Source organism: Amblyomma maculatum, chromosome 4, assembly GCF_055883805.1.
Source record: "Amblyomma maculatum isolate TAMU_Amacu chromosome 4, ASM5588380v1, whole genome shotgun sequence".
NCBI classification, from domain to species: domain Eukaryota; kingdom Metazoa; phylum Arthropoda; class Arachnida; order Ixodida; family Ixodidae; genus Amblyomma; species Amblyomma maculatum.
The window spans coordinates 136,191,365-136,252,312 of NC_139347.1; the positions used below are offsets into that span (position 1 = coordinate 136,191,365).

At 44.0% G+C, this 60,948-nt stretch overlaps 2 protein-coding genes and 1 long non-coding RNA gene across 4 annotated transcripts; 1 reads left to right on the forward strand and 2 right to left on the reverse strand.

Moving 5' to 3' along the window:
* Positions 1-1,221: 1,221 nt before the first annotated feature.
* On the reverse strand, positions 1,222-32,426 carry dbe (KRR1 small subunit processome component homolog dbe). Its single transcript, XM_084602543.1, has 10 exons — positions 32,240-32,426; positions 27,226-27,407; positions 22,643-22,777; positions 20,729-20,854; positions 16,078-16,161; positions 12,556-12,612; positions 11,889-12,059; positions 5,821-6,010; positions 2,510-2,562; positions 1,222-1,348 (listed from the first exon to the last, which is right to left on the reverse strand). Exons 1-10 carry the CDS (start codon positions 32,253-32,255, stop codon positions 1,313-1,315), a joined length of 1,050 nt encoding a protein of 349 aa, XP_084458669.1. The 5' UTR covers positions 32,256-32,426; the 3' UTR covers positions 1,222-1,312.
* Positions 32,427-32,585: 159 nt separating this feature from the next.
* Positions 32,586-47,312, forward strand: LOC146192651 (uncharacterized). The gene is made up of 4 exons (XR_014706773.1): positions 32,586-32,860; positions 38,387-38,485; positions 38,561-38,621; positions 47,180-47,312. It is a non-coding gene; the product is annotated as an uncharacterized LOC146192651 (long non-coding RNA).
* LOC146192652 (N(4)-(Beta-N-acetylglucosaminyl)-L-asparaginase-like) lies at positions 42,645-60,340 on the reverse strand. 2 transcript variants are annotated; one of them, XM_084602544.1, is made up of 8 exons: positions 59,792-60,339; positions 57,689-57,845; positions 55,121-55,233; positions 53,184-53,296; positions 50,773-50,963; positions 48,665-48,772; positions 44,634-44,767; positions 42,645-42,805 (listed from the first exon to the last, which is right to left on the reverse strand). In XM_084602544.1, the coding sequence occupies exons 1-8, from the start codon at positions 59,940-59,942 to the stop codon at positions 42,711-42,713; spliced, it is 1,062 nt and encodes a 353-aa protein (XP_084458670.1). In that variant the 5' UTR covers positions 59,943-60,339; the 3' UTR covers positions 42,645-42,710. The 2 variants fall into 2 exon arrangements, with proteins under 2 accessions (XP_084458670.1, XP_084458671.1); XM_084602545.1 differs by lacking the exon at positions 57,689-57,845 and having other exon boundaries at positions 59,782-60,340.
* Between the last annotated feature and the right edge of the window lie 608 nt (positions 60,341-60,948).

Below are 60,948 nucleotides of genomic sequence, written 5' to 3' on the forward strand. Positions count from 1 at the left end.
GTACTCCTCTGGCTCCTGGCCCAACATGTGGGCATATGCGAGAAACTTCTGCCTAGCTACGTGGGCCCTTACCACGTCTTGCAGCACCTCACCGTCACCTACCAAATTATGCCTCTACACTCCAAATCTGCTACCATAACCCGTCACCCAGAAGTCATGCATGTTGCCCGTTTTAAACCTTACAATTTGCGCTCACTTGTGTAGTATCACACCGGGACTGTGCTTCTTCCGCGGGGTGGTTTTGTTATGGTACGCAGTCGTAGAGAAGACGGAGATGTGCTAGAGTAGTGAACAACGACGACGCTGAAGCTACACTCTGTTGGTCCTGCGAGTGTGTTCCCGACGGCAAACTGTTGCAGCTATGTTGAAGTGTGCATCATAGCAATATTATGCAATTTCTTTTGTTATGTGCATCAACCATTGAAGAATCATTGCTCGGCCATGTGGTCTGCCAGCTACTTGCCAATGCCAAGGAAGTGATCTTTAGCTCACAACGGCAACACAGGATTTTCTATATATGAGTAACAAAGCCTTTAATGCTATCGCGTTAAAATCCATCGAGCTTGAGGTCACACATGTGCCCTAGATCGAGTGGCAATAAGGAAATGCCAAATGTGCGAAGTCGCACATGGTCATTTTAAATACAAGATCCATGACGTCCCCCTTCCCCGTCCCAGAGCCACAATACTTAAAACAGTAAGCTCATTGGAAAAACAGGAAAAAATGAACTGCTCCTGTGAGATCATGCAAACAGCGGCACCGCAGTAACCCACATTCAGCGAACTCGCTAAAGGGTCGGATAATGGTGCATATGTGAGGTCACACACATGGGGATACTTAGTTGGCATCACTATAATACCATCTGCTAATTATTGCACAAAAAGCAAGCGGCCCCCCTTCACCATCGTCGAGCTGACAGAGAGAAGATGGAGAGGTCACTAGACAAGCGTATATGCCGACCGAGGAGGTCATGGCAACGAGGATATCCTCATTAAACAGTTTGGCCTGCTGACTATTCCTCGGTGTTATTCTTCGCGGCACCATATGTAGTCTGAGCTAGTGGTATCGTCCCAGCACTAAAAGCACCATGACCTTCATGGAAGTTGACCATCAGGTGTCGGAACACACAGCCAGCGCTTGATGCAAGCACTCAGAAGTACACTGCACCACTGTCAGCACCAGTTCATTACTAGAGCTGTGAAGAACACCAGACCAGCATAGTTTTAGGTTGAAAGATAAACTTTTATTTCACAGAAAGCATATACAAAGCACATACATTTGCACTGAAGAAGCAGATGCATGTCCAATCCGCTCAGCTCTGCCACTGGATCTTCTTTTCTGGCTTTTTCTGTGAAAAATAAAGAACTCAAACACATGCACAACCCGACATATCACTGGCAATGCAGTGACAGCGTATGAAATGCACCCCGCCCTTCGTACCAATCAAATGCACTGTCATACATTGGAGGAAAGTTTTTTCGAATGCAAGCCGAATGCTAAACTTCTTTTTCTGTGACCTGACTTTCATTGCTTCACAAAAGAAGCCCCAGCCCTTTCCTGCCTATTGCAAGTGAAGCTGAAGCTGGAAAGTACAGCTAGTCATTGTGAATCTGTCTCAACAAACCATGCGGAAGTATGCAGGCACAAAGAAAGAAAACCTGCTATTCAAGCTTAATTAAGAAAACTTGCCAAATGTAAATGGGAGCCATAAGATGGTACACACATGTGCATGAAGTAGAAAAAAAAGTGAAGGGAAAGAAAGAAAAAGAGATATCAAACCATGAGTTTAGTCCCTAACAGTGTTGTGTTCTACACACACCAGCAGAGCTAGAATTTCAGCATAATGCAGGGACTATTTCTTTTCAGGTCTGAGAAAGCTTAATGGGTTTCAAGAGGTCCTCGGGAAGCCTGCTCATCTTGGTTGGTTCTGTCTACCTCGCACAAATGTGAAAAGGAGCATGCACATGCAGCATGGCCCTGCTGAGAGAGCCCAAATACAATTAATAATGCAGAGTGCAAAGATCTGCTATAATCATGCACAAAATTATTAGTTCCAAAATAAAATGGGCATAAGAGGAAAGGTGGGGTCCAAGTGTTGGTCAATTTAAGTGCCAGGGAAACCTTCGGTTTTGTGTACACTGACTATCACTCAGTTATTGCACCGCGAGCTCCCCATAAGCATCTGCAGAAGGCCTACATCTATGCCCCTCCGCAACACCATGACTCTGAGTACATCTATTATGAAACCCATCTCACAACACAAATGGCACACGTTGGTGACAGCCATTCCCTGTGTCCCTCATAACATCAGCCATCCTGGGCCCTTTTCCTAGAGGTGACTCCTTATACTGCTTGTTATAACATCCTAAAAAATGCCGCAAATGTTTCCTCTGCCACTGAAGCTAAGAATACTAGCCATTTCGTGTCAAACATACTGCGTAGGTGTACTTAAAACAGTTGAGCTAAACTGTGTTTTGGCACTGCCAACAACGAAAAAAAAGTTCCATACCTTTGCTGACGCCTTCACCTTCTTTTTCAGCGCCTCAATGTCCACAGGTTTTGCTGCACCAGAGATAAAGACACGTCAGATCACTGATCCTTTTCTATGGCATCACAAGTGAAGCATGCAGAAGCAAGAAAAAAGCCCTTGAAAATGGTGCAACAGGCAGTACTGGATACATGCACTCGAAGGCTTCTGAAAGCAGCAGCACGATTAACTGCAATAACACCAACAGTAAGAAATCCCGGCCCAACCAATGTTAAGTATATGAAGTTAGCACCAGCAGACTATTCTCTGTTTCCTATTGGGCTCCCATACAACTAAGTGTTTCCAGGTTCCCTTAGAAGTGAACCCATTCAATTAATCCCCATTGAAAACAAGGAAGGTACAAGAACACCTATTTCACATTACGGGCACAGGTATCATTGACAATATCACAGAGTTCATATCTACATTCTCTCTGATCAGTATATTAAACTGCTCAAGTTGCAGGACAAGAAAATAAGATAGGGAGTACACAGGCTAAAAAAATTATAGGGAAAAACAGAAATGAGATGGATTCAGGCACCTTTGAATGCATACCTGAAAGGAGACCTGGCAGCCATACACAGTGCTCTGACAACAGAGTATAATTAAAGTATGTAACCCTTAGAGCCATCAAGAAAATTTAACACAAGTATTACTGCGAGTTCTAACGGCATGTAAAAAATTTAACAATGCTTCCCTAGCCATAACAAAGCTGTGCCAGTATTGAAAGAATACAAATAAAAAATGTCTCTAACCGTCGATTCCACATAGTATCAAACATAGCTGGTATTAACAGTTCGATATAGCAGCTTCGATACATAAATCACGGCAATGAAAAGGTTACCTGCAACCTAGAAGTAAAAGTATGGTATACCAAGGCGGCTCATTCTGAAACAATGTGCGATCAACTGGCGCGCTGCTGGCCGAGTCTTATTAGGCCTAGCCCACTTCACATCTAAGCTGCAACTAGCCACCCCAAGCAGGAGAAGCCCAATCGTGATACAGCAGAATCCCGCTATAGTAAACTCGGATATAGTAAAGTGAAACTGAAGTCCCAGTTTATCTTCCATAGACAACTGTACATTTTCCCCCCTTTATAGTAAAGATATTTTGGTTAAAATCGGTCATAGTAAAGTGCGCCTGGCCGCGGCGACGACTCCCACGATATGACATCGTGCCCGCACACTACCTTGAATTTTTGTATTTCAAAACAGAAATAACATCAAGTGGCCTTTTAAGTGGCTTTACCACCACCAGGCTTAGCAGCAATCAGGAGAAGCCTACTTTACGAAGGCCTTGGAGCCGTGAGAAAAAGCAAGCAGCGCATAGGGGAAAAAAAAAACTAAAGTAAAGCTGTCTACAAACATGGAAAGGAGGCAGCGCGGTCCATTCAGAGTATAAGTGCACCAAGAAATAGGCAAGGGGAAGAAACGGCGAACTTTCCCAGCGTTGTGCAGCACAAAGCATGAGGCAACGGAGGCAAGAAGTGGAGGTGCAGTGTGTGCGGTCTTGCAGCACTTCACTACTACGCGAATTTATCATTCATTGCCTTTTAAAAGACAGAAGGAGCAAAAAGTGACACCATGTTGATGCAAGGCTTTGATTTTCACATGAAATCAAACTTGGTTGTATTCGTAGCCATGTCCTCATGCTTAAGAGGTACTTAAACTAGATGTAAAAAATTTTTGTAACAGAAAAAAATTTGCATGAAGAGATAAGAGAGAGATGGAAGCTATTTAAGAGTTTTTTCTTCATTAAGCAACAAGGCGGTGTTCAGTAAGCAGCCATTTAACTATCAGACAGCATCTTCAGGACTATGTCATCATCAACAACTAATATAGTAAAGACCTTGATATAGTAAAGATTTTTGCTGGTCCCAGTGACTTTACTATAAAGGGGTTCTACTACTATTGTACTATATAAGCACAATAACCTTTTCCCATGATTAAGGCACAGCTTTTGCAATGCCTTCGGTGAAGGATGATTTGAGTTTCTGGCAGCTTTCGATCAGCTAGGTTAGCCTTGTTGCTGCACGACCAGCATTGCACCAAGTGCCACCTTCCCCACATGGGAGCAGTGTCGCGTGGTGAAATGGTGCTGCCAAACCGAAGGATACTCCCAATTAAAAGCTATGTTCCTCTCATCCCGCAGTTTCACGGTATCTTCATATGGCTAGCGTGAAGAGTCGGTGACCAAGGCTGTGCCTGAAACTTTCAAGCGTGAGAAGCCACTGTGGCAGTGCCATTAGGAGTAGTGCTGTTAGCAGGGGCGCAATGCCCTGATAGATATATTGAACATTTCGTACATAGGAGTTTCATAAACGCATCAAGTAGCACTAAACTTTTGTATTAGACGGCAAGAGGCAAAGAGTCAGTTTCCTAGGCGGAAAGGTGGCGGGCAAGTGAGAAAATGTGTAAAGACGCATGTGCCTCCTCGCCCGGTAGCGGAGCGACCACGCGCACTCTCCTTTAGCCTGGCCATGGTATCTCCAGCAAACTCTTGATACCTCTACCACCCCTGTCTAACGGGGATTCACTGCAAACACTTTCTAGGTGGTTTCAATTATAATCTGTTCATAATCTGGCTTTCGTTCTGCACTATGATTTTGAGTCTCCACGGGAATGCTACATATAATGAAAACCTGAATGTGAAATCGTGGACATTGTACAATTTTATTAGAACCAGGTATAACTATCATAAGTTCCAGTTATGGGAGTTCGATAAGCGCGTTTAGTAGTACTAAACTGCTGCATGGGATTTCAAATTAGATTATTTTTGGTGGTTCATATAACCAATCGTTCGATATGTCTGGGATCGACTGTGCTTGGACCATCTGAAGGAATAAACAAAGTCATTGAATTATTGAAAATTATTGAGTGCAGGCCTAGTGTAGAAACCCAAAAATCCCAGAACACACTTTAAGTGTATACGCAATACAATCTACAATCTACTACCAGTGATTTTCAATGCAAAAAGGTTCTATATTTGCCCCTCGAATCACAGAAACAAAAACAGAGGGCAAAGTGACATCTGGGCTAACACCATCACTCAGGTAGGCCCATTTTGCCAGCTACATTATTCTTCACTTTGCCCCTCATGAATAAATAGACCCCTCACTATGGCAGCTGTTAAAAGCTGCGCCAAAAAAGCCGCTAAGGACTCCGTTTCCTGCTCAACTCCTGTTATTACTGCGACAGTCCTACTGAACCTTGCTCCACACCTGCCAATGACATGCATGTCACTCAAAACAAAGTAAAGGCAATGTCCCCAAGAGTACCAGAGAGCACACGCACCTTTTTCAACCCCTGGCTGTTGCTTCTTGGGCACAAACTTGGGCTCTTGTGGGGGCTGGAAGGACTTGTTCCGGCGCTCCTGCCTCTTCACTTCGGCCTCAGCCTTTGCCTGCTGCTTCTCCTGGGCCTTCTTGGCCTTGCGCTCATGCTCCTTGAGGAAGTACTCGCCAGATGCCAGCTCCTTGTCCATCTGCACAAGCATTGGCAGATACTCAACAGCAATGGAAGCACAGATCTCTGCATCACAGCATCTCGCAGTGCTCCACCACCAACTTCCTAACAAGTACTACTAGATTACTCACACACTACTATATGTTCAGTATACCATACAGTGCCATTTAACAAGGCCACTACCAAGGTGCTGAAAATTTGGTAAGCCTAGGACAGTAGGCTAATTTGTGCGAACGGACATTAATAACCATAGAAGTGAGGTGATACCAACCACAGCAAAAACTACAAAGTGTCTTCAGCTTATCTGCACAGCATGATAACATACAGATGGCATATGAAGCAGATGTGACCTCAAATGTAACCTGAAAAGTGGTCATGCACAGCAATATGCACTGCTCTTTGGCACAAGAAAATTTTAAAGAATTGCATTAAATTGATTTGAGAATAGCTGGAAAAGCAAGAAAATTGTGCAAGCATGTCTGCCCTAAACCAAACTATACTTGGCAAAGTTTCCAAAGTCCAAATGTTCTGATCATTTTCTGTCAAAACAAAGTCACTTAACAAGCCATTTTCTCTAGGGTTTTCAGTCATGCCAGACTATCGAAGCCATTACCAAACTTGGAAGTCGGCTAAGTGGCTAAGAGTAGAGGCAAAGTGGTCTCGATAGCAAGGATGGAGGAACACGATGAGAGGTAAGCCAGGATTAGGCCACAAGGCTTCAATGGAACAGGCCATCTAATTACACCGAGTGTCTAAGATCCTGGGAGGCTGCGACAAGCTGCTGCTACTTGTCATACTGACAGTGCTGTCTTTAGTACAGCATTCTGATGACATCTGATCCTGCTGAGGCTATTTGATGTTTTTCTAACAAGCATGAAAACACTAAGTATTTCACGTCTTTCCGTAACATTTTGTAACAGTACATTATTTGTGCAACAGAGGCAATCAAGGATAAGAAATGACTACCCTATTGCAAAAACCAGTGTCTCCAGTGCGAAACCAGTAAGATTTTCGCACTGATTTTGCACTGAATCTGCTGGGCACGCTGGAGGTCTGCGATATTCACTGGAACAGTAACGGGAAGACACTGGCTTCACTGGTGCGATGGGAGAAAAACGCTGGGATTAGCCTTTTGACGCTGGGTGTGTCGCTGGCATCCGCGATGCACTGGGAGAAGCGCTGTATGTGCGCTGGGGCCGCACTGGTCCCAGTGCCCCAGTATAGCCAGTGTGGCCTGCGGCGTCAGCCGGAGTAGCATCCCTCAGGGGCCAACAGGGCAACAGCGTACTCGCAATCGACCATCGGGGCGCATATGAAAAATATGGTTCAAGTAAGCGCTTTTTGCTGCGAAGTCGTTGCGCATTTGTAAGAAAACAAAGGCAGTATCTTTTTTTCTAGAGTTTCCATGTTTCGATAGGTCATTTCGAGCGTTTCGAGAGAGACCACGACCGCCGTGCCTCTATCTCATGACACACTGACGATTAACGCACAACTAAAGCTGGAATTGAATAATGTGGGCTATCATGCATAACCAACTTCACAGCTGATCTTAAGGGCACTCAAACACAATTATTACTGCCAAAATGTTCAATGCGGGCTCAATCGCAGGCGAGCGTAGCCTGCACCACGGCCCAGTATAAACAGCAGAAAGAAAAACTAAAACGAGGAAGAGAGTAGTTTACCGAGCGATGGGCCCATGAGAGAAAAAACAACAACATACAGCGCTTGTAATGCATAATATTTGGCGTGTTTCTCAAGCTTTCGCGCTCCTACTTACTCTGCTTATGAAGCAGCCGAGCCCTCGGCCATCGCAACGCTTCACGAAATGTTTACATACAAATAAGGTTTAGTTACACGCAATATAAGGTCATCGCTGCGGCGCTTGCCGGTATTGAAGCTTGGTCGCACTTTTTTCCTTGAAGGTTTGTACTAAAGCTCCGTGTTCAGCGAAAATTACGCCCAAGGTAGCAGAGCACCACCGAAGAGCCGGCGTTGGTAAATTTGCCAGTGATGTCAAACTCCACATGGGAAAATGATTCCAGTGCACAAAATAGCGCGCATAGGCTCCCAGAACATTAGTTGCAAGTCGTGAGAGCAGACAGCTAGCTCCAATGATCAAGAAGTTGTAAATGTTACAGCGGTAGCAATGGCCTGTAGACTGCGAAACATGAAGTCCCAACCTTATAAATACGGGTCAGGACATAAAATACAACAATATTTCGAAAAATCCTAGTTCTCGGCGTGGCCGAGTGGTTAGCGTGCCGAGCTAGTGATTGAAATGTAACTAGGGACAGAGTTCGAAGCGCGCTTGGTGCAGTCATTTTTTTTTTTACTTTTTTTAGGTTTTTTTTTATGTACTTAACTTGTTTTGTTACTTTTTAATTTTTATCCCACGCCTTTTTTTTTCTCCGGGCGAACAGTGCCGCCAGTGCGAAGCGGCCCAGTATGCCGCGTCCCAGTGCGCCCAGTTTCCAGTGTCATACTGGGACCATAATCAGGTATGGCGCTGGCGCGCTGGGCCCAGTGGCACTGGTTTTTGCAATAGGGTACAGGGTATTAACACCTTACAATACTGAAAAATTTCACAGCTACAATTCTGCTTAACAAGCTCTTCGACATAACGCATTTTTTTTTTTTCCTGGCAAAACCCTACAGAGGTAATACATTCTCCTACGGTCAATATGCTCATATATCATGTAGGTTTGAATAATACAATTGTGAAAATGCATAAAGAATTCGTGCAATTTCGAATTGCGCCCAAAGAGGCAGTGAAGAGGTCCCAACTAGAAGCGAAAGTACCTGCAGTAATGATAATGCACATGAACAACGTTTGAAGAGATCTTCAATATTCATTTACGTTATGAACCCACCACCCCACACACACCCTTCTGTTGTTTAGAATTTCCTTTTTTATTTTCTTAGCATGTCCCTCAGTTTCACACTGTCACTGCCGCAGTTCGAAGCGCTGACTTTGGCAGCATGTTAAGCCGCTGGATGACATCTTGGTGTATTTACCTGTTGACAAGATCTGCTAGGGGGTGGGGGGTGACGCTGTGCACGAGGTTTGCAGTTTTAGATGCTTTTTGCAGCTTTGTCACAGGTGTGGAGCTAAGCTACAAAACTGCAACTCTTTAAACTTCCTTAGTATATTGGCAAACAAATGGGCGAAAGTGACAGAGCACAGAGCATTTCAAAATGGTGTAATACAAGTAAGTTCTGAGCAGAGTCTGTTTGAGATAACACGATCCTTATATAACATGTTCTAATTTTCAATGCTCGCGAGAGTCATATCAACGAGATTCTGCTGCAGATATTTTCTTAGAATCCAAAGCCCTATTAACATTCTTGTCGTGGTACTGTTCCCAGCTTAGATCATAAAAGTAAGTTTTTCAAGTAACAGACAATGGGTAACACCTAGTTAAGCACTATATAAACACTCTTGTGATGTGCACGTTTCATAAATATACAAGTTTCAGTGGCCCGTTTAAGCCCACCTCAAGTCGAGTGAAGTTGGTTCAGGCTGGTTTTGTCGCACTTTAAAAAGGGCACTAAAGGAGCATATCAAGCTAAACAAGATGGACAGGTTATTTTACTGGGGCAACGTCGCCATGGTTCATGCACAGAAAAGCAAAATGGAAGTGCCAAAACCATCCCACGTCCAAACCACCCATGAAAAATTGCACACTGATGTCATTTCTGTGACGCATTGGCAATGAAGCTGCCCAGAGGCAAGGTACAAGTGCAGGCTGCCTCTGCCACTATATCTCACCACACTATACTCATCACTCTCATATTCGCTGCACATTCCACTATGCCCACACTAAACTACAGATCGTTTCATGCGGCTGTGACCCGTTGCAGCATGTAGAAAGAGGTTATGCGGATGCCATACAAAATACGCAAAGTTATTTACACTGCAGAACAAACTAGTCATGCTCACATAAGTACACAGCAACATCAATGAAGCAAGCACATGGTCTTCAGCGCATAATGTGCTGCTGTGGAGTGCACGCGTGAGCTTCGACGGATCTTCAAGAGCATGTAAGTAGCAGTGCACTCTAATGATCATCTCCATTAGTCGGTTCTAGCTGGGCGCCCGAGTCGGAACAGAGCGACCTAAACTCCTACACAGCAAATCGGCCTTGGTCGACTAGTGGAACATGCAGAGCGCATGGCGGAAGTAATGCTTAGCCGTTTCTGGAAGTTGAAGTCATGTTCTAGCCCAAAATGAGTTGAGATTGATAAATAGGCAGGAGAATGGCACTCTGCCACCTGCTTTCACAAGATTTTAATGTTGTGGATATTTTTACATAAATACACTTGACACACGCACGCAAAAAAAAACAGTGATGCCCAGTGCTCTTTGCCAATAATGCTGAAACCGCTAAACGTACGCAAAAAAATCCTGCAGCCTCCGGAAGTAACAACATCGCTGGCTAGAACGTTTGGCACCCTCCGACTCTGGTCAACAGATCGAGCTAGAGTGCCCTGAGCTGCTCCAAATGGCCAGTGGAGTATGCGCAACCTATCTTGGTAGACCAGTGGAATTCGAAATCGTCATCCCAGAGCGAGAAAAAAAACCTGCTCTGGAGTGACTAGTGAAAATCACCATAACATGTTCCATTCAACATCACATCCTAGTGAAGAATTGCATGCCCAATGCTCATAAAATGGCATTTTGTGCTGTCAATTACATGCCCACTGATTACCTATGCAGTATGATCACAGAAAACCCTCGTGGTTGAATCTGATGTAGCTGTTGCAATTTCTACAGTCATGAATTGCTTCCCGCTGGTTGTAAGTGGGAGGGAATCAGGGTACTAATGTACCAAAACGCACGTGTCATTTCAATGAGTATACAACAGCTGGTTAAATGTTTTTTTTTTCTTACGGAAGTACATGTGCTCTTAACACTAATTTAGCTCAACATATCATCTGCATGCTGCAGCTTCATTGTAGAGAATGGGCACCTGAATAAAAGGCACTAATATCCAGCCTTGTGCACCGGTGCTCCATTCACTCACTAAAAAGAAAAACAAACAATCTTCGATTTCATGGTGCCCGCAGCCACCTCACAATGTAGCAGATTCCTAAATGGGAACGAAATCATTTCAACAGCCACCTAGCAAACGCAATGGAATGCGAATTTTGTTAGCGGCTTTTGGTTCTGAATTTTCTGAGTACAGCAGCCACATGCAACTTTTGTGCATAGAATGCAGAGTGAAAGATCCAGCGCTCATTTTTGCTTCCAGCCTTTCTGTCTCTCATCTGTTTTGCACTGTTTTAATTATGAGACTCTCTGCATTCTTGACTGAACTTGCTGCGCTGCACTCCTTGTATCTTTGTGGTAACTGCCCAGTAACACAAAAACTGTATTCATCAAGTGCTTTGGCACCAGACACAGCTGCACAAATCCACGAGTGGTGTTTCCAAATGTACTCGACTTTCAGACAATTTCCTCTCTCAAAGAAGCTTTGCTTTTGGTAAAAGCAACATACTATTTGCTATAAATTGATGCTTACATATCAGTCTAGCCAGGTTTAATAGTATGTTATTGTCCCTTTATTGACTGTAGAAAAACAAGGATACACCGTGTAATTATGCCCACAAGCAGTCTTCCTCAAGGCACGCCACTATGCAGAGCAGTCCGCTGCTAGACAAGTGCACTTGCAGCCTTTTGCTGTATGCCGAGATGTTAAAAGTGTGCCACTTTTCTTATTTCATTTCACATTTACTATGTTTATGAGGTCACTAGGGTTGGAGAGCGAACCGAAGATCTCACATTCAGCAGTAGCAGCGACAGAATGCCAGAGTTATGCCTGAGCTACCATCCAACTAAACTTTGGAGACAGCCTCTGGAGATCTCCCGAAAGTATACAGTGGGGGGGTGTACTTGCCTTGCTCTCGGGCTGTGGTGGTGGGAAGGGCGTGTACTCGCCCTTGGTGCGTTGCTTCTTTGGCTTTTTACGTTTGGACAGAGTCTGGGCCTTGAAGTGAGGAAGGAAGCGGTCCCAGTTCTCGTTGCGCAGGTTTGGGTCCTTTGCCAGCTCACGCTTGATCATCAGTGCCTGGCAGAAAATGCAACGGTGCAGAGCAAATTGCTGCGCTCTTGCACAAGGAATGAGTGCCCCTCTGCTATATCCCAGGCTCACCTCTACACAAATCTACTTTTCTGATGTAAACCAACCAGGCAAACTGTGCCACGAAAACTGCCAAAACTTGATACAAACAGCCACGTGCTTTAGTGATGACTGCAATAGCTGGTCACAGTGCAGAAAAAAATTAAAACTTGACCAGTACGATTGATGCCCGCTTTTTGGGGCTTTTATATCAAGCTCTGGGACCAGCACCGCTGTGCAGACTTGCGCTGTGAATCAAGAGCAGTCAAACCTGAGGCACAACGAACAAGCACATTAATCCCGATTTTGTTTCTGGGCTCCACATAGGCATTCATAACCATAAGCTATCTACAAAGCACTCATTCCTTGCAAGATTCACGTATTCAAATATGGGGTTTAACGGTCAATAACAGAGCTACTTTTTTCGTCCCATACACACACACACCTTGATGTTGTAAACCGGGTGGATGTTCTTCATGGTATCCTCCACTATCTTGCGTACCTGCGAGAGACACCAGCACAGGCCAAGGGATCACGATACGCATGCATACATACAGCTGTACCCAACACCTTCTCCCACCTCCACCTCTTAACAGCAGCCACACCCACCTCAATAAAATTCTCATGGGGCGGCTGGTGGAGCATTTGGTTATGACGCACCATGGTGATGCTGACAGAGCTGCTGTTGCCAGTCACCTCAAGAAAATTGGCTACTGAGCGACTGCTCTTAAACTTGAGCAAGCTGTGCCGCTTATCGACACAGCAGGAAGGAAACAGAGCTCAGCAAAAACCATACATATCAGTCCCCCCTCATGCATTTAAATTCAGAAGTTCGAAAGAAGAAGGGGTGTTGAACCTACAACTAGATCAAATTGCAACACTATAAAATAAGGCAGCCATGAATATATTGTTAAAAGAATATAGACGACCAATTCTTAGCTGCATGTTTCATTCTTTGCAATACATAATGCGTAAGACACTACTAGACACAAATCATCATGTTCTACTCGCGAATCACCGCTAAGATATTTGAAATAGAATTTTTTTCTTCTTACCTGTTTCGCTGTTGGTTTCAACAGTCAAGCAGTGGCTATGATATCTAAGTTAGGTCTGAGACATGTGAGAGACAAATAACTGTGATTATAATTGCTCCTTCCCCATTTTAATTCATTATGATGCTATAAGCAGCCAGCCTCAAGAACAGCAATCACAACAAGTGAAAAAGCAGTGATTATATCACTGTTATTTTTCATTCCTCATGTGGCCTAGACTTAACCCTTATGTCAGCCATCGTATGGCCGTTGAAACTGAAACCATCATAATGTGAGAAAAAAAAAGCAATTATATTTATTTACTGGTTGCAGGCGAAAACTATGTGGTCACTGATATACAATAGTGCCTTAGGTACAATCAGCAACAATAAAAATGGAACCAAAATTTGGCGTCTATGCTTCTTTAAAATCAGAACAAAACATAGAATAATATCTCTGAGTGAGTGTGATGAGGATCATCACATCATGTCTGTTTCATTTCGATGAAATGAGTGAGCATTGTCACACTGTGTATGTTTCAAACGATCTAATCTAAATAATTTCAGCCGCATTACAGCTATGCTCATCCTCTGCAAGCAGCTTTCAAAAGTAAAAGATTACAACTACAATTAACAGCAAAAGGCACCAGCCCTGCTTCAAACAAGAGAATGATACCCATGGTAACCAGAAGAATGATACCCATGGTAACCCAGCCAACATTCACAATGCTCTAGCAACCGACAAAAGTTCACATGAAAACTCAGTTTGGCATGCCCAACCAGAAATGCTGCAGTCACTCTCCACCACAGACAGGCCAGGCAGAGAAAGAGCAGCACGCTTTCCATACTGCCTGTTGACCACTGCTAAGAAAAGCGCCAAGTATCAAAACGCCATCCCAGTCTCCACACAACAAGGGCCACAAACCATGTTCCAGAAGGAAGTATGTAACGTTTATTCCTCACAGTATCTCAGTTTTGTTGTGTTGTGAGACCCATGGTGAACACATGCATTCATGTTTCAATCAGGATCAGCATGGCAATTTCAAATCGAATTCATTACTCTGTAGCCCTCCCCTACAGCTCCCCTTTCTCTCTTTCCACTTTCACTCCCACCTTCCTTCCTTCCTTCCTTCCCTCCCTTATGACGCGGTTCAGGTGTCCACAGGAAAAAGTGTGACAGATACTACGCCTTTCCCATTCTGTTAAGCAATTATTAATTTCACACATGCCTAAAGGTAAGTGAACTGCATCCTATCAAGTGCGTGGCCATATAAAAAAAGTGCAGATGCACATGAAATTATGCTGACAGGGGGAGCAACACCACTGAATGCTTCCTGAGCCCTTTTGAGAAGCCATCAGTTAGCACGAACCAGCACACTCCACAGGACACAAGAGTAGGGCAGTAGTGCTACCACTCTTCTTGAGAGGGACACGGCAAATGAAATAGACAAGTCAAAATATGGGGGACACTTAAACTCTGCCTTAAGAACATGGCACGATAGCGTAGGCTACCAGCTCGCATATAAAGGCCCGGTTTAACTAAGTTGTATGAGTGCGCCTGCGAGGCCTAGGGGTAATGTGAATGCACTGCTCACTCTGCACATCATGCACAATCATGCAAAGACAAACAATGTAACATTAAAGTTCAGGCATTGCTCTTTAACACTTTCCTGTCCACGGGAAAAGCGGTAGTGTTTGTACGATATAGCTAATATTTCTTAAATTTAACAAAGAATACTTGACACCAGAGTCTACAGCATGACGTTTTAGAAGGGGAGCATTCTCTTTCCAATTGTATTAGTTTCAATCACCACAACTGATCAAGGGGAAATGATAAAAATAAATCACATAAAAACTTGTAACCATAACGAAAAAATTTAAAAATTGTTTTTTTTTTCAAGAGGGCAAATTATATCAGTAAATATTGTCAGGCATTTTCTGAAAAAAATATTTTAAGTTATGTAAAAAAATGCGATTTCCAATGAATATCACGTCAGTAAGCAATGTAATGCCGGGGTCAACATCCGGTAGCCTCGTAGCGAAAAATGCAACTCCCTATGCAGCTGACGCAAGTGATCCCCCTGAGAAATATTGACACCTTTCACATATGAACTATGACCTATAGAACACATAAGATATCCTTACGTCAGCGTGCGGCAGGTGCGAAACGATCTGGAAAAGCTAAATTTATTGGTGGCAGCCTGTTGGTGCTCCGGGTTAGCGTGACGCAGTTTCGCTGTCCATGCTAAAATTTGACAAGTTGTCTTCTGTGTTATTTCCACTGTCTTAATCCAAAAACCTGCCCGAAATGTATCATACTCAGAGAAAGATGCCATTTCCATGAGGCAGCGGTACATGTCACCGCCACGATATAAACAATGCATGTGTCGCCTAATCTGACCCCGGAGGGCCTTGATATCCTACTGCATGGTGAAAAAAACGAAACACGAAACTGAAATTGAGAGAATAGTTCCTCTACTACCCATTGGGAAACTTCAGCTGGCCAGCAGCACTTGGAAGGTGAGGAAATACCTACATCTTTTGGAAAACGGGGAACCCACCTTTTGGAAAGGGGAGAAATATACCTTTGAAACCAATACTAGCGAGCTATTGATAGGAATAAACGTGGGCAGGATGCTGTGTGCCTAGCATCACTAAGTCCAGCACTATTTCAGAGCATCTACATCGATACATAAAAGAGAGTAATACAGCTAGCTTTCCATTCCAGTTCACACCGACGAAAAGCTTACCAATGCTCCCCTTTTTTGCAGAAACAGGGAGTATTCCATACACAGACACTGCACAATTGAAGGCACACCTATTCTTGCAATACTAAAAATGTCAATCAGTTACCTCTGCTTTTTGTTTATGCTGGTCAACTTTGGCACGTCAAATTTCACCTTCAAGCGCACAGGAGAGATAGAAGGAGCCACTCACATGTTGCAGCCCCTTGTAGGGGCCGAGAGCAGAGACTGTGTTCCCTTGCACCAGGACGTAGCAGTTGGTGAGCAGCTCAATGGCCTGCACAGGCGGAACATTGAGAGCATGCCACATGACGCTTCCGAACTAGCCACCATTTGCCAAGAAGCACTGGGGCACACGTGCGACACACTACACAGCCATCTCCTGTTTGAAGGCATCCTGTGATCCCACAACTACAACACTGTGGCAATGATCATCTCGGTCCCAGTTTTGTACAGTGCTCTCGCACGCATGCACCAGCTCAAAAACTAGCGAGTAAATTAATATATAAAAGCACTAACACTAGCATGAGTGTTGCAACAACTGAAGGGAGGAGTTTATAGCCGTCATTATTATTATTATTATTATTCTTCGTCCTTCAACACTACTGGGGGTTCTGTAACCACACGAGGTAGACTTCACAGGGTGCAGGAGTGTGAGCAAGCATAAAGCTCTATTGATGAAGACAAATTTTCCCCACACTGTACGTCTACACACACACCTGGCAATGACAGGTCTGTGTGTGTAGGCAGGGAACCAAAGGGCAAGAGTGCGAGTGCAAAAGAATTAAAACTCCAGTCCTCGGCATGACACCATGGTTTCACAAGCACCCAAAGAAGCTTAAACCAGTAGAGATGCATGAACATTCAAAATTTCGCCTAGTTTTTGCATAATTTCTATTCAATTCAATTTGTGCCACACTTCCACTATTCCAAAAATTTGTTCCAACCATTAGCGAATAATGGGGACAGTGAAAAAGCGTGGCGTGGCCATAGCGTGGCGTGACATGGTCCATAGGGTCACAAAGAGTCGGACACGACTGAACGACTGAACTGAACTGAAAAAGCATCAGAAATTACAAAGTTCTAGTTAATCAAAACTGGTAGCAGAGCATCGCAACATTTCCAAATAGCAGTAGCTTTCACCAGTCACATAACTTAACTTGCTGTTCTCTAACAGAAGGGACTACAAGCACTCGGCAAAAAACCTGCGCAGTAATGTGATGAGGGCCACTGAAAACCACCACCGTGCTGATGCTGCACAATCACAGTCAGGAAACGAAGTGCAGCATCACAGTGTCAGCGTGTCTATCACGATGCAGTCAAAAGCTGACTGCAAGTCTGATTGAGATGCTGTGAGCCATTTACGATTGGCATATGCATGCACATCGAAACAACATATCAAAGCAACAAGTGAAGTTCTAGTCTGCACGTCCCCTGTAGTTGTTTCACGGCAACCACTAAATTTTCATCAGCATCTAAAATCTATGCACCTTAGGCCACAGTGGTCAAGAAAACAACGTACGACAGAAGTATCAGGCTTAAGTCAGCCCGCGCAACTGTGCCATGTACAGCACAGTGTGCATGTGCAGGGTTATTATAATGGCGTGGTTTCATTTTCATGGCTCTGTGGATCGCAACAGCATTCTGAAGCCCACCAAGGGGCTTGAAGTTCACTGAAACTTGTATTCAAAGGTTAACCATGCTACATGTTGCGAACCCTGTGTTTCGGGCGGCATTCCACAACCAACACTTTGCCTTCAAGCGTTGCGAGGGAGCACGGAAGGAATGGTGCTGCTAGTGTCGCTGCTCAGGCTGCTGCTCATTTCGCGAACAGTCTCATTGCATTCTACCACTGCTTTGCTTCCCCATTAACCGACCAATGACATCACTCCTCACAAATGAGATATCTACCTCAGAAAGCACCATGAAAGCATTTAGTAAGCTCCCTTTTTGCATGTAAACTTGTTTCCAATATCAGCAAGCAAAACATTTTACGAGAATGCAGTGTAGGTAACCCCCATCCTGTCCCATCGTCACACCTTGTGTTGGCAGTTTCCTGACGCACGCATACAAATTAAAGCAATAAATTATAATCATGTTATGATGCCAGTGGAGATAAAAAAGTAAATGGCACTCCATCCTGCATTCCACACCATAGCAGAGCTGCCTGCCGGCACGAGTACAAATTAAAACAATAAATTATAAACATGTTGTGATGCCAGTGCAGATAAAAAAGAAGTGGCACTCCATCCTGCATTCCACACCGTAGCAGAGCTACCTGCCTGCACGGCCGTGTTGTTTTGACTTCCGCGGGCACACACCCTCCAGACTGAGTCACCGGCAGCGTGAACGAGCTCGGCAAACAGCATGCAATTTGGCTTTTGTATACAGCATGTTCAACTCACTTAGAATTTAGTACTCTTTTCGATGCATGAAGTCCAAAGCATTTTGCCGTGAGTGCTCCCGTCATGGTGTGTGTGCGTAAAAAGCCATTTTACACACCACAATTAAATAAGTCAGCTAAATATCATAGGGTAGTTTCCCTGAAGAAAGGGTGGCTTTAAGTGAGAATTAGTTAATATAATATCATTAAAACAAATGGCGCAGTTGCTGTCATCCTGTAAACAGCACGGCCGAAGCAAGGGTGGTCATGTTGTGGGACATGCACTGCCATTGCCACTGCAGGAGATCCTTTGATACCAGCGCGCCTCCATTATATGTTTGCTTTGCCAACGCCCGGGTTAGAGAGAAACGACGAGTGCATGCACTGTTGCCTTCAGTCTGGCCATGCTTTGACGAAGTGCCAAGAACTTCCATGACTGTGATGCAGTAAAGCATGTCTTCTCTTTTGCAGGGCTGTACTTCGGCAGTTTGCAATTCATATCGTGCAGTGTCTTTTGAAGTGAAAAGCTTCACTGCTAGTCAACTCGTGCTTCACGTGTGCTTCAGGTTAGAAACACATATAAAGCCCCGCTTTAACGAATCCGTATGAATGTGCCTTAGAGGCCTATAGGAGTAATGTGAATGCCAGGGTCCCAGCAGGCTGATCCTGACATAACCGTCCCATGTGAAACGAGAGACCCAAGTTGGCAACTCCTGCCAGAGGACCACTGACATGGGCACGGACGTGACACACAGCGACGAGTGTACTATTGCTTTCGCAATAAAAGCCACAGCTACACATACGCAAACCACGTGACATCACAGGAGAGGCGCAGGTGGTTGGAGCTGCCGCTGCCACTGCGACTCTGCCGGTTGATCTTTAGCCGGTGCCGCGCGCTTTCACCGGACTGTGTTTATGTCTATACAGAAGTGTAACGGTGATGATGATGTGGAATCAGAATAAAGTTTAATCTTATGTGATATACGGCAGTAACCAATGTTTCACCGTGATGATAAGCCATGGAATATAAGGTGCAACCGTGAACAACAAGGTAAGCCACAACTATGCCAAGGAACCACGAGCTAAGCGACGGCATCTCCGAAGCTTTTCGCTTCTGATATCCAGGCTTAACCAAGCTAAGCCACCACCAATTTTTTGTACCAAGGGACTGCGGCATATCAAGCATCAGCATCGCTTTGCGGTGGCACTTTGTCGCTTTGAGGGGGGTCATCACTTCATTGGTCTGCGACAAAATTATGAACGGGCATCCATGCATAGCTCCCAAAACCTTCAAATTACTAGAACTGGTGCAGGTCGCCACTTCGAACTGACCGGTCAAATTTACATTAAAAATTAAGGAACAGCAAAAATTCCTTGAATTATCTGGGATTTCAAGTTAACCGAGTAGGAATTATTGATGTTTTACTGTACACGATTCCTGCTTTCTTATTTAATGACTTGTAGGCTGTACAGGTAACCAAATTATGTTGCTGATGAGTCAGGCCGCATGAGCGCTCTGCTTCATTGTGCGTCAATGGAAATCTTTTGTAATATTCTTTGCTTTGGTCAAGCATGTGTGCCATGATTAGAGCCACCAATTTTTTGCGATTCCCTGAAACTTGTGAATAATTTTTTTTGCAATACCTTTGTATAATAAAGCTGTGCTTGTGGTAAAAATATTCCTTTTATTTTCAACTATATGTACTAGTTATCAAAATTCAAAAATATTCCATGTGACCCATTTTTATTCACAGCAGTTTCTTTACACACAAACATTTGTTTTTCGCACATCTTTAATAAACTTGCTTTCTTTCTGGACATGATATGCAGCACAAAGCAAACTACTTTGTGCTGGAGCAGCTAATGCTTGTTGTAAATGCTTGTGAAAACGCTTTCGTGCACAGTGAGCTGGGCCCTTGGAAGAACTTTGTGAGCAGCAATGGCAAGAAAACCCTGCCAAACTGAGGTCTGTAAAATGCTTCACATTCAGGCATGACACGCTCCATTCGCAAAAAGCATCGATTGATTCACGCCCCTGTTATCTATCTTCAGTATTACACATACACCAAAAGATAAACATGTGCGTGGCGTCGCTGCAAAAGAACTGAGTTGTGGTGACTGATGGTTGGCATCGTCTGCTAAGGGCACCTGAGCAAACGATGGAGGGAGCTTGCGTGGTCATATGACCCTCACACTGTTTCCTGTCAGAGTAGAAGCCAAGACCTGTCAGCAAGTAGTCTGAGACTGGAAAATGGAAAGTACACACTAAGAACGTGCACCTGGCAGTCAGGCCATTTCACTACCGCTCTCACAGCAACGGGCAACACTACAAGTTAGAATTAAATGCCACCATGTAACACTACTGCATAGGCCCATATGAGCCACAGACATGGCCTCTACTACCGCTTCGTCTTCTAAGAAATTCTCCCCGTGTGCCCAAATGGGGCACAGTGGCACGCACCTTGAGGGTGGTCCCGTTTGGGCCAATGAGCCGCTGCCGTCGTTTGACAAAGCGTTCCCGGTTGCGCACCAGCCGACCAATCTTCACTATGTCACAGCCCACATCATCTTCCAGCACCCGGATGGCCTGTCACACAGGAGAAACATGAGGGAAGCAAGAAATCGTAGTGAACTGTAAATTGCACAGCTCAGCATCCCAAAGTGACCATGTGTCAAGAAAGACTAAGGATAGTTGAGGGTTTTGGAATTAATAAATTAGACCACGGAGAGCCCTTGAAGATGCCCTAATATAGGCACAGCACATGAGCGGCTTTTGCATTTCACCTCCATCAGAATGCAATCGCAGATGCGCGAAATGATTGATGGGTAAAATTGAATCTATTTAAATACAAATTTTATTCAGTTCTGGCGCAAAAAGAAATAGGCCTTAATCCCCTCGAGCCACTAAGCCTTTTTGGCTCCACAGCTAAGTACTTTCCTCTTGACAGATACTAGTAAGTTGTTGCCTATAACCTGAGAGCACCTGCTCAATAAGCTCCACCCAAATCTTACTCTTTTATAGTCTTTTATAGCAAAATGAAAGAAAGCTCATTTGTACATCAAATTTATTCATCGTCACTCACAGTGCTTTGTCTAGGAACTTTAGATGTAAAAAGGAACTTTAGAGAGTAAAAGTGCAATACCCAGCAGTGGGACGCACTAACTACAGTGGCATCCTCAGGGCAGTCTTGTAATGCTCGATATATTTTCAAGACTGCGTTCACCTACTGAGGAACATAACATCGCTGACTATGGCTATTTCAGCTACCAGCGAGCACACCCTGTTGAATGCACTAGAAAGCACTCCATATCTGCTCGGTTTTGTGCGTGCACTTGAGACAGCCTACAGAACCACTGGGGAAGGGGCTCTATTTGAATGTTTAGTGGGCAGCCGCTTGTTCCAGGATAGTTCTTGATCGCTTGCCTTCGCCTCCCACAAAACACATCTCTATGCTACAAGGAATGCCACTGGAGAAGAACATATTTATTTAGGACACTTTGGGTCCTCAAACACATAATATGCAATAAAAAGGCACTTTTGTTTTTCTATCTCCGCAGCCACACAGCCAATGCAGCCATGAATTCAACTCGAGCAATCATACTAACGCAGAAAAAAATGCCACTGCCACAGCTTGAAGGATATTTCAACATTAAGACACTGCAGTCCTAAGAACGACTGATTAAGAATCGGCAGGTACTACAAAGTTTATTCCATGAGTATGCAACCCTTTACATTTAGCTCTCAGAGCTCTGGGACTAGTAATCCGTGACAGGACCACTGTTTATAAAGCTGCCTTTCTTTGCTTTCTATGCACATACCAAAAGAATACCTCAAGTGTTCATGCAATTTGCACGCCTCTGCCAGCCACTTATTGTGTAGCAGGAGACCGCCTGCACTCACTGAGCAATTTACCTCTTGAGCTGCTGCGGAACAGACCCAGGCCTCACGCTAAGACTGAAAGGCCCAACCTCCTGCTCAGCAGAGTGATAATGTGGACTGAAGTCAGGCCTAAGCTTGAAGTCATGTTCCTGAACAGGCTCAAAAATGTGGCCCGTGCAGTGCTACAACAACTCAGCATAAAAACTCCCAACACTCTGGGCAGCATGGAAGACATTTTTACATCACTGAAGAAAGAATCAAACATTAAGCTGCTATACCCATAAAAGAAAAGGGAACTAACAAGTGTAGATTGCTTTGTTCAAAATGGTGCCACAAGGTAAGAGCTCCTAATTCACCACATTCATGTGGAGCTTTACTTTTTTGTTCTCCTCCTTGAATCATATTCATTCATTCATTTGTTCATTTGTTTGTTCATTCATTCGACCATTCATTCATACAATATGTGGAGTGAACAATAACTGCCCAGCTGCTCACCTGTTCGTAGGGGACACTGCGCGAGAGCAGCTTGATCATGTCCCGCGCCTTGAGGATGATGTATGGGTCCCACATCTTGCGTGTGGTCGTCACTGTCATACTGCCCTCAATGACATCCAGCTCAGCAGTGATGCCCTGCAACACATTCGGGGGAAGCACTGATTGTTAAAGAAACATAATGCTGAATGATTCTCTAGCGAGTAGTTGTGTGAGCTAAATACAGCATGCAGTGGCACTAAAAAGTGCCATTAAAAAAAAAAAGTCCCCACATAGGACCTACAAAACTACTTCGCTTCAAAATTTGTTTTCTCCCTTGCACTTCTAAGGAAGATAACAAACTTGGAAGCGAGGTAGTTTTGTAGGGCTTATGTGCACAGGTAGCCTCCAAAATAGGCCCATCAGATCTTGGTCACCAGCAAACCCATAAGCCTATAAAGAGGCTCAGGAGGGCAGTGAAACCTGCATTCTCAAAATTACCATCAAAGCACCTTGACTGCTGAACCCCAACACAAGAAAAGCTTTGGATAAACACCCTCACACATGCATATGGCCTCAGTGTTTTCAACTGAAGGACCAAGCAAAGGCCAACTTAAATTCGCAGCTTCAATGTCCTGTAGCTAGCATGCGGCGAGCTTAAATCGTTCTTCATTCATTCGGCGCAGTGGTAGCGTGAAGGCAGAACATCCGCTTCGCATGCAGGAGGTTCAAATCCCGGTGCCGCGCAATTTTCCACCGGATCAAAAGAAAAATATGCGTGTCGATGCAATTGCATAAACAAGTTTGGGACCTGATGCCGATAAACACTTCCAGCAATGCACTCCCTCACCAGAACAAGAGCTGGCCACCCTGGTGCAGTAATTGGCCACAGCCTCCCATGATTAGTCCTATAAAACCCTGGCCCTAAGTCACCAGCAGCTGTGGAGCAACTGACCATGGTGGTAGTCAGACCTGTGATGCAGCGGAGGGGTGCTAAGAATTTCTGGCTCCGGACAGGCCACCATTGAAAACTGACACTGGCAACATTTAATGCTAGAACTCTATCTAGTGAGGCTACTTTAGCAGTGCTGTTAGAAATTAGAGGGTATGAAATGGGATATCATAGGAGGTTAGGAGGCCAACTGGAGGCCAAATGAGGCATATATTGTACTGAAGTACGGGCATGCACTGTGGTATCGAGGTTTATCAGAGAGGTAGGTTTCCTTGTCAATAAGGATACAGCTGATGATATAGAGGAATTCTATAGCATTCATGAGAGGGTGGCAGGCATTGCAATTAAGCTTAATAAGTGATATAAACTGAAAGTTGTGCAGACCTACGCACCTACATGTAGTCATGATGACCAGGCAGTTGAAAGCTCCTACGGAGATGTAGAATAGGCAATGCAGAAAGTAAAGGTGCAGTATACTGTACCAATAGACGACTTCAGTGCCGAGTTAGGGAAAAAGCAGGCAGAAGGTCAGGCAGTGGGTGATTATGGCATTGGTTTTAGGAATAACAGGGGGGAGTTACTAGTTGAGTTTGCAGAGCTCAATAACTTAGAGTCATGAATACTTTCTTCAGCAAACAGATTATCAGAAGTGGACATGGAAAAGCCCTAACATGGAGACTAAAAATGAAATTGACTTCATACTGTGTTCTGACCTTGCCATTATGCAGGATATAGAGATAATCAGGAAAGTGCGATGCAGCGACCACAGCATGGTAAAGTTTCGAATTAGTCCAAATCTGAAGAGGGAACGAAACAGACTAGTAAAAAAGAAGTCCATCAATGAATTAGCGGTAAGAAGGAGGGCAAAAAATTTCAGGATCTCGGTGCCGAATAGATATTCAGCTCTGAACCATAATTTCAGAGATATCATTACTGAGTGCGCTGTAAAAGTAGGCGGTAGGATAGTTAAAGAAACCAGTAAGCTGTTTAAGGAGACGACAGATTTGATTAAGAAACGCCGCAGTATGAAAGCTTCCAATCCAACACACCACACAGAACTGGCAGAGATATCAAAGCTAAAACATGGAGAAAATTGAGCATGCTGTAAAGAATAGGAAAGCGGTGAAGAAGAAATCGGGCATAAGCAAAAATCAGATGTATGCGCTAATGAACAAAGCAGGTAATGTCATCATGAATATGGACAAGACAGTTAAAGTAACTGAGGAGTTCTATACTGATCTGTACAGTAGCCAAAGTAGTTAAAACAATAATGAGATTGGCAGTACGGAAAAGCAGTCAGACATTCGCCAATGACAAAGGATGAGGTTGAGAAAGCTTTAGAAACTATGAAAATGGGGAAAGCAGCTGGAGAGGATCAAGTAACCACAGATTTGTTGAAGGACAGGGGCGGGGGGACCTCGTGTCAGGAAAACTGGCCATCCTGTATACGCAATGCCTGGTGTCATCGACGATACCGGAACCACGGAAGAGCTCAAACACTACCTTTACTCATGAGAAAGGGGATGCTAAGGACTTGAAAAATTACAGACCAATCAGCTTACTGTCTGTTACGTATAAGGTATTTACTAAGATAATCGCCAATAGAATCAGGACAAACTTAGACTTCAATAAAGAAAAAGATCAAGCAAGTTTTCAGAAAGGGTACTCCACTATCGATCATATTCATACCGTCAATCAGATGATAGGAAAATGAGCGGAATATAACCAGCCCCTATACGTAGCACTCATAGATTACGAAAAGGCATTTGACTCAGGAAAACCTTGGCAGTCGTGCAGGCATTGCGAAATAAGAGTGCAGACGAGCCGTACGTGAAAGTGCTGGAAGATATATATAGAGGGTGCACAGTTCTGCATAAAGAGAGTAACAAAATTCCCATAAAGAAAGGTGTTAGGCAAGGAGACACGACCTCCCCAGTACTATTCACAGCTTGCTTAGAGGAAGTATTGAGAAACTTGGAATGGGACGGGTTAGGGATAAGAGTAGATGAAGAATACCTCAGTAATCTGCGATTTGCTGATGACATTGCCTTGCTAAGTAACTTGGGGAGGAATTGCAAAGAACGATTGATGACCTAGACAGGAAAAGTAAAATGTAGGTTTGAAAATCAATATGCAGAAGACTAAGGTAATGTTCAATAGCCTAGGGAAGGAACAGCAGTTTACGTTAGGTAGCGAAGCACTGGAAGTAGTCGGCGAATATATCTATTTAGGACAGGTAGTAACCGCAGATCGGAACCATGAAAAGGAAATAACAAGAAGAATAAGACTGGGACGGAGCACATTTGGCAAGTACTCGCAAATTATGACTAGGAGCTTACCGGTATCACTCAAGAGGAAAGCATACATCTGTACTCACCTATGCTGAAATATGGAGGCTAACGAAAAGGGTTCTACTTAGGTTGAGGACAACAGAGGGCTATAGAACGAAACATGGTAGGGGTAATGTTAAGAGATAGGAAGCATGCAGAGTTGGTCAGAGAAATACCTCAATTTACTGACATTCTAGTGGAATGGGCATGGGCAGAACATGTAGTGTGAAGAGAGGATAACTGATGGTCGCTTTGGGTAACAAACTGAATTCCAAGGGAAGGAAAGCATAGCAGGAGGCGGTGGAAAGTTAGGCGGGCAGATGAGGTTAAGAAGTTTAAAGAGGTCAAATAGATGCAGCTAGCACAGGACTGGGTTAATTGGAGGAATATGGGAGAGGTCTTGACCCTACAGTGGGTATAGTCTGGCTGGTGATTATGATGAAACAAGTCTGTCTGTGACAAAGTACTGCCTGCTCACCAACAAATGGCTGCTGTGAGAGCAGGCAGACGTGGCATTGCTTTCAGCCCAATACAAGCCTTAAGACTAAAAAATTCACGACAATGTTCACCTACCTCAGCTCATTTTCACCATGCATTCCGCAAGAGAAAAGCTCGGAGACATGCCAACTGAAGAACATGTCAAGAACCTCAGAAAGTCCAGGGTGCTGAATAAGCTTTCACATCACACCCAATGAGCTAGTTGTAAGAGGTAAGAGTGGATGAAATACACTATAAAACATAAGCAGGAATCACAAGGAATATAAGAGTGCCCGTGCCCTGCCACTCAAGTTCTCAAGCTTTCCCTATTGGCAGCCGGGCCTGCTGCCCAACAGATATGGGGCAACCATTACCGAAATTGCACTCTCTCCTGCCTGCAGAACCTATATTTTGCTAGTGCAACACAGTAGAGTGCTAACTGGGCACACTTGGGCGATGCTCTGCAAAAAAATCATCACACAGTCCCGCTGAAAAATGAGGGGGCTTGCCTTGCACAACACACAAACCCACATCTGCAGCAAAAGGCAGTGCTGCAACAAAACTACTATGTGCTCAGCCTAAAGCCAACGTCCCAGCTGACAAGATTCTCCATTATGGCACTGCTTCAGACGGCATTCTTATCGCAAAAAAAATACACACGCACATGAGAAGCCATCTAGCCCGTCCCCGAGTTCTTTTAAACCATATGGCACTGCTAAGCATATGAAAGGTTACATCACATGTTTACCCACTGCTTCAATCACAGGGTGCAGTGCAACAATCCTGTTTTACTTTTTTCTTTGCTTTTCTGCAAGGCACATTTCATTTTTCTCATATGACCCACTCACGTGTTCTGCCAAGGTCTTCTTGACCAAGGGCCAGCACTCCCGCAGGTACTTCTCTCTGTACTTGGGGAAAAGAGTGGCGAAGGCGCTCTCACACAGCACTCCATGTGGATTGTCCTCCTTGGTGAATGCTGGCAACCGCATGGACCAGGCACTCTCACCTGAGGATTCACCGGTTGCTCCACCTAGAGGTAGATTAGTGCCCCATGTTCATTAGGAAAACTTAATACAAACTATGGTTGTTATGCAAGACCAAAGCCTTCTGCTAGCCTTGGCTCGGAGCACCTATTTCCATGATTTTAGTGATGGTTCTATCACTTCCATCTCCAAAGCATTCCCTTTCGGTAACATGTTGGATGCTACAGTACATTCGTAGAGCTCAGAAAATGTGGCAAACTTTGAAGAAAGGAAGTAAACTTTCCCACCACCAAGGCATGAACAGTAAAACTCATTTAGGTTGGTTTATAGTGTTTAACATTCCATAGGTTTTCAAGTTATAAAAGATGCCATAGTAGAGGGTTCCAGATAATTTCAACTTCCTGAGGTTTTAACTCTTTTGGGACCATAAAGAAAGCCTGAGGGGTCATGAAAAAATCCTTTTTTCATAGTATATGTAAACTTTAACCAACCTTAGCATAACATACCTATATAAAAATGGAAATATTCAAATGCTTTACTATATACATGAGTAATATCTACTTAAGTTCTTAAATAAAAAATATTTCAGTTCCAAATTTTGAAAGAAAAAATTGAGAAAATATTGAGTAAACATGCCTATAAAATTAAAAAGACAGTGATAAAAATTTCAGAATATACAAAAGGTGCAATAATGCCTCCTTCCTTGACATGAAGTTTTTCAGTACCATGGAGTAAAACAAGCAACTTTAAAATGTATTTGGAAGCAAAATTTTATTGAACGAAACATTTGCACAATTCTGCTCTAAGTATGCTAAAATCTGCTTTTTCAAATACATCCAAAATATTGTTTTCTTATATAAATGACATAAAATAAAATCTCAGTATGAGAACATGCTGAAAAACCTAAAAAAAAAAGTAAACCAAGGCTTGAATATAAAAATATGGAGCACCCCAACTGCACTAACAAAATGCAGTGAAGTCAAATTACCGAGAAACAAATATGTTAAGTGGTGAAGCCCATGTTGAAAGTGTGCTGTTCTTATAACAACATTGCTAAATATTCAATAGCATTTGTTTGGATCTTGGCACAAATGTCCGCTTTGGGATATTCAATGTTCTTGTGGTTCATGGCTGGCATGTTTAGCAGCATGTTTTGTCAAAGGTGGCGGAGTATGATCTAGGGCCATCAAAATTTAAAATCTGCTCTGGGAGCTTCTCCGAGAGCTGGCTGCCCAAACCACACTCAATGCTGCTGACAGAGCTTCACGCTCATTGAAGTTCTGGAGGAGCCATCTCACATGCCTGAACTTTCCTTGTTGCTGACACCTTAGTGAACAGAAAAAAAGCAGCCAGTATGCAGACTGAGTACATGCAACTCTACCCTGAATAATTATTTCTTATACATCACCACATGCCGAAAAAGGGGTGAACTATGTCGAAACCAAAACTACAGTTGTAATAATATCCCCACATGGTCAAAACTACTTCTCAGCCTTCCGCTAAGGCTCCTCTTCCTTTCTTTCCCCTTTCATTCCCACCTTCCTCCCTTCCCTTAGGGTGCGGTTCAGGTGTCCACCGTGAAGTGTAACATTCTGCACTTTTCCTTTCCTGTCAACCAATTATTATTATTATATCTGCCTACATGCAGCTATGCATTTTATCAAATGGAAGTTTGCATTTGGCAACACATCAATAACCACCAGTCATATATGACTGATTTCATTAGGCGCAGCCCCAAAAAAGTTAACGTGTACTGACATAGCACCATACATGGGCAACTGCATTTCACCTCCGTCAAAATGCAACCACTCTGGCTGGGATCGAACCATGTCTCCCAGCTCAGCAGCTGAGCACCCAGACCACTAAGCAAACGTGGCACGGATGAGTGTCTGTACAAGCACAGTGCACATCTCAGTACCAGGCCCTGCAAAAAGGCCACAAGAGGACCTAGATTCACTACTGCATCTCATTAACCTTTTGCAACAGACCACACTGAAGCTCCATGGCCTAAAGTTAGTTGGGTGGGGAAGTGTTGAGAATACTGTGATCCTTCTCCATGCATCATCAAATTTGGAGCCCACATTGCTGCTGCCATGTACCCAGTAGAACAAATCCCAGAGTAATGATGCTAATGTTAATTTGTATGTTAATGTGCAGACAGATTAAACTCTACATTCCTTCTGAACATGTGTTCTCCTTTTTGATTTCTCCTATATGCCCTGCAAAGAGAAAAATCCTGTCAAGCCTTTTTAGGGCTCTCAGTCTGCCCCAAAAGCATCTCGTAATGTATGAAAATATTGTCCGCATGTTAGCAATTGCTCCATCTTTCAATGAAGAAAAAAAAGTAGCATCACAACTGATTGAGCTCCCATATTAGAAGGCCCCAGTCATTAAAGCAACCAGACCAAAATGCACCAATGCATGCATCATGATTGCAGCAGAGTGTGGCTGCTAATGTTTCTTCATTGAAACAAGTGCCTGAAGCCCATAGACCTCATTCTGAGCACAAAAATGAGATGACCCAATGGCAGTTATTATCACTACAAGTTCATGGAGGGTCCCTCATTAGGGTGGTGTGTTCCTTTAGCAAGAGCTATAGCAACTTAATTACACTAGATTAAAACCAACAATGGTCTCCATGTTTCTTTGTAACATGCACCTGAGAGTCATTCAAGACTCAGTGCTGCAAGAAGAGGGTCAGTTTTGCCTGTATATAATAGTGCCAAATACTCCCTAATCTGCTGTTTACTTTGCAGTAGAGGAATGAAAAATGAGCTCTATGGCTTTTTCTGGCCACAGAGGTGCTTGTCCAGCATCAAAAAAAAAAAAAAAAAAAAAAAAGCCTGTATGGCTGAAAAAATTGGGTTTCAACACGGAACATTTATTCTACATCACTGGACTTAAACCTATACCACTAAAACTGAAAAGGACTCTGCAACCACTACTTCAAAATGAATGATGATATAGCCTGGCATCAAGGTGCTGCGTGCAAGTAACTGCCTCGAGGTCACAACAGTTGGTCGCAAAAAGAGCCAGTGGTGATGGTACTTGCATTTCTTTTCTAGTTTAGAAGAAGCCCATCTTCAGTATCTTTGTCAATACAAGGCAACCTTAATTTGTCCCTTTAAACCACAAGCACCAAAACACCAGCCCTTTCCTTTCACCAGTAGTTTGCGTAATGTTCAGCACTCCTCAAGTTATCTGTGCCAACATGCCATAAATAAATACATGACAACATCCCAGCTAAATTAATGATGGTCGATCAGCAGCCTTTGTGACTTTCACCTGGCTTCAAAGTACTATTTCATTACCTGACAAAGTTTGCTTAAACCCCAGTCGTATTAAGTGCCAGATCCAATGACCATAAATAAATTCTGCATGAACAAATTCAATTTTCAATTAGTTACAACGTCTCAAGTAGGTAGTAACAAATGCCCCTCAAACAACATCCCCTAGCTAATGACATCAACCAGTGCTTATGATGTGGCGATTAATCCCCTAGCAAGAAACCACAGAAGAATGACTGGTGCAGCCGTGAAATGGGCTTCACCGCAGCATCATAGCAACTGCTAATGCCATTGCCTGGAGGGCATCATTTGAAGGCTACATGATGCTGCCTACTTGTGTTGTATATATAGTCATAGTCCTTGGCTCAATAGAAGCTAACAAAACAACACTGAAATTTCAACACAACTCTTGATGGCATTGGGAAAACTACCACATGAATCTGAGTCAATAAACAAATGTCATTCTGAACCAGACTGTTAAAGTTCATAAAATGGCAAAGGGTCCAATTATTCCTATTACGCCTACCTCGCCACTCAATTGCGAAAAGTTTGCAAGGTTGTCACTGATGAACACCAAACAAAGCAGAAAACAAAAGCTTCACACTCTTTTTATAAATTCTTATTCGATCCGAGTCATATATATATATATATATATGCACCTTTAAAATTTTTACGCCTCGACCGGTGGGAAAATTTTCCAAGATGGTTCCGATAAAGTTGCAGAACACGGTGTGCGTGCGTGCGTGCGTGCATGCGTGCGTGCGTGTGTGTGTGTGTGTGTGTGTGTGTGTGTGTGTGTGTGTGTGTGTGTGTGTGTGTGTGTGTGTGTGTGAGAGAGAGAGAGAGAGAGAGAGAGAGAGAGAGAGAGAGAGAGAGAGAGAGAGAGAGAGAGAGAGAGAGAGAGAGAGAGAGAGAGAGAGAGAGAGAGAGAGAGAGAGAGAGAGAGAGAGAGAGAGAGAGAGAGAGAGGGAGAGGCTGGGTTTAGCCAGTTCAGCTACTTTCCCATAGATATCGAACCCGAGGAACATCAATGAATGGTACTTCACAAGCCAGCGTTTCTGCCGGCTTTATCCATCTTGTAATGTTACGGCATAAAAAATCGACGAGAATAACTGCGCATCCATCGGACTACACACAAGGCTGCGAAAAGGGAAACTCGGGCGCAGATGGATGAGGTTCGGTATCACCCTTGTTGGCAGTCCCTCTCATTATCCTCTCGGTACCACACTTCTCGGACTGTCTACGCCAAGAGAGCAGCTCTCAAAGCGCAAGTAAACACAATATAGAGCCAATGGGTAGCTGATTTCGTAAAGAGAACTACTGCTATGAAGAGAAGGACGTGAAAAGGACGCGACATGCCGAGAGCATTCGGCGAAAGTATTGCCAGGCAGTGCCTGGCGGACGCGCACCTGTGGCCCAATGAACGACTAATAAGTTGGCTAGTGAAATCGGCAGTGTTGCAACGGAACATTTCAACAGAAATTCCAGCTAGATCTCGAGGATTTCTAGATCGTAAAGTGCCCGACCAAGTTTGAACAAGCAGACGTGAAATCGTGGGGGTAGCTTTATAGCACTGAAAACATCACCCTCACCTTGCATGTCAGACATATTTTGCGCTCGAGTACTTCAGAGGCTTCAGAGCGAAGAACTCCAACACCATAAAATCTACCAACGTCTAAAACCGTTGGAAACGACAAATCCGCAGCGCAAATTGCCCTGCCTTCGCACAACCCGAAAAAACTGCCATGGGCGCCGACATGTTGGTTACCATGGTTGCTGTCACATTGTCAGGTTTCCTCGCTAAAATATCGCTCGAACGTTTGCTTCTGTGTAGTATTCACTCAGAAGTTTCGGAGTTAATTTTACTGTAATTTCTGCGCAACTGAGTATAAAGTATGTTTATGCATGTTTTTGGTCGTTACTTGCCTCTGACAAGCCGAACAAAACGTCGCTAGCAGCCGACGCAGCGTCAAAATGCTGTAGCGGAAAACATTTATTGTCAGCATTGAAGGATATGTGGGCACTGCATTCGTGGCTCTCGGTAACCTCATCAACCTCATCAGCCCACTCAGTGGCCTGAACTTGCGTCAACGGGTCAGAGCTCGCGAAGTTCATTCGCACCCACGTTGCCCACGTGTCAACCAGGCTGGCGCCTTGATGTCGGCGCGGCAGATGCTATTCTGTGTGCACAAGGCACTAGCCAGCATGCGCAAGTTGGTGCAGCTGATCATCCAACGGCGCATTGTCCTTGAGTGTCAACGTGCATGCCTCCAGCAATTAACACTTCCGTACCTCGATCTGCTGGAGGCATTGGTCCGGTGGCGTATTGACAAACCATATCCCATAGGAGCACTCGAGCAGACGACGCTCTGACGCGCAAGCACGTGACACGACGTCACTTCCTTTAAGTTGTTTTTTGCTTGTTTCTATTTTTTTATGCTAAAGAAAGATGGCGGCGCACACGCACGCGCCGTTGCTTCGCCGACGCTGGCGTTGGGGCGTTGGTTAACCAGACAAACGTCTACCATGGCTTAGTGGTAGTGCCTGTGGCTTAAGGGGTGCTGCGGCCGCAGTTTTGAGGCTTTATAAATGCAGTGGCCCAAGCCGTGCCATTTGGATGCTGGATACTGTGATGTTTGCAGTTCGAAACAAGTGTCTTGGCCGTCATCTCGAAGTCTGGTGTTTGACTCTGACAGCAAGCGATTTTGTGAAGCCACGACTGCTGAACTTTTGCTGCCTAAACATGCTGGATGCCGACTGTGCTGGTGCTGGATGTGCAAGTGTGTCGATTCCAAGAAAGCTGCGCAGCGCCGTTGGCGCTCGCCTTGGAGCCACTAATCGTTGAAAGTGCCTTGGTTAGTAGCACTGCAATATTTAGATAAGCACCGCTGGAATATGGGGGGTAAAAAGGGGGGAAAAAAAGAGAGGAAAAAAAAAACGTGGTTAAGTGGTGTATTTGTGCAACATTTGCTGTGATGCTGCATCGCTGCTCGGGGGTCTTCGCTAAGGATGCTAAAGCTGCTGGCCTACCCAAGGGCAAATGTAGACTACTACAGATGCTAAATTACACCTCAAAGGCCGTCTCTCATTTTATGCTACCTTGTGAGCAGCTGTTTTCACTCAGGATTTTTTTTTCCAGTTTCCGGCATTTAAATACGGAAATGTTTCTATATGGCAACATGCTGGAACAGCGAAGCCAGTTTTCTGAAATTAGCGGTAATAATCCTTGAAATGAAAACATGCTCTCGTTTTGTGAACGCACGCATGATTACGGCGCCCTGGTCATAGCGGCAACCGCCCTTTTCTGAAGCCCATAATCTGGCGACGTCAAACTATTGATTCTGAAAGTAGTGGGATATTAGGTGAACTCGATAACCAAGTACTCGCGCTTCTGTGGCTAAAAACAGCGCTGACACAAGACAAAGCAGAGGTTACACGACGCTGTTTCGTCTGCTTCGTCTCGTGTTAGGGCTGTTTTTAGCCACAGATCATGCACCAACCAGCCAGAATTTCCACCCTCTTAAAGTACTCACGCTTGTTTGAGAGCACTGCGTTGAATAGGCATTTGTTGAGCGCAACAGCTAACTTAACTGCACCTGTTAAGCAGAGGCAGTGGCATAGCATGCTGTGTAATTTGTTTTTTGTAACTCTTTATGTATGTGATTGGTATTCGGCTCAAGTGTCATGGCAAGAAGAAACAACAGTGTTTATTTTTGAAGTTGTGGGCACCCCATAACATGCTTACGCAGAATGGTGCCGTTCAATATTGAGTCAGATAAATAAGTGCTGGTTTTCACAACAACTGTTTATTCCTTGTATACATCTCAAAGTGACCTTGGCTAACTTGAATTCCAAACTATCTTACAGCCACTTCAAAAGCTTCTGAATTAGGTGACATGTTGTACATGCACCATTATGCCTACCAATCTTTTTGAAGAAGGAATCATTGCTACAAAATTAAAGGATTAAGCTCACAAATTATAGCAACACTTGAAGAGGGGAGAACCAGAGTATTTTGACGTCACTCCCTTATGGTTTGCACACTGGTCAGCTAGCAATCCAACATTTCAAAGAAACGCTTGTTAATGTCATCATCATGTGCCACAAGTGTGTTTATAGTAAATTAGGTACTACAAGGACTTGTGGCTATAGTAAATTAGGTACTACAAGGCTACCCCGATGAAAGTCGTCTAGGAAATAGTATGAAACAACCAGTTTTAGGCATTTAAATTTGAGGAACCTGAGTTCGATCCCAGCCATAGTGACCATGTTTTGATAGAGAAAAATGTAAGGCACCCATTTACTGTGTGATGTCAGTGCATGTTAAAAAAAAATCATTGGTCAAAAATGAGCCGGAGACCTACACTACAGAATCCTGCAAAGCCTAAGTCAATTTGGGACACTATACTAAACAAAACTGAAATGCGCTGCTTCTAAATTTAGGTGAAACAATGCCTTTGCTGTTTAGTAAATGCATGGCAAGCAATACATTGTAAACCATTTATGCAGAAGCAGTTTGTTTTACTGGCAAATGCCTTCAACTTTTTGGCAGGAAAAAGTGGCAGATGTGACTTCAGTTCCACAAATGACACTGGGCAGCCATGCAGCCATCAAAGAACCTACTTTGAATTGCAAATAGCCACATTTGTGTTTGCAAGGAGGCCCAAAGCACAGTGAATAAGCAAGATAGCGATGAAAATAATTCAACAAAAAGAAAGATGGAGAGTTCAGCCAGCAGCAATATGACCCTAGCGTGCTGCTCCACACTAGAGAAGGGAGAAAAGGGAAATAAAAGGAGAATGAGTATACAAATGGTTGATGACAATGTTGTAGTGCAGTGAATTGGTTCGAGTTATAGAGAAGACCACGCACACAGTAGATTGCACTTGTCTCGCATAGTCGACATATAACACATGAAGTGCATATTCTCCACATGCACCAGTTGTCATTGCACACACTTTCACTCTCATATTCTGGTCCAAATGCATACACAGGCTCGCCACGCACTGATTCTGAAAAAGCTCAAACTAGACAGAAACATTATTGATCGCACTGTAAGCAGCTGTATAGCATGCGAAGCACAGCACTAACAATTTGTGGTGTGTCACATATGGAATGGTTTGACTGTTAAATTGGCAGGGTACCATGCCATCAACTAATGTCTAAAAGCTGAGATGATGGCTTTGGTTGGAAGTAATCTAAGCCCTTGGTGATGCAAGTACACAAACAATCCAAATGCATTGTTCTTGAATGGCTGCTTTCCAAATTGTTGATATTTAGATTAAAGTAGTGTGGTGCTGTATGTTTTTCTGAAAAAAATCTTGCTGTGCAGCTAACTTCATTGCAACATCTGATTGAAGCTGGAACACCTGCAGCAGTACCACACAGCAAGACAAAAGTGTCCACGCAGATTGCAGAACTTTTGTAGACATGGAAAATAATAAAGTATGATTCACACTTATGAAACCTTTGCCCTTGTCTTCATTTTGATAGTGCGGCCCTAGGCAGCTGCTGCACCAAGATTTTCATAGGTCAACAGGCCCACCAGAACCAATGCACCCAACCGACCTTCTGCAGGGAGACCCAGCCGCTACCGATTCCAGTGGCTATGGGGAATGTGTTTATAAACCAGTACTACTGGAACTAGTAGGATCCCCTCAAGAAACCAGTAGGAAATTTTTGCCTTGGATAAACAATTATCTTCTTTGGCACTTTTCAGCAATTGCTGTGATCCCTAAAAAGATGTTGGCTACATATCTACAGAATATCATTTAATATCTCATCAAGAGATGTGTGGGCATATGTGGGTATTCGGTACATGTCCACTTTCTACTCTCTTCAACGTGGACATTATAATGTATACTATAATGATATATTATTAACATTTGCCGCAGATATTCACTAGATGTTCACTCAGTATAAGTTCTTTGGCTAAGACTTTTTTTTTTCTGTAAACTGATTTTACGAACGTTTACAAGGGAAAGTTATCAGATTGACGGCATGTGACTAGCACTTTGTGTCATCATTTCTACAATTAGTCATTTAGCTTCGAGGTGATGACTTCCTTCAAAAGTCTCTTCTCTCGCGCTTGCCAGCTAACTGCATTGGTCTGCATGGAAACTATCGCCTAATATATTGCGCTCGTGTACTTTCGACTCCAGTATAAGTGAGAAATATAGCTCCACTTTTTGTTAAATTGACTGAAATTCAACCCAGATATAGCACTAGCCGAGTATAAATTATTTGACAATGATTAAAAATATACTGCTATGAGCAATACTGGCTGATCGGCAAAGTACGTATCTTTCTCCATCCTTTTGAACCTTTTGCACAATCCAAGACTTGTTGGTTTCGACGCTGTAGGCTTCCAGCCATTCGTTGACGGCTGCCTCGTTTGTCAGGTTCGCGCGATACACTGATCCGAGCCCTTTTGACGCGAGCTCATCTTTTACGAGCTCGAGCGGCTCTGGGAGCTCGTCCATCATCTCTAGTTATCCGCAATTGACACACAAGTTCGCCAAGCACAAAATCACCCTGGTTAGCGCAGCGCGCAACGGATGAGCAAAGTGCACGTGCGTACAACCCAGAAGCACCGGACGAAATGCGTGGAGCTATGCGGATGGGGAGAAGTGCAAACTTCGGGGTGTAGCCGAGCCGAGCGACGATTCCAGAAAATACCAGAACAAGAACAGCCGCGCAAGTGACCACTGGACTGAAATTTACGTAACACGTGACCGGTAACCGACAGACGTTTACAGAACACCAGAGCAAAAAACTCGCGCAGTGGTCACTGGACCGAAATTAACGTGATCGCGTGACCGAACTTTTAGCCGACGGCAATTCGCGTTATTTTTACGTGAACTTCAACCGACAGCCGTGCGCAAATACGGGCGCTGCGCGAAAACGACACCGAAACATGAGTACCTTTGACAAACATTAGCGGGAAAAAAACGTAAATGCGAGCCCTGCATGAAACGAAACTGAAACCATGAGTAGTCTCGTCACAAGGCGCTAGGGAGAAACAGCGTCGCTGCTACTCGCGGAAGTGACGTTGTGTCACGTGCTTGCGCGTCAGAGCGTCGTCTGCTCGAGTGCTCCTACGGGATATGGTTTGTCAATACGCGGTCCGGTGTGGCCGTGTGGCCACGCGTCGGAGTGAAGTAGCGCAGGAACCAGAAGCGGCAATTCGCCCACTGCAGTGCCTGAATGAAGTCTAATAATTTCCTGATGCCTGCAGGAGCAGCGGGCTAAATCAGCCGCGTTGCCTTAATTGCACTGCATGTAGAGCGTCCTTTACAAAAAATAATCTATTGTGTTCAGACTAATCCTTTGATCTTTACACGTACACATAACGTGTCTATCTCCTGGTACAATTGACGCGGTACGAAGACCTTAATCCGCGATACTCCTTTCCTCGAACAATATACTGCTCCAAGAGTAGATATTTGCTTTGGATATTTTCTGTTGGAATGTTCTGTAAATTATTTCAGTGCGGCCTGTATTCCAGATTTCCACTGCATCTCTGTTTCATAAATCTTTTTCTTAACATAAAAGTCCTGGCTTATATGCTTGGCACTTTTCCTGATTGGTTTTTCCATTCACAAGTAATTGAAAATTTTTCCAACCCTGTTTTTCCTAATTTCTCTCAATCACTGCTGAAATTCTATATTGCTGCTAGCTGCCCTCAAATGAAGGGCATCCCGGGTAACCTTGTGCCCCCGGATATGGTGTATTCCCAGGTGCTCCGGCCGTCCTGCAGGACCCTGCCCGGAGCGCCAGCAATGGTTGGCTCGCCGCACTGTTACTGCAGCCACGGCCAACGGGACCGGCCTGTACTGGTGACTGGTTTATTTTTTGGGGTGGGGGATAGGTCCCCCCCCCGTTGAAATAGATGTTTTGTCCTCCTCCTCCAGGTGCTCCCAAGGCGCACGCTTGGGGCGAGAGGTGGCGCTGTACCTGGCCGGGGCTGGATAGGTAGGTCAACGTCGCTTGCGGCGGGGGCTAGCCAGCCACCGAATTTTTATCTGTTGTAGGCCGTCATTGCACCCGCCAAAGCTCAGGTGGTGGATGACGGCTGTTGCGGCGCGCGTCTTTCTCTCCCTCTTTTTCCTGTCTTCTCTACTTTCTCTCTTCTTTCCGCACGAAGCAGCGGAGGTGGCTCAGCTACAAAGCCAGTAGCAGGCCCGTGCATTTCTTTTTCCTTCTTCCTACAGCCACAACAACAAGGTGCACGTCTACCTACCCCATATGCAGCCTAATTTGCAACAGTGCTCGGACCTCTGATCTCATATGCAGGACCGTATTCGTCAGACTATAGGAACCATCATGCAGCCATTTTCTAATCCCATCGTACCACTTATTCGTACCTATTGTAATTCCACATTGTCCTATTTTTCATGACAACAGCAATCTTGCTGCCTTTAGCTGTTATATATTTTTCATGCTTTATTAGATCTCCATTATTTATCCACACCCAAGAAGTATGTACCAAGGTCAATGTATGTATACTACATATCCACTGTCCCCAGCTTGGCCTGCTGTACTCTATGCTGCTTACTGCCCTCATTATCATTAAAAATCATGACCGACTGCTGATTTTTTGTTATAGTAACTTAAACTTCAGGCCTAATCCATCTCCCTCCGCACGACAGGTATCTAACCCCTAGATTTTTCCTGCTGCCAGCCATTAGTACTATGTTATCCGCATACATAAGTTCTGATAATGGTTTGCTTTGGTTTATAGGGTTTAACGTCCCAAAGCAAATGAGGCTACGAGACACCATGGGAGAGGGCTACGGAAATTTCAACCACATGTGGCTCTTTAACGTGCACTAACATCGCGTGGAACATATGGGCGCCTTGCTTTTTGCCTCCATTGAAAGGTGGCCACCATGGGCTGATGATGACTGTTCAATCCATTCTCCTCGTTTGAAAAAGAAAGCGTTAATTGAAGCAGAGTCCACTTCTCTTAGTTTGCTCCCTATATAATCCTTGTAAATACAGCATGAACAATAAAGGTGACAGTGGACAACTTTTCCTAAGCTGTAGCCTGTAGCCTTTACACAGGCTTCAAAACCACTGTTATCCTTTGCAGTAAAAGTACCTGGTCACCTTTTTAGATATCCTTAAAAGGATTGGTTACGTCATCTTCTACACCTATTAGCCCAGTATGCCCCACAAGTCTTCTAGAGGTACACTGTCATAGGCTCCTTTAATATCCGGAAACGCTGGTTATAGAGATCCGAGTCCTATTTCTGCTATTTCAGTGGACTGCATCAATGAGAACAGATTATCCTCTAACCTCTTGTTTCTGGAACCCATTTTGTAGCTCCCCTAGCATCCCTTCATTCAGCCTGGCCTTTAAAATCTACATTAGCACCCTGTAAACTATTAATGTCACTGATATGGGAGAGTAGTTTTTCTTCTCAGCTTTGTCCCCTTTCACTTGTATATTATGCTATATTTCTATTGTTCTTCAAGGTCGCGTTATTCCGCAATGTGTAACTAATGGTGGCAGCTATGCAGTGGCACGTATCTATCGCATAGCAACCATGCATACTACATGACGTTGGTGGTATAATCATGGAGTGGCTTCACCATCCTTTATGGTCACCAGCTCACTCAACACTTGCATCAATTTTAGGCCCAATTTCTTTATTAACATAATTGGAATACCATCAGTGCTTGCTGACGTGCTATTTGGCACGCTATTTTCAGCCCTCTCTTGCCCTCTGTGTCCCACTGAAATCACTGTGTTAACCAGTCTACCCTCCTTGGATAAAGAATGTGACACTTCTTTGTTGTTTAAAATTTTCTGCCATCATTATTCCTATATGTCCTATATTGCCTTCTAACCAAGTACCTCGAGCTGCAACTATAAACCTATGCTTTAGATTAGTCGTATTAGTCGGGGAATTCAGACATTGAAAGCACTTCTTAGCTGCTTTTCTATCTTCTTTGTTTCCTTTTGACAACCAAATGCACTCCTTTCTTCCAATTTCTGCATTGATCAAATAAGATGCTTCCCATCTACATTCTATGCAGTACATGAGAAGATGAACAGTATAAAATACCAAATACTTTTTTATCATTGCTGCGTAATCATTTGCTAAATATGATTATGTGCTCAAGTTTGCTTTAATCTTTGCCCGAGTTGTTATTCATTTTCATTTTTGCTCAGCCATTATAGATCATTACGATCGAGTCATCAATTTTACAAAGTTATTTCTCTGGTCACTGTTTTTGGCTGAGATATTCCCGTGACAACCACCTTCCGACCTCTCTCCCATTTTCCCAGAAAAGGAAAGGGGTATGTGTTCTCTCTGTACACTTTGGCACTAGCTAACTGCATAAAGAAAGTAGTAAAATTCCAATTAAGAAAGGTGTTGGGCAAGGAGACACATGTCCCCAGTGCTATTTACAGCTTGCTTAGAGACTGTTCAAAAGCATGGAATGGGAGCAGTTAGGCATCAGGGTCGATGGAGAATACCTCGGTAATCTGCGATTTGCTGATGACATTGCCAAGTAACTCGGGGAACCAACTGCAAATAATGGTAAATGATCTGGACAGGAGCAGATGAAAGGTAGGCCTCAAGACTAATATGCAGAAGACTAAGGTGATGCTGAATTGCTTGAGAAAGGAACAGCAGTTTAATATATGTAGCAAAGCATTAGAAGTGGTAGGCGAATATGTCTACTTAGGACAGGTAGTAACCGCAGATCCAGAACATGAAAGGGAAATAACAAGGAGAATAAGATTGGGATGGAGCGCACTTGGCAAGTACTCTCAGATTATGACTAGCAGTTTATTGGTATCACTCAAGAGGAAAGTATACAATAGCTGCCTGTACTCACCTATGGGGCTGGAACATGGAGGTTAACGAAAAGGGTAACAATGCAGAGGGCCATGGAACAGAAAATGGTAGGTATGACGTTAAGAGATGGGAAGCGTGCAGTTTGGGTAAGAGAAATCACTCAAGTTACTGACATTCTAGTCGACATTAAGAAGAAATGGGCATGGGCAGGACATGCAGTTTGAAGAGAGGATAACCGATGGTTTCTTAAGAGTATCCAATTGGATTCCAGGGAAAGGCAAGCATAGCAGGGGGCAGCAGAAAATTAGGTAGGTGGATGCAGCTAGCACAGGACCGGGTCAGTTTTGAGGAAAATGGGAGAGGCCTTTGCCTTGCAGTGTGTATAGTCTGGCTAATGATGATTATGAACTGTGCTAGGTGGTGTATGCAACACCACTGGACAAAGTCTTTTATTCACAACTAGACTCCTAAAGATAACGCACTGATACCACAGTAGCCAACAGGCACCTGTCACACTTTCCAGGGACTTTCCTCAGCAAAAGATTGGCGACATGTCCAAGTGTCATTGAGTGATGGAGGCTATGTTCCTGATGCCTTGGGCTATGTCTTGTACTATTTCCGCAGTGCCATATTGTGAAAAGGCTGTTGTAAAGAAGCAAAACCACGATGTCTGTGCATGCGATCATATTACTCACTTGACCGCAGTCACAAAGGCAGTGGTAGCACGAATGCCTTGCTTGTGCCAGCAACAGTATAGAAAACTTGGTTTGAAGTTGTTCTGTGCGAATGGCGCAAAAGTCTTCAAGTGTATGCAGTTATGTGCAAATGTGATCTCACAAATGGAGGTGTTTTTCGAAAGTTGCACTTTGTTATCAATGCACTCACCGCTATAGTCACTGCATAACAACTCTAAAGGTCATGGAGCACATAATCACCGGCAGCAAGTGTTCGTGACATGCCCACTGACAACCAAAGAATGTCACCACACATCCACTGCAGCAAAAGGGCAACGTAGGGCCTAATTCCATCTCCTTTCATAAGAAGGACACTAAAGTAAATAGAAAGTCTCTCTAGCCTCTCACACTAAGCAGGCATTTGCACACATCACAATGTTAATCAAAAGGGCAACATTTTGACTGCAGACAGCATGGGAAGCAAGCGGCAGCTTTTTCACACAATGAACTGGATGGAATGCCCAGCACTGGCCGTGATAGCGTTGTCATATATAACTTGTCGCAATTGTCTTTACTCAGTTGGTGCATTCAACATGTTCCACAATAGCCGTGCCATACTCTGGCTTTGCCACCGAGAATGGGAACTTGGGAATTCCATGACACGCTGCACCTGCAAGGGGGGAACAGGTCGGCAGTTAACACAATTCGCACACTTCGACTGCAGTTTCACAGCTTTCTTGCAAGGCCCACACATAAACATCTGTGCACTTCCGGTGCTGTGCACAAAAGGAAAAAAGGGGTCGCAGCAGACACAAGTGGACAAGCCTTGTATACAACTGGAAAGGGTTCACAGAAGGTACTACACAGTGCGTCTACCTTGGTACAGATGCCTACAAAATTCTCTAAGCTATAAGCAATGCATATAGTGCAGAAGACTTTTATTTATTCAAACTGCTCAATATTCAAATTGACACCTTTATCCTGTCACCACTGAGAACATTAGAAAGGCCTCCAGATGAATTTAGGCTATCTTAAACAAAAATGCATGGCAGTGACGCTTACACAGTCTAACCTTCTTAATTTGGCCCCTGTTAATTCATACTGCTTGTGTGGTCCCCATGAACATCTCTGCATACCAATGGCATTGGATGCTTGTTAATTTAGAGATTTCTTGGCTTGCTTTGGTGAATGGGGGGATGGGGGAGCTGTGTAAATTTATCACTTACTCGACAAGAGATTGTCCAGATACCCTTTTGGAAGCCTGAACCACAGAATGCAGTGCGTTCACAATGATCAGAGGGCCCCTGTCGCAACGCCAAGATAGTCTTCCCATGTAGTTTCCTTTCTGCCACCAGCTTGAGCGGGTGGCGGCTACTGTCCACGCATTGCCCATCTAGTGGAGCATGTGTGCAGTTTCAGACATGGATTGGCACATTGCTTGTCTTTATTCTTTATTTTTTTAGTGGCTGACTGCTCTGGCATCAGTGCTAGTGGCTGGTGCACCAGAAATCTAGGGCACCAGCCACTAGATTTTCTGGTTCTTCTAGCACACTATGACTGTGCACTTATTACTACATACTGCTCTCAGTTTATGTGCATGGTGAAGCCTTCTTATGTGCGATGACGCCACTAAGACTCCGCTGCCCGAAGAATCAGAAAACCTAGTCACTGGAAGTAGAGTAAATGTAACTAAAAAGTAAATCCATTGTAAATAAATGAATTTTTCATTGTTCGATGAAAAAGGTTTCAAAGGTCTACACCGTTCCAGTAGTTTTGACATCACCCATTGTGTCCATGCAGTAGTATAGGATTTCATGTAATTGCAAAAATTGACATCGCCAAGCGATTATTATCTAAAGAAAAGAGCCGCAGCTGTTTTTCACCTAATAAATTATTATAACCTGAAAAATTTTGCAGTTTTTGGAGACCACTAAAACATTTGGCTTTTGGATGATCAGGATGCTCTTTGTCAGTACCCCTGAGACCAAATCAATGCAGCTTTTTGTGTATTACCTCATTAGAGGATTGATATAACACCTCTGAGGACTTATAGATAATGCTTAGTTCATTGAAATTTTTTTCTTTTTCCAAAAAAAAAAAAGTGATGCTTCTCCAGTAGAATGCCTTTCTGCAACATATTAAAGCAACCGGAGAAGCGAATCAAGTCTAACACCTGTGTTCTAAAATTTTTTTAATGTGTTAAAATACTGAGTAGAAACTGAACACAAAACAAGCAGCAAAACATTCCTGAGAAAAAAAAATACTGCCAGATCTATTGTCCCACTAGAAAAAAAAAAAAATTAGTTTCTGTTAATGCCTTGGAAACCTTATAAGAACCTGCTTACTTGGTGCACAGCAGACCACCAGCTTACACCTGTCAGCACCGAAATCTGCTATGAGAAACAATGAGCTTGTTTTGGCAGAACTGCTCGCATATAATCGCAAATCCAAAAGGCTTAGTCAGTCACAGCATGTGCCAAGCCAGATGAGGGACCCACCATAGGTTCCATCGATGCTGACGGCCACTATGCCACCGACAAACCGCGGGTGGTGCCGCACGATGTAGTGTAGGGCAGCAGTACACGCACTCCTGGGGTCCACCCCACGCCGCATGCTCTCCACTGCATGGAAACTGAGGGCCGGGTCATTCTCACACTTTGCTCGCATTTGGTAGAAGTACTTGGACATCAGACCTTCGGAAAACATGCTGACCGACGAGCTGGCTGCTCAAGCCTTCTCGGGAAGCATGGAGGCCCGAGCTAAATAAAATGAATGTACGTATAACACACAAATCCACCAACTTTTGAACTTGTCTGGCTTGCATAAGTGCTCTCCTGATATTTCTAACCACCAACAAAAGAGCCTGTGAGCCATCTCATTGCAGAGAGGAGCAGCACACACTTGCTAACTCGCTAATGCAACAAAAGAAAGTTTGGAACTTTTTAATCTATTTATGAGAACAAGGCATTACCATGGTAGAAGAACAAATGGTAGCGTAACTCCCATAGAAGCCTGCGTGTCGACTCTGAGCGAGGCTTTAGTTTCCCAGCGTCCCCTGCGAACTGTGAGGCACAACAAACACGTGACGTTGCTTGTGACGTCACAGTGACGTACTTTTGACGGGGAATTTGATTGTCTTTTTACTTATGAACGAAAAACAAGGCCAACAACGACGGAGAAAGAACGATGCTCGGATAAGGCAGAAAAATGGACACCGTAACTGTTCAGTCAACTTTACTTGACATGGATTTCTACTGTCGTTTTACGTTAACTGAAATGTTACGGCATCTTTAACCACCTTATCATAGCATCGTTCTGCCTCCGTCATCGTTAGCCTAGTCTTTCGTCGCGTGTCATGTAAACGCATTCTGGGGCTTATTTCTTCGGGCACGTTTGTGAACAAGGGCCTTCAAGTGAATTCGGCAAACACATGGATAGAACCACATGGCTTGAGGCATTTCACTAAGGGCACAAATGAGTGAAGCTGTGCTGCATAGAAAGCCAGGCTTTATTAATTCACGATTACTTACATAGACGCTTCACGACAATGAAAAATAAGTGTAGGAGAGCGACCACCGCTCATTCGTCACGGTCTTCATGAAATCCTCATGATAACAAAATGACCTGAGCGTAGGTCTCCAAACGAGACGCGGTGAGATTATAAAAGGGTAAAAGATCTTGCTAACAAAGTACATATCAGCGTCAATGAACAACAAAAACAAACGAACGGAATAACTAACGCTAGCGCTAGAACGCCAACCTGTAAGAGCTTAGGTAAGCAATTCAAATTGGGATTGCTAGTATTTAGAAGTTATTGCGTCTGAGAAGTGAAAATATCTACGATATAGCTTCGCTCCAATAAATTTCGCCCTGTTCATGATTCCCATATTTTACTCGCGCTTCATTTGCCACTGAAAGGAGTCAATGTGAGGTTACAAATTTACAACTTAAGCATTTAACATGTTCATGAGAAAAATCCCACTGACAATAGTAACATCACTGTGATAACAGCTAAAGCGCGTTCAGCGAACGTTGGTGCGGTAATACAACGCAGTAAGCAAAACACGCAGCAAAGGGAGCGGAACGGAAGGCTTTGAGCAATGCGACACGCGTCTTGGGGGCAATAAAATCTCACCTTCACCGATCAATTAAAACATGCAGCGATACGCCGCTCATGCAGACGTGTATCCGTAAAACAAGCCACCACTTTTGCGACATGCCTGGGAGGCCGAACCGAGCCGCCGAGCTGTGACGCAGCATTGTCCCATCGTCCGGAAATGAGCACATGCAGCGGCAATCAGTTTGTCATCGAGCACACACAGTCTTCGCCTTGCTGTAAAGCTCTACCACAACCAGCAGAATGAAATACTGACTGTTTGGTACAGATAACCCACTCTGTACGCAGCACGCAACGATGAACGTTGAACCGGGGCCGATGACGCACCCATCCGCGGATGAAAAAAAGCTTTGGTCTGAGCGATTTCTGAGCTTTGGGCAACTACGCAGCGAATAATAAGTGGCCGAGAGAGGCCGTTAGAAACAAGTTAAAATATTATTAAAAATGTGACACATTTTTTCTTACGCAAGAAACAAAAACTGCATTCATTCCTGAGCGCGAATATTATGTTTGCTTTCTAGTGCTTTGGAATTCTGGCAGATCTTATTTTCTGTGTGCTAGTAATTTGCCTCACAGTTCGCAGGAGCCCTCATCATCAAGTTGATGCCGCTGGCAGTAGGCAGCTGCACGCGTTTTCTTCCAAGTTGCGCGACCAGTTGTACATTGACCTTGGCATTACTTGGCAGCGTGCACTGTGCGTCTGTTGAAGCAATGCTCAGCCATGTGGCAGGTAGAGGGCACCACTGTCTAACCAAGCTACTCACATACCAGGTAGAGATGAACGGAAATTAGTATGTACCCTAATAATCACTAGGAATGCACGTTTCATGCAAATCAATGGGTTTATAATAGCAAAAGCATGTCCATGTATGCTAATCACAAACATTTTGTGGGACATTACATCGCTTGTCACATCCACTCTTTCAGTTCAGCACATGCAGACAGACGTGTGAAGATAACTCCAGCCACCTGGTTGCCAGAATGCAAACAATTTTTGTCAAGATGATGCTCCTCTTTCAGTTTAGAAGGGGCAGGATCGTCACTCAGAATAAAAAATTTGGCAAATTTATCACTCACGTGTTTTGCTATAGCCAAAATGAAACAAAGAATTTACTACAAAGCGAGGGGTCCTGTTTACAAGAGCATTGCCATGTTGGAAACACTACTTTAGCATATGCAAGCATCACATATGCCAAACTTGAGAAACAGTGCATATAACATGCATGTATAGTAAAGCTCAATTCGAAATAACACTTGGCACGTGCACCTATAATTAAGAACATCATTTTTTAGCATACACTATGCCAAACTGCCTAATGAGATGTTTCAAGCGGTAACCCTCCGGGTCAGAGGAAACGATAAAGACACTGAGGACAAAGTGAGGTTGACTTTCACCGATGGGTGACCACTGTTTAAAAACGAGTTGCTACTTTTACTGCAAACAGAACTTTTATTAACTGGGAAAGAGTAAATGAAAAAAAAAAATGCGGGCACTGCCGCACTGGTCAACCGGTTGCAAGGGGAAAACTGCACTGCATGAAGACCATTTTTTTGAGGTACATATCCCAGAAGCCATGCTACATCAGCCGTAACATGACAATCGCAAGATACTTTTGATGCAAACATTGTGAAGTTGACTCCAGAGGTGACAATGTTTTTTAGGCCAAAATTTTCAGCAATAAATGCATTTTTTGCTGCTGGAGAGATATCAACATACTTGGAAGAAGCCAGAGAAAACATGTTTACTATAATGTTGAATGAAGTTGTCCACGAGTGTCACATTAAGGTAAAAGGAATTTGTCCCAAGTGGAATATGCAAGACGAGGACATCAAAACTGTTGAAGCGGCTGCACTGAGAGAACTCCGAAACATTTCATGCAGGCATTTACCAGATGCTATAGCATCTCACTGAAAAAGTTGGATCAATGGACTGAAAGCAATGGAAGCTCACTGTGATGCTGACAAGGACTGATATGTCATAGGCCAAATACTGTAATTTAGTACTTTCCACACTAAATTTTGGAAAACAACAGGCCAGACACCTGTGACTGAAAACTACACCCTTATCCATGGTTTGCATCTATTCTATTCTATTTATCTCTATGCATCTATCTATTCTATGCATGCATCAAGCAGAAGAAATGGCACATCATCTGAACTGCGGTATCCACTGAAATACACGTACCTTACACTAACGCTAGGCTGTGCCAAAAACACGAAGAAAAAACGCTCCAGCTTTCAATTTGCTCCACCTTCTGCACCGAGTGAACACAACTAAAGACTTATGGCGATAAAATACCACCTGATCTCAAAAATGTATCAAGGTTTTATGGTTACCTAGACAGCTTTTTCGGCCCAGATGTTCAATCACCAAAACTACAATGTCGGCTGCCCTGTGACAGGAGAGCTCACCTGGGTAGGTACCGCATAAGGATGTCGCCGTCACCCGTGGCTGCAGCACCGCCCACTTCCTGGTCAGCGAAGGCACCCGCACCAGGGATGGGCGAGTCCCCAATGCGCCTGCAACAGAGAGCCAATAAATGCGTTCCCAGCCAGCTATAACAGCACATCACCCACCAAGAATGCCAACAGCAACCTAACACCAAGCATTCGCCAGAGTCGAATTTGTTACAAAAGTGTAGAAAAGCACCATTAAATGAATGGGATGGCCACTGAGAGGACAGCACTATAATGCAGCTACAATTCCATGGCACATGCAATGTTTTATGCCAAACACTAGCAATGTGAAATGTGGACAGCACATTCTGCAACATTAGTTCTCAGACTAGACATGTCCTGCCTGCCTCATATTCTGCATTCATCTTTCATGTGCCGTGCAGAATCTGTATTCATTGAAGCTGTAGTAAAATTAACCCAGCAACAACTTCTGCTCAGCTATCATGTTCTTGCCGCAGCCTCAAGAATAGTATAAAATGCAGAGTTGCATCTTTCCAGGAAATTCACCATAGCTGCATCCAAGTGCGTGAAGGGAAATTACAGAGTACTTAATGCAATTCCACCTAGCCGCCTCTTCAAGAAGTTGCTCACACTTCACATTGAGATTACCTGTTACAATGAATTAAATGCACTCTCTCCTCCTAATATTAAGCATGAATGCCTTACTTGGCACAAGATGTTAATGCAACTTTTATTGTGATAGCGTTTAAGTCCTGTTCGGCAGAAAATCCAGAGTCTGTATGACTGGAAAATCCTAATTGGTCAAGAGGAATCGCGAGGTAGTCATGACATTACGTATAGTGAAATCACTTAAAAACGAGTGGTCAAGTGCTGGAGACAAACCTCTGACCCTTGGATTGCAAGCCGTGCAGGCTACACCTAGACCATCAAGAAAGATGCGTTCAGTAAGGATAAACGAGGCCTTGTGCGAGCACTTCACTTCATGCAGTGTGTAGATCACAGTTTATCAACGCATAATAGTGTCCCTATTTAAGTTCGCTCTTTAATGCTATCATCTAACGCTCTTAAGGTGAACTAAATGTCCTCCCAATTTTTTTTAAACAAAGCGGGAACAACAATGTTGAGTGTAAAGGAAAGCCATGGAAATAAGTGCTAGATCCACCACTAGAAAATCTCTCTCTTGCGACCAGGGCAATACCCAGACTCTAGAAATGTATTCTGATCTATGTTAACAAACTGCTACCCTGCTGGCGTCCATGAGCACTAGGTGGTGTTTCCAATATGACCAACAAATCAAAACCAGCTTCATAACACACAGTGGGCACTCGTGGTGGTCTTCAGAGAGCCGAGTGAAGCAACCTTCGAGCATTTCATACTGCCAGTATGAATGTCACTACGCATTTCAGTGACTATGAGACTACCAAAACTGGCATATTTTGCTTGACAATGGTCAAGGACAGTGTAAACAAGAATTAATCCTAACAAGGCAGGTGTAGGAAGGCCCAATACATCTGTCACACATCAAGAGATCGCAATTTAGATCTTACCTATGCCACTGATGCTCTCTGTCTGACATGCACTGTGAAAAAGATTCTCTGGAATGTTTTCTGCTGCCAACCTTCAATGTAATGTGGCACAAGCCCCACAGGGGTGAAAATGCAGCTTTTTACAATGCAACTGTCCCAGAAGAGTGTCTATGCACAATCAGAGACAACGGTGACGATTCACATGAATTGCCTGCTAAGTTCCCATTGGCGAAAAAAAAAAAGCACATTCAAGAACTCGTAGGAATAGAATGCTATATGTACTAGCCAAATAAAGGTGGATAGTTTAAATATAGAACAAAACTCTTAACAATGAGATGCTTCTGCTCTTTGAACAGCCAATGAATGATAATACTAGAATGAGCGAGACCTTTTGTGTGTTTGCTCTCTACCGTTCCATCTTTTCCTCCCTCCGAGACCCTGGATAACAGAGTGCTAGTGAGAAACACTAAACCAAAATTCGAAAAAGGATGCTTTGAGCATTACTGCAAATTGTTAGCACTCAAAATAAGCAGCATGGCAACTGTGAAATTGAAGCGAAATAAATCAAAAGCAGACCCAGGAATCTTGTGGTTCATTCCGTTTGTGGAGGTGCCAGCCGCCAGCCTCTTTTGGGCATCTATGATCACCATACCGATAGTGTCATGATTGAGTTCACTAGCTGTGGATGGACATCCGCGCCGGTCTTCAAACAGGCGTGGTGCTGGCTTGTATGGACCACAGCTTGTTCGTGGGTCAGGTACCACATTCTGCAGGGCAAAGGACAATGTGTACAGATGATCCCCCACTGGGCTCAATTTGTTAGACAAGTTAGGCCAGCCGAGGCTCCTTTTCTCTCCCCACACACAAGCTGTAACCTAGTGTTACTTCACAGCATCACTTTTCACATGGACAACGAGGTCCCCACCAATGATTGCTCACCTCACAGTAAACACTATTTCCGCCTTCATCACCAGGCAGAGCCATTCATTATGGGACTATGAAAATCTAGACAGAACTATAAATGAGGAAAAGCTCAGCAACATCTCTTTATGCAGGTCAGGATACTATTTTTCTCAGTAACTCGAGAGAAATAATGGCACACAATGGAGGGCCTAATCGCACAAAGTGACACTGTTACCTACCGCTTTCGTTCAGCCATTTAGCCATGCATTTTGCCAGTGCGTGACTACCGTTAGTGGCACCATCAGATTGCACATTATGTTGCCTGCTTCAGAACCTCCTCCGTTCATGGCAGCCAAGTTCTGGCCTCTCCCTACTCTCCCCTACAAATAGAGTAGAGGTTTTCCCTTTCTTTGTTATCTCACCTGCCACTCATGGCAGGTGGTTTTTACTGCGCTACCAATACAGTTGTCACATTGGAAACCTTGTGCAGCAAATTTACGAAGGCTGTCGTTCGGCTAATTTTTTTTTCTTAGTTGCACCTCGCAATCTTTACTACCGTCATTAACCATGGAAACGGAAACTGAATGCTATTGTGGTTATTGCTTCGCGCGGCGCGTGCATTCGTTCGTGGCATGAGCATGACCTGCACTTCACGTGAAGTGGCATGGACATGACAAAAGCATGACTGGCCGGGATATTCTAACTGGAGGGCTATAGTGGTGACAGCTTAGCATGATCCGCTTCTGCGGGGCACCACTGCACATGCAGTGACCGCTTAGAGTGAGTTACATGCTTCCCGGCGGCGCGCACGCCTGCCGCGTCGGGATCAGTCAGCATGGGCGGCACGCGGAATCTGATCATAGTAACGGATTGCGCTATGCGATAACTCAATATTACTGATTTATAAATGAAACATGGGTAGCGGTAAAGTTCGCGATTTGTAAAAATCAAATTTTTCACAGAAAATAATTTTTTTTTCAAGTTCACTCATTTTTTGGACTGTTCGTTTATTCAGATCATTTCCTGGGTCCCGCCGAGTCTTAAAAAACAGTCGGCGACTATTAGTGAAGTATTAGTATTAGTGACTATTAGTATTAGTGAAGTGTTGAGAGTATTAAAATACCAATGATCTTTTTTAGCATTAAACAAGGCCGAGCGGTAAAAACCGGGAGTACCATGGCTGCAAAACATTTATGCACCTAAAGTTTCCCGGTGAGTGCCAGCTGTTTAAGGCAGAAATAGCACCTATAAGATATGGACAAAATCAGTCCGGTTCTACTGCACTTGATACAGTTTCACTTCAACCACCTTATAGAGTACCTTTAAATGACTACCATGGTAAATGTTTCTAAACATCTACATCTGAATGCAAGCTCTTTCGAAAGCACCGAATATGCAAAATGATATGCTATGCCTGACATTTTCTTTTCCCCGGCACATTCATTAGCAGACAGCCAGGGCCACTCTTATGTGCTATAAAAAAAAAAATAATGTGCATTAACCACGCCAAGGTAATGTAGCTCCCCACAGTTACTAGCACCATATGGCAGAAATTCACAGTTTCTTTTCTTTTGTATCTGAATGAAAAGAGAAAAATATTAGAGGGCATCTAATCATGTGACATGCTGAGAATATGATAGCATTCAATTCTAAAGGCAGCTTGACCTGCTTTACCCTGCCTGCCATTTCTGCTCACCATGTAGATTGAGCCTATCCTAGCAGCAGCTGATACTCTATCTTCAGAGACCGTGGTAGCACTCTCCGCTTGTGGAGCTCTTCTATTGCAGAAAGCATATGCGGTTTTGATTCTGGCTGCATTCCAACCTGATATGCTCGCCTGTCTAGACAAGCCTGCAAACAACCAAAAGTGGCTGCCAAATGATACCGAACCAGCCATTGTGCTCAGTCATGTCACATGACCAGAATGCCTGCCAACTGCAAGCTTTCCAACTCGGACATATCTTGTGGTCACATGATGCCACACACCTCGTCGACCAACCAGAAAATTTTATGATGATGATACCAGACGGTGTCAGATTTTTTTCTCGTACGAGGCTTTTAATGCTCTCGGATTAACAACTGACCTGGCGGTAGTTTGGCTGGCAATTATTGGCCCGCCAGTCAGACCACATCTGCTTGGAATGGTTAGTGACCAGCGACTCCTCCTTGAAGCCCATCTCCACAGCGAACTGGGTGGCTGCACAAGCAGGGACAGGGAGATAAGATTGTTTGGACGCTGGATTGCTCATCCTTGCTCACAGGTAGCATTTCAAAGAAATATAGGCACGGTGTCATGCACTGAAAAGATAAACAGAACAAGTCTTTGTGAAAACAGTAAAATACAGGCTGCATACCCGTAGTATAGTATGCATTCCGTCCTAATGCTGTCTTCATGTGATCTATAGCTAAACTAGGCTTACTTAGCCACAGCTCTGCAAAAAGAAGAAACAATTCAACCAAGTTTTGCAATCTGTCAGAGCTGATTCTGCGTGATGCATGACAATGGAAATGCCAACCAGTGCACTAGACATACTGATTTCCTCTTGAGCCCCGCCGGGGTGGCGCAGTGGTTACGGTGCTCAACTACTGTTCCCAAGGACGCGGGATCGAATCCCAGCCTCGGCGGCCGCTTTTCGATGGAGGCGAAAAGCAAGGCGCCCGTGTACTGTGCGATGTCGGTGCACTTTAAAGAACCCCAGGTGGTCGTAATTTCCCAAGTCCTACACTACGGGGTCTCTCATAGCCTGAGTCGCTTTGGGACGTTAACCCTCATAAACCAAACCAAAGAAGGAAAGGCGGGAAGATGAGGAGGAGAAAAGGCAGGGAGGTTAATCAGTAAAAGAAACTGGTTTGCTACCCTGCATTTGGGGAAGGTGGTGAGTGCATATAAAAGTGATGGGTAAGAGAGGGATGGTGAAGTCAGTAAAGTCACATCACAGCCATATCACGTCACAATCTTACCCAAGGGGGAAACCTGACAGTATACTGCCTCACCAGTAAGATATTGCTTAAGAAAAAAATTAGCTGTAGTTTAGCTTGTGGGTAAACCTGGAGTTATGCGAGATCTATCTGCATGGCTATGCTTAGGTTTGGCTTGAAAGTAAAGACACGACTTTTGCACATAGTAGTTGACTCTACGGCTTCAGCTTTATTTATGCCATAGGGGGATCACTTCATGTATGAATACCCCTTGCCTCTCGTCGTTGGCCATTCTCATTCAGGTACAGAAGGCTTAGGTTTGGCTTGAAAGTAAAGACACGACTTTTGCACATAGTAGTTGACTCTACGGCTTCAGCTTTATTTATGCCATAGGGGGATCACTTCATGTATGAATACCCCTTGCCTCTCGTCGTTGGCCATTCTCATTCAGGTACAGAAGACTTCTAGTGGTATGATGTCGTCTTTACATTGAACTCCGAGGCCCACTGCCATCACAACGTTCGAACGAACCTTCTTTCCTAGCAACTCGCTGTTGTCATTTGCATCTACCAACTACCGAGTTATTTGTCTTCTCCTTCTCCTTTTCCTTCTTTTTTCGCTCTTCGGACAGGGATGGAGAGGCACTGGACAGGCACAGACAGGCACGGAGACTGTGGCCAATGTAGCTCTCGCTATAAAATTGGATCAAAGCTTGATAAGATGTAGCTTTAACTATCCAGAAACAGATAAGCTGCCAACATACAAAATCTGAAATATACAGCTCCTGCCAACTGGCGATGCCAAGCAACCTACCGGCCAATCAGTGCCTGAACATGTCACCTGCCAACTACCATCGGCCAGCATGCACACAATTTATTGCTTACGAATCCAATGTCAATCGTATCAACAATTAATTTTCTGCAGAACAAAGGCTCTTTATGCTATATGGTTAAAAAGGAATGCAACACCCTTCCCAAAGCTCTGCTACAAACACTTGACATGAGTTGGTCGAATTACTAAGCATTCAATGGCAGCCACTTTTGACAGCAAAATCTATGCCACTCGCAGTGTCATCGAGCCCACCATGGAAGAACAGATGTACCTTTCTCGCCCACCAGAAACGTGTGGGTAGAGCGCTCCATGACTGCCCGTGCCACGGAGATGGCACGTTTCACCCGCCGCAGGTCGCCCACGGCTCCCATGGAGTAGCTGGGGCTGCATAAGACAGGGGTTAGAAAAGCACATACCAGTACAAGCGCTCCTGCCAACATGCACGCTCAGAATATCATAGCGTTTCTACGAGTTTATAGCTGTGCAGAAGATACTCATAGGCAGCAATCACCGAGGCAGCTGTTTTCAAGTGAGATGAAAAGCAAAAGGATACCTGCGCCCTGTGTCGGTGCAAGTCAAGGAACTCCAGATGGTCAAAATCTATCCTGAGCCCTTTTTCTGTAACTTCAGGATGTTAAACCCCATATGCAGACGTGTTTTACAGCACAATTCTTAAGCACCCATTCCAGGATTACACGTTGCCGTCATAGCAGTTGTAGTCAGCTACATACCAGTGATGGCAGGTAGTAGCAGAGCAAAGTGCCCATGCTACCACAGTTAGCAGGAGGCAGAATAGAGAGATGGAAATTCCCTCATCACGTTTAGGGGAGGAGACAGCATAATTAAGCAACAGGTGGCTTAGTGGCTGGGAGAGAATGGCAAGAGCAGAGGCATGCAATCAGAGGGCATTAAAAAATAAGGTAAGCCAATTCAGAGCTGTTCAGAGTCACCCATCCTAACCTACAGCACTTTTCTTTTTCATTCAAATAGGTTACTAAATGAGTAAACACTAATTAGCTATTTTTAATTATTGACTTATTGAAGAAAAAGTGCCAATAAAAAAGTTGTAGATCCCCTCGAAAGACGGCTAGCTACTTTATTTCTATCATACTACGATTTACACAGCTCAATTTACAGGCCTTCAAGAAAAGCTGTCACATGACCAGCTGTTATTTTAAATCATTCGCCAGGTCAATACACCAAGCTTTATCAGAGAGAGCCTTTAAAGTGGCACTGCCATCACAAGGAAGTTTTTTATTTTATCGCGCCAGGTACTGTTTTCGGCTGGTAAAAATATTACTATGCATAAATGCTAGCTCGATGGAAACAACGTATATAGCCGTTTTTTTAGAAGATCTGCACCTTTTGCATTTACACTTTTTTCTTCAAGCAAATAATTAAAAATAGTTTACTGCAGATTAGAATAGGTACCTGTGAGAGACGCTTCTAGTCAGTTTCACGGGGCTGGGACTCGCTGTATATTTTAAAAGCTTGGTTACATTTAGCTAGGACACCTGGTGTTTCTATATATATATATATATATATACCGATAGCAATCCGCAAGACCGCATCTGAAACTGCTTATAAATGGCGTGTTTTGGCCGTAGGGTGAGCTGTCTTTAGAATGTCTGAACCTATGTGGAAAAGCAGAATATATAACTAGCATGATGTAGGTGCACAATGCAGTGGCAGAAGGTAAACATACATGCACGCGATTGGCACACTGTCAGTCACATGATAATCCACGAATGGCAGGCATAAAAAAACAAGAATATATGCAGTATCTACGTAAGATATGACGGCAATAAAAAACGAAAAGCTAGGTCCACGTATTGCTGCAAGTGCATGGAGGACACCCCGCATTAGTATTCTTCTGAACATTAAGTAGAAGTACTAAAAGCAATAATAATAATAATAATCATAATAATGCATTCTGATTTGAATGTGTAGGTGTGCACGCGTGTGTGTGTAAGGATGGCACACTATGGCGTCATCCTTGGGGAGGGAGCAGAAGCTGTAGAGAGAAGAAAACTAGTCTCGTTTAACATTAGTTGGTGCCTGGATGTTCATGTTTCAGTGCATGAATGAAGAGAAATTGGTTCCCAGATGAAGAAGAATCAGTGCCCATATGTTCGCTCTTGCTGCTGGCTCAACATCATCTCAAGGTCGCTGACAATGGAAGCATTTCATGCCTAAAACACGATGGAAACGCAGAGGGATCTCTACAGTGCTTTGGGCGTAAATGACTATGTGACTGTGCTGCTGCCGCAAATAAGAGCGCTCACATCTTGTTTTTGAATTCTGAGTTATAACCAGAAATGTCTATACAACTCTGCATACACCGTCACCATCTATAGAAATGTAAGCAACACAGCTTAAATGGGAAATGCAAAGACTGAAGATTTTACTGGAGGGAAATTGAATACCAGCACTTTATTTTCACCTAAACTGCACAAACAGCATTGCATGGAAATGGAACCTGTGTATGTTTCTTCTCCAGTAAATATTTTTGTTTCCTTGTGTTCCCATTAGACTTATCTTGTTATCTTGTTAATATTTCCTTTGATTCTAGAAATACACTCTGGTTATCTCATTGCTAAAAATAGTGGAATGAAAAGGGATAGCTTCCCAACTCATGCAAATTAATGGCCCAAACTTGATTACATGGCTCCACAACACAGGAACAGCATAGAGAAAGGACAGCACTTCAACCACACCTTTTGTACTCTTCATTATGCCTTCCACTATTGCACTGTCCCTATGTCTCCAACCACAATTCACATGTACAAATCAAGGAAGTCAGCTGAATGGTGCATGCTACTACTTGACATAAACCGACCCATCGATGATGAGTGCATCCAAAGTTGTTTCTCCATCTTCATCTGGGCTGCCACCATAGCCGACCGTGCCATCACATTGGTCTCTTTCACACTGCGAGCAACCCTGCTCCACAGCATCCAATGCTGTGCCATTTTCCACTGTCAGCACTTGCCACGCTGTAGGGAAAAAAATGCATCTTCCTGCACTAGCAAATCACACCCACCAACTACAAACATGGCACGTTGCAAAGACTAATAAAACTATCAATTATCTTCATGCGTTTCTTTTTCAGACTCTAAACAGTGCAAACATTCATAGACAATACCGGACCTCATAGTCATCAGCTAACATGATGGAACAGAGAATGCCTTATTTTCATACTGCATAGCATGGTGTGGTGTAGTATGTGGGGTTTAACGTCCTGAAGAGGCTCAGGCTATGATGGATGTTGTGTTGGAGGGCTCATCGTTAATTCAGATCATCTGAATATCTTTAACAGTATTGTACAACTCATATCATGCAAAGCATGCATTTTTCTCCATCGAAGCGAAACGAAAGAGGTAGAAGTTTCAAATGGTCAAGCAGGTTTACGACACAATTACCAGTTGTTTACAGCTGGAACCTAACTGGGAATGGTTCCAAGTTTTCAGTGAACAATAAGGGTTCCCAACTGGTCCAAATTTATCTAAAGAGCTTGCATGAAGCGATGCATGCCAGGTAATCCGCCATAATGTTGTCGCTGGCAGCAGACGGCAGGCAGCGCAGTCAGGGTGAATTGAGCAAGTGTCTTGTATTGTCGATGGTCCACCGAGCAAATATGCAGCTTTTCATGCGCTGCTCTTGCACGCTGCTCTTGCACGCTGCTCTGACAATTGCACGTGCGTGCAATTGTCAGCAGATTCCTGAGGAACGTACGCGTCGACGCTGTGCCCGGAAAATCGGGCGCACTATGAAGAAATGCAATTACAGTGAGACGCAGACCTGTTCAAGCTACGCGACCACTAACTGCCCTATGCGTCTGAACCTGGCCGCCCGGCGACATCGCCGGCATTCATGATTTTGTAGTGAACTACACGAGGATATACGAAGACAAGGATGAAGTAGGCGAGAATACCACGAAGACGAGGATAAGGACGACAAAGTGCCGCTGCGCTGCTCGAGCTCGCTTGTGGAAGGCCTAGACTGGCTGTGCTCTTGTGTGGTTCTTTGTGCAACTTGGAGAGGGCTATTATCCCTGTTAAAGGACAGACACACCCCCTTTCACTTGGTGGAGGTGCTGGGTTCTAGTTGTAGTTCTAGCAAGTAGTTTTATACTTACCCGGATTGCTGTCGTTATCGCATACGTGTGTTGGCCCTTGCGAGCCATTCGCGTCCGCTTCGCTAGAGGAATCACTTGCCTTCTCGCCCTCATGCAGACGTATTGTTGGAATCGTGAAGAACCCGAAGTCGGCCTGACCGATCGCGCCAGCATTGTCTGCGCGCACTACGCGACCATGCAGTGGTAGTGCCGTGCTTCATTGTCTGCTGCCAATGACATATCATGGCGGATTACCCAGCATGCATCGCTTCATGCAAGCTCCCAATACTGATTTGATCCAGGGCATTAAACCCCACATATCGTAACAAAATAATCTTGCATGTTAATCAGCAGTTCCAACAAACACCCACTGGTTTCCAAGGAGTACAAGCCTTGTGTCCTGCGGTTCAGCTTCTATGAGGTGAAATGCTTTCAAAGTGAATTTTTGACCCCACCTTTTGCAGATAAAAAACTTTAACCACGGCGCTCTGTGGCCAAAGATACCGTTACGTAATAAAAATCCATCATTATCATGAGGATTATAAGTTACCATGCAGCTTATCGACTTTGGAAACCAGAGACGTGGCAGTGTTCATTAGTTTCTGGTCAATCGATACTTGGCGACAAGACTACGCGAAACTGATTTCGCATGCGTTTTTGATAGCTGTGATAACGACAACCTGTGTTGAGCGCGCACTTCGCACGCGCAGCCGACTGCAGGATTTTCAGCATGCAGCGCTTGTGGGTGGAATATACGCTGTTCAAGAAAAAAATATTTTAACATTTTTTTTTGCACGAAATGCGGTCACACGTACCGCGGTGTACCTCTCAGGGTGGCGTTGGAGAAACCCCAGGTGTTCACGACGATAGGCAGCGCGCTGCAGTGTCCGTCTGTCACACGAAGCGCCAACAGCAACTGGCAGTTCAGCAAGACAACAGCTGCCGTGGCTAAGGGCCGTGCAACACGTTTCCCCATGGAGACACGCTTTGGCGATTTCCGTAACGCATGCACCGCTTGGCAGCTTCACAACTGCTTGCCTGCATCGGTTTGCATCAGCATTCGAACACTATATTCACGGTGGTGCCACGTTGTTATTATCAGTCCCCTTGCGCTGCCAGCTCTCTCCCAGCTGATAGCATGGAGGAAGTCCATGGCTGATAGCACGTTCCGATTAGCTGATATTTTGCTGACGGGCGCATTTGCAAAGAACAGATTCGCGATGGTGCGGCCACAGAATAGTCGTTTTCTCTCCCTTTTCAGAAACTCGAAACTAATAATGAGATCAATTAGCTTCGCAACTTTTCGTTGCACACAGCCACCTCGACCAAACATTCATATTGACCACCAGACCGGCCTGAAAGGTAAATACGCCAATAAAACTAACGATTACACTTAAAAAGGTGACGTCATCAAAAGTCCGAAGTAACGAAACCGAAACCGAAAGAACTTAGAAGCGCGTAAATCGCAGCAAATGGCATAGTTATGGTGGCTAGACAATTTGTGTATCACCTCAATGCACTAGACATTGAAACTAAACTATGAGAATTGAGCCTAGCATAATTAAGCGTTAGCTTATACAGTCCATTTAACCGAAACGCCGTCGGCGTTATAGTATTAGTTGTAGCCCACCGCAGCACACCGTATGTCTGAAAGAATCAGAGGCTGTCTAAACCAAAACAGTATCATGGTAATTTGTGGCTCTAGTGACTGATGTGCTGTGCGATAGGCGATGACGAGTTAACAAAATCACTGTAATTAATCGACTAATTCAAGAAATGAAAAAAGGGGGCTTCAAAGGAGTCAAATTGCTCAGATTGGAAAGTTAATGTTTGTTGATAACAATATTAGTGTGCAATTGATCATTTCAATGAAATAATTAAAATTCAAGATAGGAGAGAACTTGTAAGGTGCCAAAATGCTCAAAATGAAAAGCCAGCAATGCTTGGTGATGGTAATTAAGAAAATCTAGGGTATCAATAAT

Bases quoted from the DNA above. Each gene is read 5' to 3' on its own strand.
- dbe (XM_084602543.1), bottom strand. The intron at 12,613-16,077 runs GTGAGTGGCTCC...TGTCTCTCGCAG, and splicing joins CCTACAAGGGGCTGCAACAT to GTACGCAAGATAGTGGAGGA. The intron at 2,563-5,820 runs GTGCGTGTGCTC...TCTCTGGTGCAG, and splicing joins ACAGCCAGGGGTTGAAAAAG to CAAAACCTGTGGACATTGAG.
- LOC146192652 (XM_084602544.1), bottom strand. From the start codon at position 59,942: ATGGGGAAACGTGTTGCACGGCCCTTAGCCACGGCAGCTGTTGTCTTG. The intron at 48,773-50,772 runs GTCTGCTTTTGA...TCTCTGTTGCAG, and splicing joins ATGAACCACAAGATTCCTGG to GCGCATTGGGGACTCGCCCA. The intron at 44,768-48,664 runs GTGAGCTCTCCT...CCCGGCCCTCAG, and splicing joins CTTATGCGGTACCTACCCAG to TTTCCATGCAGTGGAGAGCA.